The sequence below is a fragment of the Lycorma delicatula genome, chromosome 12 (genome assembly GCF_047948215.1).
Source record: "Lycorma delicatula isolate Av1 chromosome 12, ASM4794821v1, whole genome shotgun sequence".
Classification (NCBI taxonomy): domain Eukaryota; kingdom Metazoa; phylum Arthropoda; class Insecta; order Hemiptera; family Fulgoridae; genus Lycorma; species Lycorma delicatula.
Genome location: NC_134466.1, coordinates 76,823,803 through 76,895,891, shown reverse-complemented (window position 1 = coordinate 76,895,891; position 72,089 = coordinate 76,823,803). Strand labels below are relative to the sequence as shown.

Sequence of the window (72,089 nt, the reverse complement as noted above, 5' to 3'; positions counted from 1 at the left end):
TTGAATTTTCACCCGGATGGAAACTTTCATCATTCTTGTGTTAGATACAAAGGGAACAACACTCTATCTATCTATGTGTGTTTTTTATAATGTTAAGCGTATAATGTGTTTATATTTCTGTTAAAATTTATTTAAAAAAATTAAGTTTAAAACATTTTAATTACGTTACTAAACTTTTATTTATTATTATAAAAAAATAAATATGATTGAATATCCGAACCGAATAAGAAAATTTCTGTTATTATTAGGATTTAATACAAAGTATCCAAATACAATACAGAAAAAAGGTATGGTATACATAATCTTATCGTTATATATACAAACTGAATGTATAAAATCGTTAATCGATAATTGGGAAGATACAAAATTAAGATTTGAAATATCGGAACATTTTTTTTATATAATAACATGTACATTAATAACAATGGAATTTGCATTTAATCGAAAAAATATTGAAAATTTATTAAACATATCGGAAAATTACTTTTTTAGTTACGATTTAAAATTTTCTAAATATGAAATTATGGCAGATAAAATAATTAAAAATATTAATAAGAAAGTTTTTATAATCTACATAATTTTATCGGTGCAAGTAATAAGTATGATTTTTTCGCCGATAATTATATTAATATATTCTTTAATTAATGAGAAAAATATTTTAATAAAAGATTATCCTTTACCGCTATCGCAAAGTTACGAATGTAAAAATATATTTATATACTTAATAATATATATACTACAATCGATTTATTTGTCGGGCGATTTAATGTTGGCATACTGTTTTAATAATTCATGTATTTTTGCCATGCAAAGAATAACGTATGAAGAAAAGTTATTTATATGTATGTTAAATTATATCGATTATTTATTTTATGAAAAAAATAATAAAGATTCGAATAAAAAAATTAATTTTGATTTAAAAAATTTAAATAGACAAATTATTAGTCATCATCAGACTATTTACAGGTATTTTTTTTTTTTAATATTTATTAGTTAAAATATTTAGATATATCTTCATTTTTACCTATGTATTTTTACCTATATATTTTCCTGACCGATTCATCAATGTTCATCAAAAACTACTAAAGATAAATTCATTAAAATGTTTATACGTATTCTTACGGTGTAAGCACCCTAAAAATGATTTTTTTGAAAATTCCGAGTTTAAAGGGTAAAATGGAATAACAATGAAATTTACTACTTTTTTTTTTAATTCCCAGTACAAATGAAGATATGAACTTGATTTTTGATGTATGTAATTTTCGTATGAATATCTAAAAACTATTTTTTTTAGATTTTTTAAAAATTTTGAGTTTAAAGGTTTAAAATAGATTTTCAATTTTTTTGAAACCCGGCTATTTTTTTTTTTAGTTCTCGGTAAAAAATGAAAATATCAACTTCATTTTTGGTGTGTATATTTTTCATGAAAATATTTATAAACTAATTTCTAGAATTTTCGTAATTCGATTTTGAAAGGGGTGAAGAAAAGTAAAAAAAATGTTAACAATAACTGTAAATTTTCCTCATTTCGGATTATATTAAACGAGATATTTACTAGAGTGGTGCTTGAAAATTACCATCAGATAAATATTTAAAAACAATTTTGGGTTTTTTTTAATTTAAAAACTTTTAAGGGGTGTGATAGTGTCCGACGCGGGGGCTCAACCAACACATCCACTATTACTGTATGTGTGACGCGACTGGCTGCACCTATTTCCAGTAACTTGATTAAAAAACATGAAATAAAAAAAATATATTTTTTTTTTTAAAGTGAGAAATGAAGTAACTCCTAGTGGTGTTTATCAACGCTAAGAACCGGGCAAAATACATTTTTACCCGTACGAAGTACGGGTTATCAGTTATAACTAATTTTTTTAAGATGGAACCCCGATGTTTTGAAACCCACATTCTTCAGATCATTCAAAGCTTCTGGTCCTGTACTGACCAGAAGAAGTTCCTGGTCCTGTTGCTCTGAAGAAATTAATATACATACATTGATGGTTTTTTTAATAATTTTAACAGGCGTTCGTTGTTATTTATCATTATTATTCTCACAAGCATGAGTTTAATGAACACAGGGGATCCAAGGGTAGAAGTTCCCCCTGGCTAAAAGGGAAGGGCAAATGAAGGGAGCCCTGACCGGCTAAAATCCCGTAACCGCGGCGGCAAATGCAAGTAATTCATGTAGCACCGGCGAAGCCGCGACGGGTCTGGTAGTATATATACATAAAAACTGGCAAAATATTGCGTGACTTTCCCGGCTATTAATAACAAAACTTGCCGGCCTCCGCAGCGCGAGTGGTAGCGTCTCGGCCTTTCATCCGGAGGTCCCGGGTTCGAATCCCGGTCAGGCACGGCATTTTCACACGCTACAAAAATTTCATTCATTTCATTCTTTGAAGCAATACCTAACGGTAGTCCCGGAGGTAAAAAAAAATAAGACTTAAAAAATTTGGAATAGAGAAATAAAAAAAATTATAAAAAAATAGATATATATATATATATAAATATTAGAGGTGTGGAATTTTTAAGAAAAACGTTTCCAAAAATATTCATATGTAGGTTAAACTTACAAAATACGCTTAAGTAAATTTTTTTTAAATCTAACAGGTTTTAATTAAAATAAAATTTTCAAAAAAACTTTTCCACATTTTAGCCCCTGGGTCAATGTTTTTAGAAAATTGTAAACATTTCAATTTTCAAAACCTTTAAACAGAAGGGAGATAGAACGAAAGAGCAAAAAACATTTACTTTAATTTTAAAATATGGGGGTTGATTTTTGAAAAAAAATTTTTTTTTATTTATATATGTTCTTTAGGTAACAAATTCGGTTCAATAAAATTTTCTCTAAAATGCCAATGAAGAAAATCAAAATTGTTTTTTTTGGATCTTAGGGGAAGGTACGTCTGTTCGAATCAGACTTCTTCTGCTTTACTTTTTTAAACTTTTTTTTTAATTTAAATATATTGATTTATTAATAATAAAATATTAATGAAAAATATTTAATAAATTTAATTTTATATTTACTCTTTAATTTTATTCTAAATTATAAAAAATTTCTATTTTCTAATTCTGATTTAAAAAAAATTAAGATAGATGGCCAAGCATTCACTTTCCCGGCCACACTGATCAAAAAATTCAAAATAAAAATTGTTATTTTTCTAATATTGGAGACCAAATTAAAAGAACAATTTTAATGACTCAAATCTGCTTTAAAATTAAAGTTAAATTAAAATCGAGTTTTAAGCACCACGGTTTTAAAAAATTGGGGGGCTGTAGCATTAAAGGGAATAATACGGGAAAAAACTGATTTTGAGATCCCTTTATTACAGGGATAAATAAAATGAATATTAAAAAAGTATCCCCAAGTGGCAATACTAATTTTTTTTTTAATTTTCAAAAATGTTGGAAAATAAAGAGATGCAGCCATAATTCTAAATAAATGAAAACGTGAATTTTTTGAAAAGGGATGAAATTTTTGCAATTTTTTTTTTACATTTGGGGATGATGAAATTTCATTGAGCTTTTAAACTTTTAAAACATTCAAACAAATGACTTTTCGTTGCAACAGACTATAGAGATTGAGTGGGGGAAAATGTTTACAATCAGACGTTTTAAGACCCATCAACGTAGAAAATAGTCACGCAAAAATTTCCCGTTAACTACTCTTCTAAAACAAAAAATAGCTATAAAAAAAAAAATAATAAATCATTAAATAATAATAATTCATTAAAATAATAATAAATAATAATCATTTTTGGGAGATAGAGGGTAAATATTAAAAAAAATCAATTTTATTCTGATAAAAAGGGCTTAATTATATATAACAAATTTATAAAATGCTCCCGTAAAACTTTTAAATTTTAATTTGGTCAAACCCCCCCCCCCATTTCTTTTTCCGATTTTTATAAATATTTACAATTTTTTTAACATTAATTTTATGCAGTCTCTCTCCCTGCAATAAGGGAAATTAAATTTTCCTGAATTATCCCCTTTAATGCTAGGACTCTTAATTTTTTTTTTAATTCTGGCTATTACAAATCAATTTTAATTTAACGATAAATTTAATCGTTAAAATAGTTCACACTTAATTTAGTCTCCAATTTTAGAAAAGTCAAAAATGTTATTTTGCAATTTTTGCAAAAAATTAATATTATAAACCCCCTGAAAACGGTTACATTATATACGTACGTAATTAAATAAAAATTCACTTATAGAAACCGTTATTTTGGGCTTAGAGATTAAAAAAAACGTTTAATTTATTAATGCAGTAGGCAATCTACCTCTGTAGTTAGTTAATTCTTAGATGTCGCCACTGAAACGCTATATTGAAATAAGAAAATAGATAAATAAAATTATAAATATAATTTATATTTTTTATGTTTATATATATCACTCGTCGGCTTCCGTGGAGCGAGTGGTAGGGTCTCGGCCTTTCATTCGGAGGTACCGGGTTCGAATCCCGATCAGGCATGGCATTTTTACACGCTAAAGAAATTGTCATCCATCTTATACTCTGAAGTAATACCTAACGGTGGTCCAGCAGGTTAACAAAAAGAAGAAGAAGAAGAAATAAAATCTAACTTACGCTCACTTCACTCGCTAGTCAAGATTAGCGAGCGAAGCGAGGCGTAAGTTAAGTTTGGTTACATTATAAATATGGTCCCGGAGGTTAAAAAAAAAAAAGAAAATAATATTACAAATATAATTTTATTTATTTATTTTTTTTATTTCAATATAGCATTTCAGTAGCGCCATCTAAGAAGTAAGAAATTGCAGCGGTAGATTGCCTACTACACGTTAATACCCTTTTCAATTCTGTTATAAAAAGTTAGTATCTTTTTTTGGTGAAAATTTTTTTTTAAATAACCACTTGAGATACAATTTATAATACTTCTTAATAAAATTATTTAAAAAATATAAAGATACAGACCTAATTTTAAACAAAGTTGTAATTTTCTTGGAAGGGGGAAAAATTAATGTCAAGAAAATATTATTAAAGTGTAAAGGACTTTCAAAAAATTAAGATTCTTACATATAGTTATATATATATATATATAACTATATATAGAAATATTTTCGGTTACCGCAAACTATTGGATTTCGATGACGAAAAAAAATTTTATAGCAGTTTGTAAACCTATCATGTAGAAAATATATATATAGAGAAAATTCCTATTAACTTTTTTTCTGAAGCAAAATACTGCTAAAAAAACATTTTTGTTAAAGCGCCCCAGTAAAAATGTGAAATCTTTCTTCGTTCAAAACACCCCCATCTCTTTTCCAGTTTTTTAAAAATATAATTCATTCTTCCTCTCCTCCCCCAAGATAGTATCTGTCTACCAAGTTTAAACAAAATCAATAAACGTAATCCAAAGTTAAAACATCAAACATGTTCGCAGCCAGCACATGGGTCTCCCTCCGGAAAGGTGAGCGCATTGCTTCCTCCAAACACTAGGGCCCCCGGAAGGCGTATTCCTGTTAAGCCGAAAGGCGCTAGCACCGATGGAGACGGATTGAAAAGGAAACACACCGAAAGTGTGAAGCTTATATGCGCCATGTCTCCCACGATCGGCTCCGGTCTTTTATTTCTCATCGGTCTAAAGAACCGGAACGCAAATAACAACTCCGTCTGTAAATAAAACACAAAAAATCTATAACAGTCACTAAATAAATAATGACCCGTTCGATAAACGAATAACACAACACCGTGGAACTTATGTCCAGGTTCTGCGATTAGTAGGGAGATAATAAATTCCCGCTATCCTTGCGTTCCCTTCCGTTCCAACACCAAATATAGGCAGGCCAACTAACATACATACATAAACACAAACGTCCGTCTGACAAAAATAGTTTGTTTTTTTTTGGACTTGGGAAAATTAGAATAAAATTTTGTTCGCAGATTATTTACAATTTATTTAAAATATTTTGTTTTCTTTTTAATGCCTCCTTAAGGCACAAAACTTAAAAAAGACCAATTTTTTGACCGCTCTGTTCTATAACTTTCCTGTTATAGAAATATTAACGTATATCGATATTGCCGGAAAAGTAAAAGATAACGTGCATTTTTAATTTTTTTTGAAATTAAAGTTCGGATTATTAGTAAACTCGAATTATCGCGAATATACTGTAAACGTTAAATTTAATATTGATTTAAGGTAGCAAATTATCAATGAAGTGGTCATAAAATATAATTGTAATATAATGAAGGGCGCCCCCACACGTTTATTATTTGTGATATATAAAGGAAATTTGTTAATAAATTCATTCAATATTCATTGTTATAATTAAATGTAGTTGAGAGATGTAATGAATATATGTTATACTGATTTATAGATAATCAATATCAGTGTAAAATGATATTTGAATTTAATGAAAGAGTTTATTACAAATATTTATTCTTGATTTAATATGAAATTGAAATTATTTTTCTTATTATAGTGCATTTATTTTAAATATATTGTATCGGAAAACTTTTCCAAATAATTTCCACAAAATGAAATTTCGGTACTTTTATGTAATTTTTTCATTAGTTAAATAAAATCGTTCTGTTTTTTCTGATACGGCTAATACTGGTAAAAATATATATACAAATTTCAAGGTTAAATATTTTTGTTAAATTTCAAAGTTTTTTGTTCAACGGGTTTTCGAAGTATAAAGAAAATATTTTTGAGAAATAATGTCGAAAATCCATCCTGCCTTCAAAATCCGTACGACTTAAAACTTTGGAATAACTTAATAAGTACTTTTATAATACTAAAGCTCAATTTTCTACAAATATTTTAGAAAAATCCAAAATGTAGAAAACTAACCTTCCCCGTTATTAATTTTGTTCAAATTTAATGTCAACAATATCCTACACGTAAATTATTTTGGGTTATTTTTGAAGAATCTATATCGGGCCAGTCTGGAAATATTAAATATTAATGAGAATATAAGTCAAAACACGTACGTACATCTTCCGGTAATTTTTATAGTTTTTTTATATAATAAATTATATAATTTTTTGGTATTTGAAATATCAAAATCTGAAAAATTCCTGGAACCAAATTTTTGCCCGATCAGTATTCTGCCTCGTCATAGCTATGTCGATGCAACATCAGTAGAGTTATACCAGAAATGTAAAAATTAAGAAAAGGAAGCCCTTAAATGTTTTAAGAAACTTTAAGACCCGATTTTATCAGAATTATTTCACACGAATGCCAAATCAAAAATTTCAGATATTGTAAGATCTTATTTGAACGTTGAAGGAAGTATTTGAACAAATTTGTATCTTAATTGGAATACAGCTAATCAGTCGTATTTTTTGTACAAAAGATATAATTAAGTTTGAAAATCTTAATTAATTTATTTATAATAAAAGATTTTGGAATAGTTGAGAAAACGTAATCCTGATTATAAGATTCTCTCCCTAACAGAGCAGGTAGTAATAATAACTAGCCAGTCTGGACCCTCAACGCGTTCGTATCCTCATGTTTCTGAGAATATTAAATATTTTAAGAAAACAAATATTAGTGTGTAGAGAAACGTTTTCAGAGCATTTTAGTGTCTTTGTATTTAAAATAGGCTTATGGAGTGAGTAGATAAGAATTTAATAGTTTTTATTAGAAATATAATATTTAACGCTAGCCACATCGATAACAGGGAATCGGCTTGGGAACGCCGTCATCTTTGTTTAGTCTTGGGTGTGTTCGTATGAGCGTTAATTGCCAGTCCAGCAGCTGCTACTGGCGCAGAGCGGACCACGTGATGCGCCGGTGAGATCCGCGCCAACGACTCTATCCCGTTAAATAAAGGATCTTTTTTTACTGCTAAATATTAAATAATAATCTCTTTCTTTTATTAATAAATAATAATAATAAGTAAATAAAAATAATTTGCGCTTAGAAATAAATTAATTGACAAGGGACTGCTTCTAGCGGGAGATAGTCGCCGTGTGCAGCCTTCCGGCGCTTCTTTTAATGTACAATGAAAAATAAGAGCTTATTCTTTCACATTTAAATAAACTGACTCTTATAATCCTATTCAATGACTTTACATGTGACTTATATTTCATATCATTATCCAAACGAATTCCCAAAATGTAATATTATTATTAAAATCTAGAAATTTACAACGATAGATATTCCTTCATTTCTTGAGAATGACAGATTAATTTTGATTCTAAATAATAATTTTTGTTTTTTGGAGACGGAAATACACTTAGGCACGAACCGTGCCTAAGTGTATTTCCGTCTCGGGTTCCCACTGGTGGTCTTAAAATCCAATCGCCATCGCCAGATTACCGAATAAAACAACCCCCTTTCTACCAGGACTCCACCCGAAACAGTTTTACAAATTACTACAGGCCAAATCCTCCTATCCTAGCTTGAGAAGGCCGCTACCTAATTTTCACTTAGCTCAGGACTATCCAGATCGCCCTTCTTGATTTTAACGAAGCTCTCGACGAATCGGATCACCAAGCGCCATCGCAACCACGTTGTGCGGGGTCAGTGCTCTGAGATGCGTCTCTAGTGTCTCTCGATCTGCCGCCATTTGAAAAAGTGGTGCTCGGCCTCGTCCCGTACACCGGGGCAGTAGACGCAGTCGGGGGATGGCACTTTCTCTAACCCGTGGTGATAAGCGCGGAAGAACCAGTGACCCGTTAAAAAAAAATCCCTTTCAGCACGACGGAAGGCGGAGGTAGATAGTGCTAAGTAGGGGATAAAAAAGATTTCCACCTTAAAGTTAAGAAAAACTTAAATTTACTCGATACAACCACGGTTACATGTGAAAAACGTTTCACATATTTAGCATACGATAAATTCCATCTTCATACTATTCCAGCAACATTTTGGTCATTCCTTGCCGTAAGGAATAGTCATATCAAAAATCGTTTCAGACAAACGTTTTAGGTAATGTTTAGAGGACTAACGACCACTTTAAACCGAATCAATACTGTGCGTATTAAGGGAGGTATGATGTTTTTGTCTTCGAAACCCCATTTTTTCCACTCCCTGGGCCAACGGTTGGTGATATCAAAAACTTTTACTTAATAAGTTTTAGCTCCTTATCCATGAATAGTAGAAACTTTAAATGAATTCAATCATTTTACTTAATAAAAAAGTTATAGCGATATTTTGTTTTTTTCGAAAAAGCTCCCCCATTTCCACCCCCATGGTCCGATTTTGCCCATTAATGAACTCGACCGAAATTTTGGGTCGTTATATTTTATGTCTCAATTTGAAAGTGATTAGCGCAAAATTACGGCAGTTATCGCATCCACAAGAAAGTATATATATATAAACTTTTGAATTGACGGTGGTTTTGGGGTTTGGGGGATGTGAAACGCGAAAATAAGACGAAATTTTTCGGAAGTCGAATCGTGGTACCCATTACAATAGGTAGCTTTCTCATGAAATCTACCTGATTGAGTCACGTAGTATTCCACCTCTCTATGCCACCGTTCTGTCCACAATTTGACCAAAGAAATAAGCCTTGCGATCGATCGTATTCTGGCCTCGTGGTCCCAGGTCTCTTGCCAGGCGAGGAAGGTGCAAGTTCGTTCCCCCTAGGCGAGGGTCTCCAGTTTTTTACCTGCTCGTCACCTCCTGTAGGCCGCCTGGCGCTCCTTTGCCAAATGAGCGATGGGTATAACGCCGACGACCACCAGAACAGCAGGTTCGGAAACCGTCCGATACGCGGAAGCGACTCGCAAGGCCGCGGTACGTTGCACCTGTGCAAACCTCTTTCGGTTTCCGTCGAATCTTAACGCCTGAGCCCGTACTTCGGCCCCGTATAACAAAACTGAATGCATCTCGCCGTGGACATCAGCAGTGGTTTTCGTTCTGCCGATATTCGCCATGAGCCGGCTGAGAGTCGTTATGGCTCTCGTGGCTTTGTCGGTAGGTCTCCGAAGCTGCTCAGCAAAGCAGAGTTTCTAGTCAATCATCATACTTTTAATTCTAGATAATAATAATAATATAAGAAATAATAATAATATAAATTGAAATTATTGTATTAATAAATCTTAGTTTTCGTTTATTTTTTTCAGTAAAGTGGATTTAATGAATAGGAGTATAAACAATATAATCTGTGTTTTACATAATACAATAATGTTTGCGATTTGTTTTTCACTTTACGCTTTAACTAAGGTAATGATAATTATACATATTTAAATAATTTTACAGCCTTTTGAATAATGGTAAAAAAAAATTGAACAAAATTGTGAAAAAGATTGATGTTAATATCATATCAAGATTGCCAGTTGAGATTACTGCATCCGCCGAACAAGGGCATTTATTAAAATTCATTCTTATATTATTATTATAATGGTCATTTAATAATTAAAAACACCGCTACTTTTTAACAAAATCACTGGCTACGTTTAATCACTTGTCCCATCTTTTTGTAAGTTATCTTATTCCAGTAGTAAAGAATCGTTTACGTCGGTGTTTAGTACCATTCTTTTACCACATATACTTAACCCGTCCATTTTAGCCAATAAAAGTTCTTTGGGAATACAAACAAAAAGGATTTATGGTACATAAACGGAAATATATTGTACATACGACAACATCTCCTAGCCAGACCTTTGTATACAAGATGAGGCTCAACCGTAATACACCCTGAAAAGTAACGGGAGAACAAATTTGCACAAAGCTATTCATACAAGTGCTGCCCGCTTTTAGTTTCATTCCTCTCCTATTAAAATTCCAAAACCTATTGATCTACGCCCCCTCAATTCTGTCCGTTGCCATCGGTATAGAGTCGAGTACGCCTGCGTCTTAAAAAACTTGCAGAATTTTTAACATAGAAAGAGTGAATGCTAATAAAAGTCATCTAGAAGCCGTTTCTGGTGAAACTGTCAGTATTGTTAGACTCGATGTAGATGTGTTTTTTTAAAGAGTTCATTTCCTAGTAGTTCACCGATGGGAATATTGCATGTGGTATTTGCACCGGTGGCATCTTGACTAAGGCAAGAACAAGGCTGAGAGATGCCTTTTACCGCTGTTGTGAAGATGATCTCCCGTAAAGCCCATAAGGGGAAGGCATAGAGGGAATGACGTAGCAACCGAAACTGCCACATGGAGGGTGTTTTTCCCTAGGGATCAGGGTGTTGATCGAACGAATAGGTGGGTCTTAACAAAAAAAATCCCTTTCAGCATGCCGGAAGGCGAAGTAGATTTCACCGGTGCTAAGTAGGGAACAAAAAGATTTCCACCTTAAAGTTAAAAAACTTCAATACGACAATGGTTGCATGTGAAAATGTTTCACATGTTTAGCATACGATAAGCCCCATCTTCTTAAATTCCAGCAATATTTTGGGCATTCCTTGCCTTAAGGGCTGGTCATATCAAAAATTATTTCAGAAAAAAGTTTTAGGTAATTTTTAGAGGACTAACGACCACTTTAAACCGATTCGATACTGTGCCTATTAAGGGAGGTATAATTTTTTGTCTTCGAAACTCCATTTTTTCCACCCCCTGTGCCAACGGTAGCTGATATCAAAAGGTTTTACTTTAATAAGTTTTAAGGTCTTTATCCAAAGAATAGTAGGAACTTTAAACGAATTCGATATTTTACTTAATAAAAAAGTTATAGCGATATTTTGTTTTTTCGAAAAAGTTCCCCCATTTTTACCCCCATGGTCCGATTTTTCCCATTAAAAATCTCGACCGAGATTTTGAATCATTAATATTTTATGAATCAATTTGAAATTGATTGGCGCAAACTTACGGCAGTTATGATGTTCACAAGAACGTGAAATATATACAAACGTTTCAACTGACAGTGGTTTTGAGATCTGGGGATGTGAAACGCGAAGATAAGTCGAAATTTTCCGGAAGTGGAATCATGGTACCCATTACAATAGGTAGGTTTCTTATGAAATCTACCTAAAAAAGCTCAAAATATAACCCACTACAAAAAAAAAAATATTTTCTTTATGGGATTCCGAACAAGAAAGAACAACATTGAATTACATTTAAATAAGTAAAATTATCATTAATTATATTAAAGGAACCGTTATCTCCAAAGAAGAAAGTACTTTTTTCTGGAATTCCAAACAAATGTACGTGATCGTTTATATGGAAGCCATATATTTGCCATATATTTAATATATAGCAAATTCTGTGCTATATATAACGAAGTTGACATCTTAGGAGACGTGTATCGTGTTCGAAAATCCACCGCGCCGATATTACAAATAATATTTGGTTTATATATATATATATATATATATATACTTTTTTTTTTTTGAACTCTACTACCCTGGGCCGGTCCGACTGGTTGGTATTGCGCCACCCAGGGGAGTGCCTGTTCTACTCTAATGGGCCTTCCCACCTACCGGCTATAAGCCCGGCATGGCAGGTCGGTCCACCGGTCAGTTCTTTTGCCCCATCCGTATATCGCCACGTCACGACAATACCAGCATTGTCGCGACGTGGCGATTGGGACTTCTCAGATCTTGATATTAACCTAACGATAAAACCCTTAGGAGTCCCCAGTGGATCATCAGAACCGACACACCTCGGCATGTCAGCCCTCACCACTGAGGCTGTCCACCCTGCCCTATGCTAAAGTTTAAAAACCTAGTCTCCTCTCATCGTTGTTTTTCTGCGTAAGTATTCTTTTGATGACCGACTCAACTTTTTTCCAAGTTTCTTCACTGTTTATCATGTTATTGATTAGTCTCCCATTTCCATCAGATGACAGGTCAATACCGTCTGTCTCTTCCCTCCATTTATGACATACAGTGAAAGTATGTTCGACATCATCATCACAGTCACAGTACATGCAGGCTGCAGTTTCCCTTCTACCGACTCTATGCAGATAGTAATTAAAACTACCGTGTCCTGTAAAATGCTGTGACTTGTAAAAGTTTATTTCACCGTGTTTTCTATATATCCAGTTCCTTAGATCGGGGATTAGCCTTCTGGTCCTGTCTCCAGGGCCTTCTGTGCTCCATCTCTCCTGCCATCTCTCTATTAGCCTACGCCTCGCTTCATGTACTTCAACACCTTGATCTCTTTCGACTCTGAAATGAGCCGTAAGGTCGATCGGAGGCACTCCTGATAAAACGCATAACGCCTCATAGGAGACTGTCCTGTACGTGGAAACCACGCCTAGCAACAGTCTCCTACGGGTCCTAACTAAGCGTGCCAAGTTCTTCTTTATCCGTACTGAAGGCCACCGTACCGGGACAGCATATAATATCGATGACATAACCGATGACGCAACAACCCTCCTTTTAGACGCTTTATGTGCTCTTTGAGAAGTCATAATAATATTAAGAGATTTAGTCATCTTATCAGCCCTATTGCAAACCTCATGTATGTGTTCCGTAAATGCACCATTTCTCTGAAAGGTGACCCCCATATTTATATATACTACTAGCCGGTTAGGGCACCGCCCCTGGACCCCGACGCATTCGTTAGCCTCATGGCTGCGAGAAACTTTCGCATTTAAGAACTCGTTAAACCTCTAGGTACTAATCTGTTTTTGGTTTCTTGTTCGTGTGAAACCCGGCTACGCTTAGCGGTATTTAATGAGCGTCCTAGATTCCGATCTCTTCTTAGAGGGTATAATGAAGAAGATTAATAAAACAACATGGAAGGAAGAGGTAAAAGAGGAAAAGTGAATGATCAAAGAGGACGTTATGTAAAAAAAAAAGAGAAGAAGAAATGACTAAGAAGGAAGTATATAAACTTTACAAATACTTGAATAAAAATAAATTACATAAATCAGCATAGTAATAATAACAATAGTATTAATATTAAATATTTTACAGATATTCGTTAAAAAAATTATTTCATTATATTTATGTTGCCATGGTAACAGAAATATAATAAAGTAAAAGGATTAATTATTTTTTTCTTTAATGGATATCTTTAATTCACAACTTCACCCCCAAGGGGACTACGGCCTTGGTCTATGGCTTAAAACCTTTGCTGGTATAATACGAATATATCCTGGCAATTAAAAGCAATCGGTTGGTTCTCGGGGTAACACTATTGCAAAAAAAAACAAAACCAGATAAACTTTCACATTTAAATATGAAATATGATTTTACGAAATAGAAGCAAAAACTGTTAAGAAATAACGTTAAATTTAGCCCACTCCTAAAATCCATTTTTATTTTATCTAATTTTGTCTATTTTTATTAATCTATTTTATTTTAAAGTTTGGTTTTAAGTAATTTGATAATTACAGTCATCCTAGGAAAGCTCAATTTTTTACGATCACCGTATAAAAAGTAAAATATTAAAAAAAAAACGAAAACCATTGCTCCTCATACATGAATTTTTATCATAATTTAATTCCATCACTGTTCAATAAACAACAAACAATTGAAAATCTAGTTTTATAAATCTAAGCATTTTCAATGATTATTTTTTTTTTTAATTAAAAATTGTTTATAACCATTTAAATTTTTTTTACTTTTTAATAAATGCCAAACTTTATTTCAGGGAAATGATTACATTTCGAAGTTAAAATATTTAATTCAAATAACATTTTACGTGCTGATGTTGTACGTATATTCTTTAAACGGGCAAAACTTAATAAACAAAGTAAGATTTGTTTTTATTGTTATTTTATTAATAATCTGATCAGAAAATAACCGAATCTTATTTTTTTAAATTTTTATCATTATTTTTACAGACTATTGGTCCTTGTCCCCCTTTAAAATATTCCCCTCCACTATTCAAACAGTTTTTCCAGCGGTGTTTCCATTTCTGGAACTTTTCAAGCAGTTCTGGATAGCTTTATTTGAAATTGTCTTTAAGGACCTTGACGAATTTGCTTTAGTGTCATCAATAGTCTGCAAACGCCACCTTTTCATCGATGATTTTAATTTCGGAAATAAAACAAATGCTAGGAGGCAGGTCTGGTACGTAAAAACAGTCGCATCTGATTTTTGGTACAAAAATAACGAAATGACAAAGCTGAGTGAACGGGCGCGTCGTCCGGGTGAAAGAACAATGAGTTATCTCGTCACAACTCTTGTCCCTTTTTGCGGATTTTTTCACGTAACCGTTGTAAAACGCCTTAATAGTTCAAACGGGTCGCTGTTTTACCTTGAGATAAGAATTTAAAACGGGCAATTTCATTAAAATAAAAAACGAGAGCATCACTTTGACATTGGATCGAGACTGACATGCTTTCGTGGGACGTGGAGATCCTTTGCCGACACAGTGTGATGATTAAAATTTTGTCTCGATGTCCTAGCCGTACACCCGGCTTTCATCTCCCGTTATGATCATTTGCGTGAATGTTTCATCGTCGTCGATGAAGCGTTCACGTTCTTTCTGCCGTTCGGTAATCAAACGAGGAACAAACTTTGCTGCAACTCGATGCGTGTTCCATTTTTCAGTTAAAATGTCACGGTATGATCCGATCAAGATGCTAACCTATTCTGCAAGTTCTTTGATTGCCGATCGGCGATTAGCACGCACCAGAGCGTTGATTTTCTGAACCCGGGTGTCATCGGTTGAAGTCGAAGGCCTTCCTGGTCGAGGGTCATCTTTGATCGACTCATGACCGCTTTTAAATCGTGAAAATCATTCGTAACATTGCATACGAGCCAGTGCATCATCTCCGTAAGCTTATTTCAAAAGTTGAAACGTTTCTGTGAAAGTTTTCCCCGATTTCACGGAAAACGTTACGTTGTATCGTTGCTCCCGAAAATTGCACATCGTAAAAATCGCTACTAACGCTTACACACTTTGCACTCAAATAAAAATAATACGAAAACTAAACGAGATATCAACAATCCAAGAACATGTAGTTACAGAGGAGGTTATGTGGAAAACAATGCTGCCAACCGCACGTCTCTAAAATATCTCCGTTGGCGCGTAATTAAAAGTCTTCGGTTATTTTCTGAACAGACCTCGTATATAAGGTTTCTTAATTTATTTATATTATATAATTAATGTTCGCATAAATTAAACCAGTTTATAGACATATAATCTTGTTACTCGGTAAAAACAAACGATTAAAGTTTATTGTAAAGCTTTACAAAAATTTATAACAACTTTTTTTGTAAAACAAACTTTATTGCTTTACAGCAAGCTTTGTTAAGAAAAACTTAACATAAACTTAGGGACTTTAAATAAATTATTAAATACTTTTCATCTACTAAAGCTCAACTTTGTACAACCGCTATACATAAAGTCAAATCTTGAATGTATACTCAAGGTTTGAGTTTAAACTCAAGTCTTGAGTATAAATTAAATCTTATACAAAAGTATGCATAACTTTCCCGGCTATGCCGATCAAATTATTTTATTCAAAAATTGTTTCGATTTTTTTCTTTAAATTTGAGAGCTCCCTCATCACGGGACGGAGTATTAAACAAAGGTAACATTTTTAAATTTATTTTGTAGTTGATTTTCGAAGTCGAAGATTCTGAGGTTCAAATTCTAGTAAAAATTTGTTTTTTTTATTAGAATTTGAATACTAGATCGAGGATACCGGTGTTCTTTGATGGTCGGGATTAATTTAACCAAGCGTCTCAGGAACGGTTGGCCTGATTTACAAAAGACTACACCTCATTTACATATCATCTTCATCTCATTGAGCCACGGTTAGGGGGGTATTTGTTATTGTCCATCGATTGACCAGATTGCGATGTACACATTAGGGAAAAATAAAAAAAATTATAGTTGTTTACATATGTACACCAAATTTCATTGAAACGTACATTGAAGATATAAATTTTATTGAAAAAACACAAAGTGGTGGACAGGGTAAATGAAGCGAGATGGACATTTGTTCGCATGAAAAGTCTTATAATTTTGATTCCCGAATCAATTCCTAAGTTAGGATAATTTCTCTCAGTTCATACTGTATATTATTTTATTTCTTTTTACTATTTCAGGATGAAAATATATATCGATCTATAACTGCAATATCGTGGTACGATAAACCACAGTGGTTTAAAAAATGTTTATTATTAATGATAACAAGAGCAAATAAAAAAATTGAAGTAAAACCGTACGGATTATACGTGGTAAATTTACGGAATTTTTCTAAGGTTAGTAAAAATTGTAATTTTTACTGTAAACGCACGAAAATCATCAACGTAAATTTATTTTTTTAAATTATTAAACCTTGTTATACAGAATGATTCATAAAGCATGTAATAAACTTTCAGGACCTGTTTTTCTGGTAAAATAAAGAAAAAAATAAATGATAATATAAATTCAAAATCACTTCATCAGTGAGTGACGGTTGGCGAAAGATTTCGATGTGATTTCTGCGCCTTCAGTAAAATTAAGCCAGACTGTAATCCTTGAAACTCAGATTAAGGGATGGATTTAGTGATTTTAAACAAAATTTAACCTGAAAAAATTTTAAAAATAAGAAATAGATCCCACAAATAATTTTTTAGTATTTTCTAGAAATCTGGGGTAAAAATAGAAGATTAGTGTCAAAAAAACACATTATTTTTTTATTTATTTTACGAATGGTTCACAGTATTATCAACATAATTTGTGTTCAAATTACGTATACCATTGTATCTCGCCTACTTATAGAAATAATTATTGAACCTGACACAATGCGGTATACTATAACCGGCCAAACATAATTGTGAACATGAAACATTCCCCGATTTCACGGATATTCCCCCGAAGACGAATCGCTCCTGCCGACGTACTTCTTCCTCGTTACGGATAGATACTCGTCGAACTCCACTGTCATAACCGGGCCACCGATTACACGATTATATTTTAATTGCTTCTAGGCGCACAGTTCCCGTAGGCAATTTTTCCGGTCGACAGCAATGTTATCGATATTTAATTCGCGTTCACAGAAGGCCTCAGTCTTCATTTCGTAGCTTCATGAATAAATAAATAGTAAAGTATTGTCAAGGTTTAGTTTAGCGTCCTGCGACAATGTATCGAGTCGCAAATATATATATATATATATATCGATTCTTCTTTTTTTGTTTTTGTTTTTGTGGGTAAAAGACCCTTTCCCGTTATCATTGCCCGGACACGATTTATTTCTTAAATTAAAAAAAGGTAAAAATTGGCAATTAAAAATTAAAACCTAGCAACGTAAAAATACATCTTAAAACTAAATAATCCCTTTCGGGACGCCGGAAGGCGGAGGTAGATTTCACCGGTGCTAAGTAGGGGATAATATTGGTTAACTGGCATTTCTACCGCTACCACCCCATTCGGTCGCCCTAGAGCATAGACCAAATGTACCGTGCCAAAAAACGGCTACTGTGCCTCTAAACAGATTTGCGACCTCGTTATCCTAAATGCTCCAAATGACCTCCTATCTTGCGTGAGCGGTTAAGCTGGGCGCCGTACAGCACCCGCCTATGTGTCCCTACCGCTCACTTGTCACATTAAAACTAAATCGGGGAGGCGCACCCCTTGTTACAATTAAAAACAAAAAGGTTACATTAATAAAAGACGGCAATTTAAACCGCCACGCCTCGGTCGCTGTTTGCCAGCTAGTGCCTGTCCACCATTAAAGTGCTTAGAGCTTATTGGCTGATGGCAGCCATTATTTCCAGGAAGGTTTTCCACCGACACGCCACAGGAATGAATAAATCCCCATTAAAATTAAACTTAAACTACCGATGACGGTTGAACATCGCAACCTCATCGAGGAACTCCCACACGGTCCGACAATGCGGCTCACGCCACATTGACTCGCCGTTTATGAGCGGCCAGTTTTCCCCCTGACCTCTAAGTTCCAGGGTGGCCCGGTCTCTGGCTCCCCCAAGAGCAGGGCAGTCGAACATTAGGTGTTCGTTCGACTGGACCTCCCCACAGACGCACAACTCATCAGCCGCTAGGCGAAACCTGAACAGATATTGCATCAAATTCACGTGGTTGGTGAGCACTTGGGCACCCGCCGCCCTTAAAAATGAACTTGAGGCATACCATCCCCCCAGATCCTGTATAAATCTATACAGAGATCTTCCCTTAGACGTGGTGTCCCATTCATGCTGCCATGCCTCCATCGCGAGGCCCCAAAGCCTCTTCCGCAGGCGGGAAATGGGCAACTGTTCGAAATTTAGACCCGGTGCATTGTGATCACCGTTCCGTTCCGGTTCTAGCCCGGCCCGAAACCGTATCCCAAATACCTCGGTTTCCCGACCTCTTCGCAACTTCCACATCGCTGCTCGAACTTTCACCACTAAATCGATTGGGAGAGCCTTTCCCAATACGGTAGTAGCCTCATAGGAGGTTGTTTTAAAAACACCGGTGCATACAATTAAAGCTCTGCGCTGGGCACTCCTTAAATTTAGAAGCAGTGCTCTATTTCTGTCCAACCTATGCGCCCAAACTGGCGCCGCGTATGCGATCATACTCTCGAAGACACCTCGGTACACTAAGTACATTTGGCGACCACAAAGCCCGTAGTCTTTCCGAGCAATCCTTCTAAGTTTGTGCATCACAGAGACAGCGTCCGCCGCAACTTGTTTAATGTGGTTGCTAAAAAGCAACTTATCATCAAACAAAACACCTAGGTACTTATGAACCCTTACTCGGCTGATTACACAGCCTTTATACTTAATGTGGGGGTTTCGACTGCATGATAATTTGTCTGCGCCCTTTAGAAGCATAAACTTCGTCTTGGACACAGAAATCTTTAAATTTTGTATGTCCATCCAGCCTTCGGCGGTTGACAAGGCCGCCTGCGCTCTACTTTCCAGCTGTGGTCGTGAATTTCCACGAACTAAAAGGAGACAGTCATCGGCGAAAGCCTGGGCCGTGACTCCTTCTGGGAATGTCAACCCCAGAAATCCATTGAACACCAGGTTCCACAGCAGGGGACCGAGAACGGAACCCTGCGGGCTTCCCCTGGTGACGGATTTTTCCACAACTAGGTGCGCATCTTTAAACAGGGCCGTACGGTTAGACAGATAGTCTCGTACCACGGCCTGTATGGCTTCGGGAACATCGCGGCGTTCCAAAGCATAGAGGACAGAACTCCAACACAAGGAAGGAAATGCTGCCTCTATATCAATAAAAATAGCCAAAACGTATTTGCAGTCGGCGCTTTCCACCTCGGTAAGAGCATTTAAGATGCAATCCTCGGTGCCAACCCCTTTCATGAAGCCATATTGGCCTCGATTTAGAATACAGCTCATATCGATGCCTTCCTCGAGCCGTTCCACAACCAGCCTTTCCAGCAACTAGCCGAGGACCGGCAAGAGGCTGATGGGTCGATAACTGCCGACCTCACCAGGATCCTTTCCAGGTTTCAGGATTACCCTTACCAAAGCCACCTTCCAGCAAGCCGGAAAGCAGCCCCAGTTTAGGCATCCCGTGAACAGTCTGCCCAGTGGCTCTCTTATGACAGGCAATAAATGATGGAAAATATCCGGGTCAAGTTGGTCAATCCCCGGTGCCTTCCGTAATGCCATTCGAGAAACCACTCGGTCTATATCTTCGGGTTCCACGGTCCGAACGCCAGGGAATGGTGTTTCACCCGCCCTAACGCCGATTTCCGCTTCCCCCTCCGGAGCGTCTGGAAACAGAGTATCCAGGAACACCCGGTAAGTCGCCACAGATGTTAACGTGTGGTCACGACCACCTAACCCGCACCGAACACTGGACAACACGTGCAATGGCTTCGGTCGGTAACAAGTCTTCGCGAGCTGCCAGGGATCGCGCTGCAATTCCCGCATGGAGTCTTTCCAAAACTTGAGTTTGGCTTCCTTGATGGCGTGAACATATTTGTTTCGGGCAAGCCGGTAGATCCGCAGACGCTCAGCGCGCACGTCGTTAACGATAATCCCCGTTAGGGGGCAGCGCTGGTATCTTGCCCGAGCGGACCTCACTCTTGCGCGCAGCACGCTAAGGTCAGAGGACCACCATTTCTTGCCGGGCCTCCGTCTGCCTTCCACAGACGACCCCCCGGAAAATGGGGTCATGACGGCTTCAGGCACGCTCAGATCAGCGGACTGGCTGCTTATGACGGGTCCGTCCATTGGCCTAGGCCGCCGTAGGACCTCGTCGCAACCAGTCTTGATGGCCCGGCCGATTAGCTCCGCCATCAATTCCACCTCCTCCCTAGACTCCATGCTCCACCGCAACCCCTGCAATGCAGCATCGCACACCCGCCTCAGCCTGTGTCGATCCAGGCCCCTTAGGTTGTAGCGACCTGGATTTGGTGCCCTTGGACCGCCTCCGTAAGCGATTTCATAGGTTATAAGCCTATGATCGCTCACACTGGCCTCGGGCCAGACAGTCCAACTACCTATCCTTCGAAGCAGGCCACCCGTCACCAAGGTGACGTCTATATAACTCTCCCCCAGTTCGCTGGAGAAAGTTGGTGGCTGCTCCGCATCATTAATCAGGTAGAAGTTCCTGGCTTCTGCGAACTGTTCGAGACCAGCGCCTCTGGGGTCTGTGAGTGGTGAACCCCAGGCGGTAGACTTGGCGTTAGCATCCAGGGCAACCAGCACTCTGGTGCCCGGGAGACTGTCCAGAATCCCGCCCAACTTCGCCAACAAGTCATCGATACTCCATCCAAGCTGGAAGTATCCCGACACGAGTACAACATCGAGCGTACCCCTCGTGATCCGCACGACGGTGAATTGCTCATCTGACCACTGGGGCATCCAGAATACACCCAAATCGTCAGAGCCAACCACAATCGCAGAGAGCGGCCGTCCCCCACGAGAATGAATAACTTTCACCCCGCGGAAGCCGACCACCCTATCCGCGACTGCGTACGGCTCCTGGACCAAGAGGACCTCAAGGTTGTACTCCTCAAGGAGCCTCATGGCCTCGGACGTGGCTGCCCGGGAATGATGCAGATTAATCTGCCCCAGGCGTATGCGTTCAAAGTGGAAGATGTCCCCAAGGACTTCTGACCGTTCAAGCGTCGCCATAAGCTGTGTTGTTAACAGCCCGAGCACGTGCTATGTCGTACGCCTTACACAGCCGACCCCCTACCCTGTGTCCAGCATTACTGCCTTTCACCTGGCAGCAGGCGGCGCACTTGGGTGGCGTCGACTTGGCAGGGCAGTTGGTTGCCCTGTGCCCCGGAGCGGCACAGTGGCCACACATCTCCTTTTGCGCACGGCAACGGAGAGCGGTGTGCCCAAATCCCTGACATTTAAAGCATCGGGCTACTTGGATATGGTCGACAACTCTACAGGCCGTCCACCCAAAAAACAACCTTCCACTGGCCACTAAGACCTGCCGGATCTTTGGCGAGGTCTCGAGTACCCAGTGACTCTTCAGGGATTCCTTTCTCCCCAGCTGTCGGATCACCTTAGTTTCCCTAAGGAAGTCCTCGACGGTCATATCCAACATTGGATTTTGGCCGTGGATCGCTGCGAGGATTTCAGGCTCCTCTACCGCGTTGGCCTTGGCATATCGTAAACCAATATCTGAGGCTTACGCTTGGCTAGCAGCTGAGCCTTCAGCCCGTTCTTTGCAAGAACTTCTGCCTCCAGCAGTTGTTTTGCCTGTCGCTCATTTACGACCTCCAGTACGACACCATGATCCCTTGTTTTCGTGACCCGGGAAATCTGGAACTTTTCCTTCCTCGGGTCCAGGATCTTCTTCAGGGTTAGCTCCGTCATTGCAGACGAAGCCTCCTGACCAGGCTTAATTGGGACCACCTTTACAGTGGCCCGCTTAATTTTGGCCGGCGCCTGTGCTGGCGGCGGCGGACCTACCCGCTTAGGCGCAGGCGCGGCTGTTATTGAAGCGAAGGAGACAGGCTTCTTTACCTTCTCCTCCACTCTCTTAATAGATTTTTGGATCTCGCCCATAGCTTCACCCGTTACCGGCTTGAAACTTCGGACTCCTTCCACAACCTGGTCTACCTTGCCGGATAGTCGACTGACGACTGTATCCAGCGCAAGGTTTGCACCCTGGAGGCCTTCACATTTTAACGCCAGCCCGGTCACCATCAACATACACTCGCTTAAATACGAGTCAACTAAGTGGCGTAATTCCACCGCGACTCTAGACTCCTTTTTAGAGGAGATCTTGGCCCACTCAGCCCTCATCTCCTCGATCCGTCCCACACTTCCAGCCCCCGAGGCCTCCCGCCTTTCGACAGGCTTAACCTCCGGTGCCTTGGGCGCGGGAACGGATGTAGCGTCTCCGCTTATCTCCTTCCCAGACTTCGTTGGGCGCCGCACTTCTGACTTGGCGCCCCCCTCTTTGCCTGGTCCTCGCTGGACGGGCCCGGCTTTCGCCTTCACCGGACAGCTCGGAACCGCGGTTTCGGGCAGGATTTGCTGCAACGCCGCAGCACTCGGATGCTCCACTGTCCGAGGGGCTTCCGTGACCTCCTTATCGGAGGACCGGGGCCTCGGCGGCGACCTGCCGAGTGACCTCCTCGGCAAGAAGGGGTCACCGGAGACCAGGTCCTTGGCCAAACCGACCAAGTCATCCATGCAACCTCCCCCGGGTTGCTCCATGGCTATATCTGTCACTACACCAACTGCGTTGCCAGACACTACAAACACAGTTTGCTAGAAGCCTATCACCTGTCACAAGTCCTAGGTGAGTGTCTATACCTCTTATACCTCGACGGACCGTCTGTTCGGCAGCCCAATCGAGGAGTCGAAATATAAAGCACTCCTACCACCGGCTAGGTTGGAGCGGAAAACCGCTTCTCGAACCTGCCAGAGGATCTGAAAAATTATCTGGCCTCACCAACTACGAAAATGGGGACACGTTGTAAACAAAGGAAACGTCCTTATTTAGCCGACAGCAGCACTCCTGCAACACACTACGCCGCCGCTCGGTTAAACGCCTCACAGCAACGCAGGTTGACTAACCGCTGCTGATCGTTGTCAACCCCGACGACGAGAACGTAGAACGCTGTACTTGCAGAATCAAGTTGCAACCGGTTGCTAAGCACAAGTTTTACAGCACGGGGCCAGAGGCCGAGAAGCGAAGTAGGGGATAAAAAAGAGTTCCACCTTAAAGTTAAGAAACTTCAAATTTACTCAATATGACAATAGTAGCATATGAAAAAATGTTTCACATATTTAGCATACAAGCCCTATGTTACAATTCGAGTAACATTTTGGTCATCCCTTACCGTAAGGGTTGGTCATATCAAAAATTGTTTCACACAAAAGTTTTAGGTAATGTTTAGAGGACTAACGACCACTTTAAACCGATTCGATACTGTGCCTATTAAGGGAGGAATAATTTTTTTTTCTTCGAAACCCCATTTTTTCAACCCCTTGGGCCAATGGTGATGATATCAAAAAAAATTACCTAGGTACGTTTTAGGCTGTTATCCAAAGAATAACAGGAACTTTAAACGAATTCGATATTTTACTAAAGAAAGTTATAGCGATATTTTGTTTTTTCGAAAAAGCCTCCCATTTCCACCCCTATGGTCCGATTTTGCCGATTAACGAACTCGACCGAGATTTTGGGTCGTTATATTTCATGCATCAATTTGAAAGTGATTGGCGGAAAATTACAACAGTTATCATGTCCACAAAAAACTAAAAAAAAAATATATATATATATTTAAAAAAAATTTGAATTGACGGTGGTTTTGGGATCTGGGAGATGTGAAAAGCGCAAATAAGTCGAAATTTTTCGGAAGTTTCCCTGAAAGTTACCACTGACACTTAAAAAGATTATATTATTTGAGAACTTGACCGAAATACAATTTGAAAATTGCACTGTAGGGGCATGAATAGTGCCCTTACAACCTCTTCCATATGCGAGTGCAGGACCAGTTTGGGCGATACTACCGACGTAATGGCCGGACTTCCATCCGTTAATCTACTCGTCCGAGGGGGAAGTAAGTAAGACGAATGCGAAAGCCTCGCTTGTCCCCATGCGGTAAAAGAGATGGGATCAGTCGACGAAGGGAAGGTGGACCTAAAGACTGATCTTGGACATCCAGAGTTGGCTGACCTGCTAACACGTGGGGAGGAGAGATCGAGCGGACAGTTCCTTACCGGTCACGGGTGTTTTTAAGGCATATCTGTGTGCGCGGACGCTGAGACCCTCCGGGAATTGTAAAACATACCGGAGAGAATTCGGTGTGGTTTTCCCAGAGAATATTATCGGGACTGTTCTGTAGATCGAGCGATCGTAGCACGCGGTTTTCATGATGTCGGTTAAGGTTATTCAAACAAAGATGGCGGAAGAAATCTGTAGGAATGAGAAATTCCTATATATGCAGATCCGGCCACAATGGACACCACCTAACTTCCTTGTACAACTATTAAATTACTATACACATTTTTTTGGTGCACTTCATTTAAAATTATTTCATTTGAAAGTGAGATACGATCCTCCCATTCTTTAATAAAGTGGACAGTTACACGATTGCTGAAATATAAGTTTTTATTAACATCAAATATTTATACGATTATAAATTCAATAATTTTACATGAAATTTTAGAATAGAGTAAAAGTTCCTTTATTACTCGTATTACTAGATCGGTATTATTCGTATGTTCGTGAGTTGCTGATTAAAAGAAATTTTATGTCGTATAAACAAAAATTAATAATCATTAAACAACCCACCGGGTTGGTCTAGTGGTGAATATATCTTCCCAAATCAACTGATTTGGAGAAGTCGAGAGTTCCAGCGTTTAAGTCCTAGTAAAGACGGTTATTTTTACACGGATTTGAATACTAGATCGTGAATACCGGTGTTCTTTGGTAGTTGGGTTTCAATTAACCATACATCTCAGGAACGGTCGAACTGAGACTGTACAAGACTACACTCCATTTACACTTATACATATCCTCTGAAGTATTATCTGAACGGTAATTACCGGAGGCTAAACAGAAAAAAGAAAATAATAATTAAACCATTTCGTTTAGTATACTATTCTGTATACTGTTTACAAATGTCAATTTCGACCTTACGATGTAAAATATTCAATTTTTATTATCGGATTATTTGGTGAATAATCAAAAATTAAAATGGAAGAATCATACAGGAAAAATAAAGATAACATGAAATATATCTCAAAAAAAAAGACGAGAAGATGAATATGAAGAGGAAGAAAATGTTAAGAACAAGGACGAAATTAAGAAAATTAAGGAAGAAACAAAGAAGAAACGGGAAAAAATTAAGAGAATATGATAAATATAAAAAGGAAGAAAATGTTAAAACCAAAGAAAGAATAACAAGGTTAAGAGAAGATAATAAATATAAAGAGGAAAAAACGTTAAGACCAAGGAAAGAATAAAAATATTAAGAGAGGATGAATATAAAGAGAGAGAAAATTTGAAAATTAGAGAACGTGTACACAAAATAAAGTATTATATCAAGCGATTAAATTACTGGCAACAAAAAAAAATAAAAGAAATGATGATCAACTCCGGAATAGGGAGAGATTTTTTTTTAAGGAGAATTTTGTCCGACAATATCAGAAAAGTGATGAACTAAAAGATAAGAATTTTTTACACTTAATTAAAGATCGGTCATGTATGCCTCACTGTACATGTTATTCTTGTGAGGGTCTATTTTTCAGTCACTCTGTAGTTAACAGATCTGTAGTATACAGATAAAATTAAACAGAAAATCCAACATCATAAGATTCAAAAGTATAGTTTTCAATTAATATTAAATAATCAGATGTTTCACGAAATCTATTACATATATACATATGTAATGCCTATTAAATTACATTTACACCCTTTTTAAAAGTACGTAAATTTTTATTTAATAATGTTTTATTTTTTTTAATTTATTTTATTATCGTCGAATTATTATTTATCACAAAAAGGTGTTTTATAATCACGGGATATTAATTATTAAATCATTATATTTAAATTTAAAAAAAAGTTAAAAAAAAAACAAAAGGAGATGAAGTCTGATTCAAACCGATGTACCTTACCTTTAAGATCCAAATATTTCATTAATTAAAATTTTTATTTTAATTTAAATCGCAATCGAAAGGAAGGTGCACAAGTAGATGTTAACAGTCCTAAATCCAAAATTTCAACATCCTACGGCTAATCGTTTTGAGTTATACGAGATACATACATATGTACATACAGACGTCACCCCAAAACTAGGATATTTTCGTTGAAATATTAAAACCGAAATGTTACGCGATCACAATACTTCCGTTACTTCGTACAATGAAGTAAAAAAAATTTTAAGCAACACGCATGAATTTAGCGTAGGGGTAGCGTGTGGGGGGTGGGGGGAGGGTCATATTCAAATTCTAACACCCTAGTATAGTATTGTCATCGAAGTTACATACGTGTACCAAATTTCATTGATTTTCATACGATAGATCAAAAGATATAGCGGTTGCAAGATTTTAATTATTCCTAAAGCGAGTTAAATAAAAGCTTATAAAAACACTTCTGTAAAAATAATAAATCCCTTGACAAAAAAAATAAACGTTAATCGATTCTGGAATTCTTAATAATTTTCAAGTAAAAAATAATAAAAAAAATTTATTCCAATTTCGACCTAAATATATCCGACTGCGATATTATCGACAGCGAATTGTTAATACTTTTTACCTTTTTTTTTTTTTAATTTTAATAGGAGTTTATATTTCTGTCTATTAAGTTTTACGGTTTTGACCTTTATAAAATTAAGTTTTGTTCTTACGTCGTATAATCGCTATACACATTTACGGAAAATTACGTTAACTTATCTAATAATAGATACAAATCGTTTAACCCACAGGGTCGGTCTAGTGGTGAATGCGCCTTCCCAAATCAGCAGATTTGGAAGTCGAGCGTTCCAGCGTTCAAGTACTAGTAATGACAGTTACTTTTATACGGATTTGATTACTAGATCGTAGATACCGGTGTTCTTTGGTGGCGGTTGGGTTTAAATTAACCACGCATCTCAGGAACGGTCGAACTGAGGCTGTACAAGACTACAATTTATCTACACTGATACGTATCATCCTCAAAAGTAATACCTGAACGGTAATTCCCGGAAACTAGACAGAAAAATAAAAAAAAGCAGATACAAATCGTTTATGTAGTAATTTTTTTTTTTATTCATCCCATCCGTTCCGGAGTTATAAATGCTGATATTAAAAAGAAAATGCGATCTATAATGTTTTTCATAACGTAATCCGGTTAAAAAAATTACAATTTTATGAAAATTTCACCGTAAATTATAAATTACAATATAATAAATTAATTAACATTTCAATTTTTTTGGATTATTTTCAGGTAATGAACGCTGCTTATTCATATTTCAATCTGATAAGCAACATAACGAAGAACAGAAATTAATAAAATTTACGTGTTAATTGTAAATTTAATGACAAAAAAATAATTGTACAATAAAAATTTCAAAAGATTGTTATGTGTGTTTTATTTATTATGTACTAGCCAGTCAGGGCTCTCTACGCCTTTCTCGTCTTGCCAGGATTATTTTTTTTGCGGCTATTATTAAGAATGTTATATGAGGTAGGTGTCAGGCAAGAAGGTCAAATACGGGGCCCGTATTTATTTATTTAAATTTGAGTTATAATTTTCACGATAAAAAGGTTATTCGACCCAAATATTTTTATTGAACATTTTGATATTTTTCGTATTTATACTCTATTAATAAAATCATTAATATTAAAACATCTTCCAAAAGTAGATCAAGAGTAAATCCAGAAAAGTGACGCAATCCTGCTTCGTTTGCACAATTTCAGAATGAATTCTAAATTTCTATAACATAATGTTTATCCTTTTATTTGTTCTTGTTTTACTTTCCCGTCTAGATAGCGCTATAGCAGAGATATAGGTGTAGAAGGAAAAGTATTTTCGCGATTAGGATATTCAGAGATGGACAAATGTGAAAAGGTTTATACAATTACAATTTATCGGTTTAAAAACATAAGTAAAAGAAGACAAGTCAATAATAATAATAATTAGGGACAATAAAAAAAAACCAATGAAAAAAATAGTAAATAAGCAAATATATATATATTTTTTTACCATTCCCCCTGGAGCCGGATCTGCAACTAACCTTGTGAACAACTCCAGGAAGTGTCATCGCCTCAAACTACCTCGACAGCAACTAAGGTTCCCTCCCACCCCGCAGATAGCCGGGACTCGGTCTTTAATTATTCGCCATATCTCTAATGAGAGAACCAAAGGAGTCCTCCCACCGGGACTTCGGTCTTGAGGCTACGCCTCTAATGTGAATCCCAGAGAGATCCCCCACCGGGACTGCGGTCTTAATTTCCCCCCCCCCCCCCGTTGAAGTTCCAAAGGGAGTCCCTGTTTAATCATCGAAAGTGGGACGCCTGAGCGTCCCACCATTCCTGAACGAGGCTGTGCCAACCCTAGGTCGTCCCCAAAAGCAAAGGCGGACGTGTCTCATTTCTTGCTGCTAGTCCTACATCCCAACCCCGTAGGAGAAGACACCCGCCTTGTGACGCTTCCGGTCGTCACCCCCCCCCCCCGACCCATTGTGTAGCGCTGATGGGCGTTAACAGGACTGCTGGTCCTACAGCCACGGCTCCCAAGTGAATGCCCTCGAAGCTTACGTAAAGAGCATTTAGCCTCAGTATGACGGTCTTTCCGAAGAAAGCCCTCAGCACCGCAATTAAACCAGTGCCCCTTTTGTCGGGACTCGTTTTTCATAGAATTTTGCAGAAATTACTTTAAAATTTACAAATTAAATTTGTAAATTAAGAAAAATGACTTTTAACTTATCAAATATTTTTCGTAAATACATGGCGCGTCATACCGGTAATTAATTTGAATAAACTGTTCGATTAAGAAAATCTACGAGGTGTGTGAGAAAAGTAATGACACTGACTTTTTACTTACCAAAGTTTTTGTTTTTTTTTCAAACAACAATATTATCCCCTTCAAAATAGTCCCCTTGGGCAGCTATACACCGGCGGAATCAATGTTCCCCCTCCTGATAGCAGCACTGGAAGGCTTCAAATGTTAGGGCAATTAACCGGTCGGTCACAGTCTTTTGAATGTTCTCCAGAGTTCCAAAATTACGTCCTTTTAAGACATTTTTCAATTTCGGGAAAAGGAAAACGTCACAAGGACTCAAATCAGGTGAATAGGGGGATTGAGGAACCGTAGGAATGCGTTTTGAGGTCAAAAATTCCCTGATGGAAATGGCCGTGTGACACGGGGCATTGTCATGATGAAGCATCCACTTGTCTGCAATGTCTGGTCTCACTCTAATCACTCTTTTCCTGAGCCTTTCAAGGACATCTTTGTAAAACACTTGGTTGACAGTTTGTCCTGGAGGAACACATTATTTATGCACGATACCCCTACTATCAAAAAATTAAATCAGCACGGTTTTGATCTTTGATTTGCTCATTCGACTTTTTTCGGTCGAGGAGATGACGGAGTGTGCCGCTCTTCGCTTTGCCGCTTTGTTTCAGGATCATACTCAAATATCCAGGATTCATCACCTGTGATAACACGATTGAAGAATTCTTGGTCATTGTCAATCCTCTCAAGAAGATGAACGCACACGTTTCTTCGATTGTCCTTCTGTTGCTTTGTGAGGTTTTTCGTCACCGATTTCGCACAAACTTTCGCATGTCCAAATCGTCTGTCAGAAAAATAATTTGATGTACGATGAAAGTGTTTAAATTTAACTGTTCACTCATCATCCTTATTGTTAAACGGCGGCCCGATCTAACAAGAACCCTCACACGCTCAAGGTTTTCGTCAGATCTTGAAGTTGAAGGTCTCCCTTAGCGAGGTTGATCTTCAACGTGTTCTCAGCCTTCTAAAAATGATTTGTGCCGGCGGAAAACTTGTGCTCTTGGTAAGCAATGTTCCCCGTTGGCCTGTTTCAACTTCTAAAAGTCACACTCGCGGATTCCCCAAGTTTAACACAAAACTTGATTGCACAACGTTGCTCTAAATTCCGATGCTCCATTTTCATAACGCACAACAAAAACATTACTTCACTTATGGCGCTGTCAAAAATAATGTGTTGGCTGAACGAAGTTGAAACTCGTACTGAGCATGGGTAAGGGATGAACAAACTAGTCTACCACAGACCGGTAAACACAGCGTTGCCAGATCGTATGCAGTGTAACCAATCTCATTACTTTTCTCACACACCTCGTATTTATCTGATTAAAATAAATACCTTCAGCAAATTTAATTTAAACTACTCTTTAATTGTTATAAATAATTTAAAAAGAAAACCATGATAAACTAATTCGCAATAATAATCAGAAAATTAAACTGAGATATAAATTTCAATGTGTTAATAAAACATAGCAGACCTTTAAATAACTTTTCAACAATTAAACAGAAAAAAATTTAATTTTATAAATGCTCCTTCATTAAAACGATTTATTTTTACAGTATGAAATCAGTTTACCCACAAATAAAAAATAAATCCTTGAATTCCATTTTTCATCGGAATCATACACAAAATAATATTAAATTTGAATGAAACAAAGTTATTATAAAATAAGATTAAAAGATAAATGTCATCATATACAACAATATTGTTAAAGTATAGCTTATGCATAAAGTTGAATGAACTGGATTGGTTGTAAATATGATACGATATTGCTAACATCTGCTGTTTGCAGGTCAGCGAACAATAGAAAGATTGCCTGAGATATTTGCGCGCGTGTTTTGTGCAGAGTTTCAAACTTTGGACAAGTTTCAAACTTCTCCAAACTGGAATTGAGGGTTGGTTTCTTATAACTGGCTAGCTTCATAGACACAATTCTGACTGTATTATAAGACATTGAAGTTTTTAACTATTGAAATATTCACGAACTTAAATGTTTTACTAATGTTAATTTTTAATTGCACTTTTATCATACGCCTTAATTTTTTGATACACTTTTTATAAATAAATTTTAAATACGTGTTGTTGATTTGGTTTGACCTTAACCGCATGGATAAATGCTGTAGAGCGGCTAAGTCCGTGTCGTTAATACGGCGACTAGACGATGAAATGTTGGTTAAAAGATGCAGTAGTCGATCCGGTAGGTACGGTGACTTGACCATCTGGTTCTTGAATGTGAAGACGGATGACCATAAAGAGATGTGGTAGATCTGTCGACTTAACTATCCGGCCTTATCCGGCTATCCGCTTGATTTATCCAGCCGGGAGGGCCATGAATCGATTGTAGATTTTAGAGCGAACTCGTGACTGATTTAACAGAAAGCTTTATGGCTGCCCTACGAAAATTTGTAGGACGCCGAGGATTTCCCTCTCACATTTTTTCTGACAATCGAAAAAACTTTTGCGGTGCAAATCGCTATCTTCAAGAAATGTACGATTTTCTTAAAACCGATATTGCTAGTTCCGAAATTAAATCTTTCTGCACCTCAAACAACATAAAGTGGTCTTTCATTCCTCCGTACTCTCCTAGTTGGGATGGTTTGTGGGAAGCTGCTGTGAAGAACATGAAGTTTCACCTGCGAAGGGTCATGGGAAATTCCGTTCTAAATTACGAAGAGTTATCTTCGTAATTTACGAAGATTCACTCACTTTCTTCGTTCACTTTGTTGATCCAGATGCATGTTTAAGATCATTGTACTTACCATCACCTGATAAATCTGATCCAGATCCACTAACTCCTGAACATTTTCTAACCTTTGCTCCAGTAACTTCCCTACCTGATCCTGATTTCTCAGGCATTAAATAAGCTTACTAGATGGCAGCTTATACAAAGAATATTGAAAGATTTTTGGAAAGCATGGTCTATCGATTATTTACATTCCTTTGCAGCAGAGGAACAAGTGTAAAATTTCAAATAATATCATTTGTGTTGGCAATGTAGTTATAATTTAAGAAAGTAATCTTCTTTCACTGATGTGGAAATTAGGAATTATTGTTGAAGTGTATCCAGGTAACGATCGACTAGTTAGATTAGTTGATGTGAAAACTAATAACATGATAATAAAAAGAACTATTAATAAATTGGTTATTCTTCAAAATTTAAATGCTTGTAATGACATAAGCCATTCCTAATGTAATCAATGAGATTTATTTAACGTCCCCCAAATATATTTGTTTATTTCAATTTATTTTGGTCGTAAGCTTTGCTTGTATCAATATTAGATTTGTTGAGTTAACTTTAATTTTTGTACGTTCGAAGTTTACCTAATTACTTTATGTAATACTCTTTGTTTGCATCTTAAGTTTTATTTCATGTAATGTATCGCAGAATTATAATTAAGGTAATCATAATTGGTGAGCGGTATATTCCGTTCCACGACGAGCCATCCGGTGCTGTTATCTAATGGGTGCTAGCATTCACCGGAGAGTTCCGTCTTACTAGCATTCGGCGCTCGAATCTGATCCAAGGCGGTCACATCATACTCTTAGTCCGGATGGACTCCATTCTTTGTTCGGATGAACGTTATCTTTAATGTTGTATTTAATTTTATATTTTTTTATTTTTATATGTCAAGTTATATACGTTATGTTAAAATTCATTTCGTTAACTGCCAAGAGGACAATTCATTAAACCATTATTCAACAAGCAACAAGGTGTTGTCTTCATTCATCACCTGAACATACAGTCAAACCTTGCTCTAAAATCTATAACATACTTTCTGTTTTAGATAGCGTATGAGATTGCCAGACCCGGAGAAGTGCTATCGCGGTTAGGTAATGCACGGATGTGACACCTAATGAAAACACCGGAAGCTCCAACAATCAGAATATAAGATTTTTAAATCCTTTACGCTGTAGTTTGTGGAACAGAGATACCATCGAGTGAGGACACCGGAGGATTTCAAGTTTGACGGTAAGTTAAAAAGGTAAGATTCCAACACCGCCAAGAATCGTAAAAATCTGAAATCAATGAAAATAATCGGTCGGAAGTTTCACACAATCTGTAGGCTACTTGCTTTCACGCTAGAAACTTGTCTGGGTTTTCAACCGTTGTTGATTAATTCATCCATCTCGATTCCCATCGTTAGGGCATTGTTCCATTTTGTTTCAGGTTGGTTGCAAGTGCTATAAACTGCAAGGGATTGTGGTCCAGGTTCAGCGATTAATATGTGGAAATATTTCCATCGCTAACCTTACGTTCCGCTCCGTTCCGTTCTAATAAGAAGTATCAGACACTTTTAACTACAAACTACAGAAAACGATTTCTATGTTGACATATTATGGAATGAACTGTTCTTTTCTGCACGGTCTTGCAAAATTGTGTGATATAACAATGTCAACATTCTAATACCAATATAAACAACTGTAAAATTTCTCAGGAGATAGAAAACTGAATAATTTCTTTATTTCATTTCTTCAACGGATAAATTTTTAGTAGTGTTCAAACAAAATTTTATGAAATATTTAGATCTGTCTTTATTGAATTATTTTCAATTATTGGCAGCGGCGATAAACTCATTGGTTCGTCACTCGACTGCTCAGTACATGCCTTGAGGATCCATGTTGCTGTCACAACATTATTTCTTTGTTTTTATATAATAGTGTCTCTTTATATAAAATAGTATAGATTTATATAAAAATTAAGAAGTTGTGTAAAAGTACAGTTACATTTAAATCATTCGTCTGCGCCTGTGTTTAGAATATTTTCGAAATACAAACGAACCGCAGAATTTAAGTACTGATTCAGGTATGCAACTCGTACTGTGAAATTAGGTAAAATGATGATATGAACTTATGGTGACACGGCATGTTAAAAGCCAGTTTTAAAAATAAGCTACTGAGCGTACTTGCTTACGCAGTATTGTTTTAGCTATAGCGGTTAATGTTTTTCGACTAACGACTAATTTGTAGTTGAATGTAAAAGCAGTTTATTCGATCGAATTGTTTATGTAATTGTTATTAATATTGTCAGAATGATTAGTCGTAGGCAGGAACTAATTTTTCAAAATCAGTTACTAATATTTATTTGTGTGTAGTTAAGTTAGTCGATTAATTTTTCATAATCGACTAATTTTAATCGAACCATACCATGATTGTTTGTTAGTGTATAAGATATGTTTACCCTTTTTGCATAGTGAAAGAAGTGTGTATTATTTACTTGTCGTGATTTTACACTTGTATTGATTTATAGTGTAAAGAAACAGTTATTAATGGAGTGTAGGTAGGTAAATAGCTTTGATCAACAGGCTTTTGAACAACATTAATGTGTTTTTATGTTTCCACCAGTGACCTGTGTCTTTTACCAAACCATTTAGGATTGTGTTTATGTGCAAACATTTTTCTATTGATAGATTAATTAATGCCAATGGCTTGAATATAATTGTGTTCTGGTGCTATCTAGTCTGATTCTATACTGAAAGATGCCAGTTGCATACTATTATGGAAACACTCACACAGACAAGTTATTTCTATGAAAATCAATTTATTTTATGACCGTAAGAAAAGTAGATGTTTTTTGAGCACTTGGATCCATTTGGATTGTAATAAACGAATGAAGGCCCTCTTAAACTTATGAGGCTTTGTCTCTCCCTTCAGTCTGAAAACAGTACAGACTTTCTTCCCTTGAATACTCGTATAAAAGTTAATAGGTTGATTGGTACAAAAACATAAAAAAAGTAGCAGAAAATTCAGTAGAAGGATATTCTTATATGTACACTTAAGTGCAGATAGACCTGATAGTGAATTTAATTCAGTGGTATTCGTTTCTTAGTTAACATCCACATTGTTGAACTCTTTTTTTACATGCATTAAAGGATGTGTTATATCCATTTTCTCCATAATTTATTTGAAGTTTCATATTAATTATTAGTAACTAATTAACTTAAAATCTTTATAAAAGTATTCACTTGCATTTTCATTATTCAAATAGAATATATAGAAAATTACAAACAATATTTTGGAAATGTCTATTTTGAAGTATTCTCTAACCAGTCAGTATAATAAAATAATTAACACATTAGATGCCACAAGGAATTCATTGGTTTCTCACACGACTGTTTAGTACAGGCCATGAGGACTCCTGGCGGTTGCTAACTCACAACTTTATTTCATTTTTTATATATATATTGTGGACTGTGATTACAAATACCCCAATAGTATACTGTTTTTACAGAGTAAAAGAAGTGTGTATTACCTATGAGTGGTAAGTACGTTAATATACCTAAAAATAATAATATAGTATTTTCTGTAATAACCCATTTAATAATTAATAATATTTGAGTAGCCAGGAGGTAAGTAAACCTTATGTTTTTTTTTGTGAAATAATGGAATCTTAACCGTAGTGTCAGAGCCGCCCTGTTAATAAACTGGATATTAGTCATAAACAACAACAGACAGATATTCAGAATGATTCTGAAGGCTAAATACTAAGTATTCTTAAACAAGTATAATAAAAAAAAACATATTTATGGAAATATTCAGGTTTTTCCATCTGCTCGTGCTTTTTCAATTGCAATCATATCCTATATATAAATTACATTTTTGATTAAAATTTTGTGTACTGGTTCTGATTGTTTAATTCTCTATAAGATAGTTGTAAAAGGTTCTTGTAAACTTTCTATAAGAAGAGGTAATTAATTTTTTCTGTTAAATTTTAACCTTTTCACAATGGCATCTTTGTACCACGCAAAACATATGTAATCTGGCATTACCAGAAACATAATAAATTTCTATGTTTAGTTAATTGCTTGCTTCTCCTGAAATTTTCATTCAAAATATCTGTTATGTGTTTACGTTGGCATTTATCAGTCCAACATTGTTGTGTGAGGAAATTATTACTAGGGTCAGGTTAGGATACCCCCTTTTGACTCGAGTACTCACTGTTCTAATAACTCATGGAAGACTTCTTTATTTTATGTTACTGGTGTCTTATTCTTTGATTATTGTTTCTTATATGTACATTTTTTGATTCTGTAAAAATTAGCTTTTCTTCTTTTTTAAAACTAAATTCTCTTCCATTAATACTTACAAAACGTGTAATAATCCTTGTTTATTTAAGCATCGAAGTCTATATATCCAGTGAAAACTTTTCTATTGCCAAAAATTGTATCGTTTTAGGTAATAAAAAACAATGACCTCTACTGTTATTGCCTACTCATATACATTTTTTTGAGATTTAGAGACTCATTGATCATTCAGTTATGTCATAAAACTCTTGTTTTTTGTGGTATTTATTATTAAGATTGGATATTTTTGTAGTAAGTCATTCACATACATAACCAACACAGGTTAATTCTTTGGAATGCACTCTGATCCAGAAATGTCTTAAATTGTCTGTGTCATTATACTTAGTTTTCCAAGCTCTTGACTTCATCAGATGTTATTTTTCAGTAACATTTCATTAACCACACCAATTATTAATTTATATTTTGTTGCAGAGTATGGATGCCCCAACTGATAATTCATTTTTGAATGACAATGCATTATTCTTCAGTATTAAAAAAGAAATCAAGCATGAAACAGAGCAAACAGAAAAGTTGTTTCTACCTGTTTCCACTGCAGATTATAAATTAATATCTAAACAAGTAAGCTATTTTTTACTCTAATTGGTTTAAGTTAAAAATGTAAAACCTACTTATTGTAAGATTTCTCTTTTTTCTACTTGAGATATTTTCATTTACTGTTTAATGGCCTACCTAATGTTTAACATTCTTGTTTAACATGAGATGTTTTGATTAAAAGTGTAAAAATAAAGTGATAATAGAAACACATCGTCCCTTACCCTTCCCTTACCATTCTTTATGTTCTTCTTTATGTTGATTCTTTATGTTCCTCTGCCCATTGAAGTCTTTTTGTCTTCATAAACTGTGTCAGTAACTGCTTCTCTTTAGGTTTCCGAGCAATCCTTCCCACTGCCAACTATCCTATGAACTGTCACAGAAACATTAGTCCCACTGGCTCTCAAGTCCCTATTAAGGTCAACAGATGAAAATCGTGGATTAATTTTGCTTTTTCTTATTAGTAATCGATCTTGTGTAGGCGTGACTTTCTTTTTCCATCCACATTTTCCTTTTCGCTTTGGAGAGGTGGTACCTTTTCCCTAAACCTTTTCACGATTTCATTTACAGTACCTAACCCCATACTATCCCCATTGCCTATCCCCTATCCCTGTTACGTTTTAATCTTTACATAGAACTAGCAGTTTAATTATGTTAAATAACAATCAAAATCTAGAGTAACAGTACAAGGTGAAAAGATAAAGATGCTACGATTTGCTGATGATGTAGTAATTCTAGCTGAGAGTAAAAAGGATTTAGAAGGAACAATGAACGGCATAGATGAAGTCCTATGCAAGAACTACCGCATGAAAAAAAATCAAGAACAAAACTAAAGTAATGATATAGTAGAAATAACGAAGATGGACCACTGAATGTAAAAATAGGACGAGAAAAGATTATGGAGGTTAAAGAATTTTGTTACTTGGGAAGTAGAATTACTAAAGATGGATGAAGCAGGTGCGATTAAAATTCCGAATAGCACAGGCAAAATGAGCCTTCAGTCAGAAATATAATATATTTACATCAAAAATTAATTTAAACATCAGGAAATATTTTTGAAAGTATATGTTTGGAGCGTAGCTTTATATGAAAGTGAAACTTGTGGATGATTCAGAGTACCTGAGAAGAAAAGATTGCGGAGAAGAAAAGCTTCTGAAATGCGGTGCTATAGGAGAATGTTAAAAATTAGATGGGTGGATAAAGTGATAAATGAACAGGTGTTGTGGCAAATCGAAGAAGAAAGAAGCATTTGGAAAAATATAGTTAAAAGAAGAGACAGAATTATAGGCCATATATTAAGGCATCCTGGAGTAGTCACTTTAATATTGGAGGGACAGGTAGAAGGAAAAAATTGTGCAGGCAGACACTGTTTGGAATATGTAAAACAAATTGTTAGGGATGTAGGATGTAGGAGGTATACCAAAATGAAACGACTAGCACTAGATAGGGAATCTTGGAGAGCTGCATCAAACCAGTCAAGTGACTGAAGACAAAAAAAAACCATAATACACTCATTAGCAATCTGTCTTTGAGTCATTTGTGTGTGTTGGGACAGAGCAACAATTTTTGACCGCGTTAGTGGGGTTATATGCATTGTATTAACTAGAAAGGTATAAGAAACTTACAACAGAAACTCACAAGGTCACCAAAAACTAATTGACAGTGAATTATAAAAGCATAAAAACTACTGATTCTGTATGTATATGAATTAACATCATAATTCATATACACCAAACCAGCAAGCAGTCTGCCACAGAATGAAAATTCCTTACAGCAGAATAAAAATTCCCTTTGTTCGGATTAATTTGTTCGTTACTGTATTTGTTATAAATATCGATTATTTTTAAGTGAAAGTAATTTGCATATATAACCAACATAAATTGATGCTTTGGAATGTACTGTGATCCAGAACATCACTTAAACTGTATGGGACATTATAGTTAGCTCCAAGCTGTTGTCTTCATCAGATGTTATTTTTCAATAACATCTCATTTTATAAAAGGTTTCTTTTTGTTGTTCTTCATACAGCCAAAATATACTGTTGCTCATCACACACCAAACCTATTGAAATGGAGCTGATTGAGTCTTACAAGTGTGCTTATATTCTATTTACAGGAACTAGATTTATAATGAACATTCTTGTACTCAGAGAAAGCTATTTCAATGCTTCTCTTATGGTGCTGTACATGTGACAGCCTCGTTAAATTCTGTAACAACAAATTGTTTTTCTTCCAACACATGGCGTATTCTATTATAGCTGTAGAAACAGCATAAAACACAAAATGAATAAATGTAAGAAATATTATACTTATTAATGCCATTCCTATTGGTCTTTGATAAGAGCCATGAGGCTACTTCTCTAGGAGCTATAGTTCATGATTAATTTTTAGTTGACATTTGAGGTTTCTATGGGGTTCCTAGGGATTTTTTATGTGATCTTATGCAGTTTTTCCTTGGGGGTTTTCACTATTTCCTTGTTTTGAATCATTCATAATATAATTTAATATAAATCATAAAATTATTTATGTAGATAGTAGTATATTATATTTGCATAAATCATTTTGTTACCTCAATTTCTTTTTGTTTTGTCAGTACACATTGGTTTGGATCATTTAGTTGTATATATTAAATCACATTATGCAATAATTATAATAAAATGATAATTCTACCATAATATAATTATTGCATAATATAAATCTGAAACGAGCGAAATATATTAAAATTTTGCATTAGCATCAGAAACCACGAAGAATGCAGTACTTTTGCTGATAATACTGTGGAACCAAGTGTCACAGAACCAGAGGTGAAAGAAAAACAGAAAGGATAGTCTCACCTGTTGACCACCAACTGTTTTACAAACACCTCCCAAATTACAGAAAACTTCCAAAGAAACTTATTGGTCTATTTTCCATCCAATAAAAGCTTATTTCACTTGTGTTGCACTTATCACGTTGATGACATGAATACTGCGATTCTAAATTTAATACAGAATTCCAAAATTGGTGAAAAGTGAACTCTTTCATATCTCAGCATGAGAACCAATGTTTAAGCAGTCTTTAAGAATGGAAAACTGTTAGGGGCAACACCAATGCATAATAAAACTGTTGATGCTGTTCATTAAGAGATTCAAGAAGGATAGAAAAAAGTGGAATGATATTTTGCAATTCCTACTTGATATCTGCAATCATTTAGCAAGACATACTTGCCTTTTTGAAGCATCAGCTTTCTCAAAACTTGGAAACTTCTTAGATTTTTCCTTTCACAGAGATTGTAATGCATATTTAAATGGTAGTTTAAATTAAATTTGTGCTTAAATTGTTGGCTGATCATAAGCATGTTCTGGTTGTGCCATGTACCCTGATAAATTGAACCGTATCTCATCAGTATAGAAAATGTAGTCCAAAGAATAATCATAATTTTCTGCTAGAAACTGTTGAAATCATTCCCTGTATTGAATTTACTTTCCACAGTCTGTAGCAAATAATCTCTGAATTGCTTTTGCTTTGTATGGGCTGAGTCTGAGCTTCTTATGAATTGCCTCTTGTGCAGTTGTTTTTTCTGTTGGGTCAACTTCTGCATGGACTTGTTGGGACTACATCACATAGCAGCTGATATGTCTTACAACATGAAATTTGAAGTTTTTCTTTATAAAGTACTGATCTTCTACCACGTCATACATAGTCCTTTACCAATCCCAACTCCTTGACATCTTCAATTAGTGCTCTTACACTATATCGATTAGGAACCGGTGTACCTGAAAATCTAATACAAAACTAGTCTTTTCATTGCCTGTGTATGAAAAATGTATTAAATGAGAAAAATTCTCTGTTTTAAAGTTCATACAATTCTGATTGCACATGGAAAGACTTAATCATTCAAAGACAGTGAACACAGTTAACAAAAAATAATAGTGTACAGAATAAAATCCTTCAACATATAATCGTTTATATAGATGTATCGTCACTTTTTGATCGCACTGGATTATAAACTTGCTCTTAGAGCTTATGCTTTAGAATGATAAATTTTCAGGTTAGATTGTAGCAATGAATTTACATTGACAGAATGTGATGTTGCTGAATATTTTGTTTATAAACATGCTTATCATGATATTCAAAATAATATGTCACCAAAATAATTGTGAACAAAAAAATGTTTGTGCGAGCTAAATAGAGTGAGAAAAATTCTTCCTCCTTTGACAATTTACCATGAAACACAACTTCAAATCAGAGATTGATTTGCCCTATTAACCAATTATATCTCTATAATTGGTTAATTGGTTAATATCTCTTGAACAATAAAATTACATAATTTATTTATGAAGAGATGCTTTCATCATTATTGCAAGTTGATCAATATTCATTGGTCAAAAAGAAAAAAAAAAGAAACTCCATAATCAACTGATTATTTCTAATCAGATGTCTTATCAGATTTGGACATCAGGTGTTAATTACATGCTAAGATACCATTTTAATGTATTATCACATTGTTTGGTCAATATTGCAAAATTATGACACTAAACTGTGGCACTGATGGTACAAAAAATCAACAATTGACATGAAATGATGTTCACTAGGTACTAGCTAGCATGTCTATTGTTAATGTTGTATGTTAATTAATTTTTTTATGTTTGAAGAGATCTAAATTTTGTCGGCCATAGTATTCTCTTAAAATCAGAAAACAGTTAAAACTTTTTTTAAATAAGACCTTTTTAAAGTTAAGTTTTTTTTAATTTTGCTATGTTTACTGAACGCCTCCGATATTATCCGAAGTATACTTTTCTATTCTGTCACAAAATTAAGTTACATACTAGGACCAAAATATGTCAAAAAAATAAAAATAAAAATAATTGCTATATTATTCTTTGGCGAGTTATAAATTGTACTATAAATTTTTCGGCAAGTATAAGTTGTCAATTTGTAAGTGCATTATTAAAATTAAACTAAGTTTTCCAATAGATTTTTAACTTAACACGGTTATGTTAATTTTTTTCTGATCTTAGTAAAGAAGCTATTGATAATATGGTGCAAAGAAGTTCTGAAAGTAGTTAAAGAAAATATTATTATTGTAGTTAGTCTATAATGATAACAGATATTATTATCATTTTTGTATTTACGTGGAAGTAAACTAATATTATTATTATTTTATAGTTTTATTGCATAGTATGGATGCACCAATTGGTAATTCATTTTTTGATGAAGATCCATTATTGTCCAGTATTAAAATAGAAATCAAGCATGAAACAGAGCAAACAGAATATTTGTTTGTACCTGTCGCCATGACAGAAGATGAACTGACAATATCTAAACAAGTAAGCTATTTTTACTTTAACTATGCTAAATTAAAAAAGTAAAACCTATTTATTATTAAAATTTACAAAAATTTTCTATTCATCTAGTTATTTTCATTTACTGCTTATGGCCTACCTACTGTTTAGCATTCTTGTTTAACATTAGATACTTAGATTAAAAAAGTAAAAAGTGATTGTAAAAGATTATGTTGAGGTAATTAGCTTTGAGGATGGAACACATTGCCCCTACCCATTTTTCATGTATGTAATTCCTTCATGCAGAAGATTAACATTTTTTTACAACAGTATGTCATAAAGAAAATACATTGAGCTGATGCCTCATCCTATTCATAAAGCTGACTAATTCACTTTTCATTTTACACCATACTTAATACTGTTTACAAAGATTGTAGTAAAACGGTACAAAGTGATGTTCCTTTTACGAGTAATGTTCAATTACAAGAAACTTTATCATGGTTTTCAATAATCCCCATTCTAGGCCACTGCATTTTTGTTTTCAAACAAGATTGATGTGTTTCTTTATGCATCCATCTTTGACCTATGTCTTTTACCAAATAATTTAGATGGTGCCCAAGCCCATTATTCTATTGATCTATTACTTTTAATGCCTACAATATTCCTCCTATGTTCTGGCCCTATCAAAAGTGATTATACAGAAAGATGCCTGTTGAATACTATTATGGAAGCACACACACAGACGAATTATTTCTGTGAAAATCATTTTATTTTAAGACTGTAGGAAAAATAAGTGTTTTCAGCTCTTTGATTCTGCATAGCATTGCAAAAAATGAATGCAGGCCTTCTTAACTTATGAGTCTTTTTTCCTTCATTCAATCTGAATACTTTATGGACTTTCTCCCCTTAAAATACTCCTGTAAAATTTAATAGATTGATTGGTACATAAACACAATACAAGAGAAGCAGAAAATTCAGTAGATGGAAATTGTTTTACACAGTTACTTGTTGAGTGCAAATAAACCAAATGGTGCACTGAATCCAATGGTTTGGGTTTTTAATAGACCTCCACATTGTAGAACTATTTTTTACTTTCACTAAGGCCTTCTTAATTTTATCTTCTTTATGAAGGATTTGAACTCTCTAATAAATTATTACTAAACTAATTAAATGAAATTCCTTATAAAAGTATTCATTTGCATTTGTGTACTGTTCGTATAATGTACACAAGAATTCATGCATTAGTTAGATTCTGTATTTTTTAAGTTTTCTCAAACCACGATAATAAAAAATGAAACATATTTATGGAAATATATCCAGTTTTCCCTCTGCTTGTGTTTTTGAACTGAAATCATTTTATGTAAAGCATAAATTTCATTTTACTTTCCCCTCTAAGGATGGGAAGTATTATAATCGCTCCAGTTTGGGCATATGCGATGCAAATTTAATGTTTTAACACCTAAGGAACCCAAAAAAAACAGATGGATATTTTCCGAATATTAATGTTCATATATACATGTGTGTGTTCGGTGTTTGTCACTAAATCACCTCATAACTCCAGAACTACTGGGTATGACAAAACTTGGTCAGATTACTTTTATATATGGGGCATTGATGCCATTAAATTTTCAACTTACGAGGTCAAGGCGATGAGGCTGTAGAGCAGTCACCCTCAGTATCTTGAAATTTCACCTAATTAAGGTCATATTTTTCTTAGGAACATTTTTTAACTATTAACAAATAACAATATTTACAAAAAACATTTATTGCAAAATCACACTCTCACCCCAAAAAATGCTGTTGTAGTCATCAGCTATGTTGTGATGTCACTGATGAATGGTATAATTAAATAAATGAGTAAGTAATATTTAAATTGTTAAAAAAATGTCGGTGTAGCTGGGTCTCAAACTTTGTTACCTGGTGCATTCAGCCTCGTGGCTACACCATTCTGCCAACCATATAAGTGAAATTTCTCCTATATGAGTTTTGAAATTACATTAATTTAGTTATTGCTGACTGTAGCTACTAGAACCACCTCACTTGCATGAATTAAATACGGTATGCACACGCACTTCTGTTAGAATCATTTAATTAAATAAATAAAAAAATATTATTATATTTAAATAAAATGATAAATATCTCAAATTAAGTTGTGTATGTAAGCCGTGAATCAGAAACAACCCACAGTTGTAGGACTTTTTCAGAACCCAGCTATAGCTGCGTGACATTTAGTCATGTTTATCTAGTTTCCTTCTATTATACATCTATTGATTGCTTTAGTGATACTTGCTCAGTGAAATAAATCTTGTTTATTTAAAGCATTTTAAGTCTGGCTAATCACTCAAAACCTTTCTTTTGCCAAAAATATCTTGTTAGATTCTTTTTAGTTTTTAATTGTGTGTCATTATAGTTGACACCAAGCTCTTGACTTCAACAAATGTTATTTTTCAATAACATTTCATTAACCTTGCTAATTTTAAGTCCCACCACTGTAATAAAATATTGTTAGTATTACTTTATATTTTTTTGCAGAGTATAGATTTACCATTTGGTAATTCATATTTGGATGAAGATCAATTATCCTCCATTATTAAAAAAGAAATCCAGCATGAAACAGAACAAATAGAATATTTGTTTGTACCTGTTGCCATGACAGATGATAAACTCACAACATCTAGACAAGTAAGATATTTTCATTTACTGTTTAATGGCTTACCTAATACTTAGCATTATTGTTTAACACTAGATATTTTGATTAAAAGTGTAAAAAACTGATTTTAAAAGTGTATGTTGACGTAATTAGCTTTGATGGAACACATTGTCCCTACCCATTTTTCTTGTACATAAGACCTTCATGCAGAAGATAATATTTTTTTACAATATGTAACAAAGAAAATACATTAAGCTGATGCCTCATTCTATCCACAAATTTACATAACACATTTTTCATTATACACCCATATTTAATGTTTACAAAGCTTACAAGAAGCTTTGTCTTAGTTTTCAATAATCCCCATTCTAGGTTACTGCATTTTGTTTTCAAACAGGATTGATGTGCTTCTTTATGCATCCACCTGTAACCTGTGTCTTTTACCAAATAATTTACGTGTTGCTCAAGCCCACACATTTTTCTATTGTTCTATTATTTTTAATGCCCTCAATATTCTGTGTTCTGGTGCTATCAAGCGTGATTATACTGAAAGATGATAGTTGTACATTAATATATAAGCATTCATATAATGCACATTAATATATAAGCATTCATATAAACCAGTTAATTTATTTTCTGGTCATATGAAAAATAAGTGTTTCTCAGCCTTTAGAATCTATGTAGCATGGCCATAAATTAACTATGGCCCTCTTTAACTTATGAGACTTTCTTCCCCCTTTCCGTCTGATTACTGAAAAACTGTAAATTCTGAATACACAGTCTGAACATAGACTTTCTCCCCTTTTGTACTACTATAAAAGTTAACGGATGGATTTGTACATAAAGCATCTGGAGAAGTAGAAAATTCATTGGATGAAAATTGTTTTATGCAGTTATCAGTTCAATGCAGGTAGTCCGGATGGTGAATATAATGCAAAGGTTTTGGTTTTTTTAATTGACCTCACATTGTAAAATTATTTTTTACTTGCACTAAAGGACTTGTTAATTTTATTTTCTCTATGAACTATTTGAACTCTCATGGGCGATTTCGTAAACCTCTGTTTTGTCTCTTGTACAAGCCGCGATGCAGCACTCACGGTAAGAAAGATATGCAATCAAATTTTGTGTGAAACTTGACAAGTCTGTCGGAGAAACTTTTCCAGTGGTTCAACAGGTCTTTGGGATGAGTGTTTATCATAAAGGCAAGTCTACAGATGACAGAAGGAGTTTTTGGAAGGCCGTGAAAAGGTCAACGACGAAGCCCTTACTCGATGCTCATTGATGAAAATTCCCTCAAACAACGAAAATGGTACTTGTGTGAAAGAACTTTTGCAAGCAGACTATCAAATGGGTGTTTGTTTAATGGCTGACGTCTGAAATATTCCAAAAACGATCTTCGATGTGATTGTGACCAAGGATTTGCACATGAGAAAAAAGTCCACGAAGCTTGATCTTTCAGTTATGCCAAAATATCTCTGGTTTTCTAGTGGTATTTGTTATAAACATAGATTATTGTTAAACTAAAGTCATTTACACACATAATGGACACAAGTTGATGCTTTGGAATGGGCTCTGATTCAGAACATGTCTTTAATTGTGTGTGACATTATAGTTAGTCTTGACTTCATCAGATGTTATTTTTCAGTACTATTTTATTAACCACACTAACTGTAAGTCCCACCATTGTTGTTACACACTTTGTTGTTACTTTATATTTTGTTGCAGAGTATGGATACACCAACTGGTAATTCAGTTTTGGATGAAGATCCATTATCCTCCATTATAAAAAATAAAATTATGCATGAAACAGAGCAAACAGAATATTTGTTTGTAACTGATGTAACGACTTATGATGAATTGATATTATTTAAACAAGTAAGGTATTTTCTATTTCAACTTTGCTTAAGATAAAAATGTAAAACCTTATTAGAAGAATTCTAAATTTTTCTATTCTAAGAGTTATTTTCATTTATTGTTTAATGGCCTATCTAATGTTTAGCATTCTTGTTTTATACTAGTTATTTTGATTAAAAATTAAAAAAGTGATTAAAACAGTATATACAGGTCTGTAGCTGAACTGACACAAATCACAAGTCACTACTAAAAACCCATTGCTTTTTAAAAAAAAAGAATAAACATTCCATGCCAAGTTTCATAAATGTTTCTTGATACCTTCTTCATAGAGCTAGAATATACTGTTGCTCATCACACACCAAACCTGTTGAAATGCAGCTGATCGAGTCTTGCCAGTGAACTTATAATCTATTAACAGAAACCAGGTTTATAATCATCATTGTGATCCTCGGAGAAAACTACATCAATGCTTCTCTTACACTACTGTACACATGTCACAGCCATAACAATTTCTGAAACAAATTTTGTAATAAATTGTTTATCCCCCAACAGACGGCATTTTCTGTTATGGCTGTTAAAACATCCATAAAACACAGAAATGAATAAATGTAAAAAATATTATAATTTTTAAAACCATTCCTCTCAGTCTTTGATAAGAACCATAAGGCTGCTTTTCCAAGATCTGTACTTAGTGCATAATTTTTAGTGATTATGTTTATTAGGTTTCTATGAGTTACTAAGCATTTTTTATGTGGTTTTATGATGTTTCTCTCAGGTTTTTCTGTACTTCCTTGTTGTGAATCATTAATAATATAATTTAATGTACAACACAAACTGATTTACGCAATATATATTAGTACTGCACAAATCATTTTGTTAGCTCCATTTCTGTGGAGTTTTTCAGTACTCACTGGTTTTAATCATTTTGTGTGTTATATTAAATTATATTATGCGATAATTATATTACAATAAAATGATTATGTTAAGGTAATATAATTATTGCATAATATAAATCTGAAAATGAGTGGAAAATATTGAAATTTATGCATTATTATTTGAAACCAGGAAGAATGTAGTACTTCTGCTGGTAATACTGTGGTCCCAACTGTCACAGAACCAGAGCTGAAAGTAGAAAAACTGAAAGGACAGACTCACCTGTAAACCACCAACTGGTTTTACAGTTACCTCCCAAGTAACAAAAAATTTGTAATGAAATTGATGGTTTATTTTCCATCCAAGAAAAGCTTATTTCACTTTTCTTGCAAATTTCACTGTTGATAATAAGAAAACTGCATATCTTAATACAGTATCCAAAAATTGGCAAAAACTGAACCCTAACATATCTCAGTATGAGAACCAACACTAAGAAGTCTTGAAAATGGGAAACTGTTAGGGGCAACATAAATGCACTCTAAAACTGTTGATGCTGTCCATTAGGAGATTCAAGGAGAAAAAAGTGGAAAAATCTTTTTGGCAAAACAAACTTGCCTTTTTGAAGCCATGGAGAGTATCAGCTTTCTCAAAACAAGGGAAACTTCCTAGAGTTTCCTTTCACGGCAAATTAATACATATTTCAATGGCAGTTTAAATTAAATTTGAGCATAAATTGTTGGCAGATCGTAATCATGTTCTGTGTATGCACATATCCTGAAAAATGGAACCATGATTCATCAGTGTAGAAAACATAGTCCAAAATATAATCATAATTTCCCACAGTCTGTGGCCAATAACTTGTGAATTGCTTTCAATTTATATGGATGAGACTGACTTTCAAATTGTCTTATTGCAGTTGTTTTTTCTGTTGAGACAATTTTTGCATGGATTTGTTGAGACTACATTACATAGTATAGCTGATATGTCTTAGTTTTTTTCTTCATCGACTATTGTTGGTTTACCACTTCATTCATAGCCCTTTACTGATCCCATCTCCCTGACATCTTCAATTAGTGCCTCACTCTACATCTATTAGGAACCAGTGTACTGGGAAATCTAATGAAATACTAGTCTTTCACTGTCTGTGTATACTCTCCATGCTTATGAAGATGGATTAAATGAGAAATATTCACTATTCTGTGTGCACATGGAAAGACAGCCTCAGTCATTCAAAGACAATGAACAAACAGTGACAACAAAGAATCACATCTTCTTGTGTTGAGACGCATATTATCCAGGTAGGTGTGACGCACATCAGAATGAAAGTGTGTCAGCACTTTACAGACATTCTTGAACACCCAATACCTGTTGGTAAAAAAACTGACAAAGTGTTACAAGAACAAATAGTGAGAGAGAGAGAGCAGAAAAATTGTTCCAATGTCAATCTGTTGTATGTAAACAAGGAAAAAATACAAGCCATGGCAACAAATCTTTGAAAATTGATAGGAAGACTATCTTTTATAATTTTTGGAAAATCTGTAGTACAAAAAGAAGTTTTAATATCACCACTAGTAACCCTTAACTAACCCAAAAAGAGAAGCAAAAAATCCTTCAAATGAATGATATCATTGAAGATGTCAATAACTTATGAAGGAAAACACAAACAAGTACTACATGTCAAGTAGTACAGTGAGTCTGTACTCAAAACCTATATAACAATTTAAACACAAAGTGCAAAAAAAGTTATGAATTTTAGTAACAACATTGATTTCTTTACTTACAAGAATACCTGTTAAGAAATTGAACGTCCTATTTCATGTCCGAATAAGGGCATCTGCGAGACATATGCCTAAGGATCCTACCTCACTGGGTATAAGGAAAAGGCCTCACTTTGTCCTTGAACTATTGTATTTGACAAGACAAGAAATCGCATAATCCTAAAACTAGGTCCCTCTCTATCGGGTGTTCTGTCCGATTTATTTAAGGTTAGGCAAGAATATGACACCAGAAGACAATAGTCAGAAGTAAGATTCTTGCATACTTTATTTTAGAAGAGGTACGAGATTACCAGACCCGGAGATGAGCTACTGCATTTAGGTAAGGCACAGATGTGACACCAAATGAAAACACCGGAAGCTCTGACAGTCAGAACGTAAGATTTTTAAATCCTATATGTTGTAGTTGGTGTACAGAGATACCATCAAGTGAGGACACTGGAGAATTTCGAGTTTGACTGCGTGTTAAAAAGGTAAGATTCCAACATTGCCACGAATTGTAAATAAACCTGAAATCAATAATTAAATAATTATGGGAGGTTTGACACACTCTGTCAAACCTCCCAAAAGTCTTGCATTTCTTCCCCTCAAAAACAAAAATTTCTGTAATATAAATAAAACTGTTTTTAACAAATGATATTCATATAAAAAAAAAAAGCCCCCTCTATGAATCATGAGACCTTGCCGTTGGTGAGGGGCTTGAGTGCTCGGGGATACAGAGTAGCTGGACCGAAGGTACAACCATATCGGAGAGGTATCTATTGAAAGCCAGACTAAGGAATGATTCCTGAAAGAGGGCAGCAGCTCTTTCAGTAGTTGTTAGGGGCATGAGTCACAATGACTTAAACATATCAATATCACTCAGTCCTCTGAGTACTGCGCAGCTGAAAGCAATGGAAAATTACAGCTGTTTTTTTTTCCAAGAAAATGTGGCTCTTTGCATTTTCACACAACAATAATGGAGGCTCCTTCCTTGGTAAAATATTCCGGAGGTAAAATAGTCCCCCGTTCGGATCTCCGGATGGGGACTACTAAGGAAGGGGTCACCAGAAAACTAAAAAATAACATTCTACGAGTCGGAGCGTGGAATGTTAGAAGCTTGAAAAAGGTTGGTAGGCTAGAAAATTTAAAAAGGGAAATGGGTAGGATGAAGGTGGATATAGTAGGAATTAGTGAGGTTCGGTGGGAAGAGGAAGGCGACTTTTGGACAGGTAATTTTAGAGTAATTAACTCAGCGTCAAATAATGGGCAGGCAGGAGTAGGTTTCGGGATGAACAAGAAGATAGGGAGGAGAGTGGAGTATTTCAAGACGCATAGCGATAGAATCATTGTAATAAGGATAAAATCAAAACCTAAACCGACAACGATTGTTAACGGCTATATGCCTATAAGCGCCCATGATGATGATGAGGTAGAGTGTGTATACGAAGAGATTGATGAAGCAATTAAACACGTAAAAGGAGATGAAAATTTAATAATAGTTGGAGATTGGAATGCAAGCATTGGAAAAGGCAAGGAAGGAAATATAGTGGGTGAATACGGGCTGGGCAAAAGGAATGAAAGAGGGGACCGACTTATAGAGCTTTGCACGAAGTATAATTTAGTAATTGCCAACACCCAATTTAAAAATCATAATAGAAGAATATACACTTGGAAAAAGCCAGGCGATACTGCAAGGTATCAGATAGATTATATCGTGGTTAAGCAAAGATTTAGAAATCAACTCGTTGACTGCAAAACTTACCCTGGAGCAGACATTGATAGAGACCATAATTTGGTGATAATGAAATGTAGATTGGGGTTTAAAAACCTGAAGAAAAGGTGTCAGATGAATCGGTGGAATTTAGAGAAGCTTGAGGAAGAGGAGGTAAAGAAGATTTTTGAGGAGGACATCGCAAGTGGTCTGAGTAAAAAAGATAAGGTAGTAAATGTAGAAGAAGAATGGGAGAATGTTAAAAAGGAAATTCTTAAATCAGCAGAACCAAACTTGGCGGAATAAAGAGAACTGGTAGAAAACCTTGGGTTTCAGAGAATGTATTGCAGCTGATGGATGAACGTAGAAAATATAAGAATGCTAGTGATGAAGAAAGTAAAAGGAACTATCGACAATTAAGAAATGCTGTAAACAGGAAGTGAAAACTGGCGAAAGAAGAGTGGATTAAAGAAAAGTGTTCAGAAGTGGAAAGAGAAATGAACATTGGTAAAATAGACGGAGCATACAGGAAAGTAAAGGAAAATTTTGGGGTACATAAATTAAATTCTATTAATGTGTTAAACAAAGATGGTACACCAATATATAATACAAAAGGTAAAGTCGATAGATGGGTGGACTATATTGAAGAGTTATATGGAGGAAATGAATTAGAAAATGGTGTTATAGAGGAAGTTGAGGAGGAAATGGGAGAAACAATACTGAGATCTGAATTTAAGAGAGCATTAAAAGATTTAAATGGCAGAAAGGCTCCTGGAATAGACGGAATACCTGTAGAATTACTGCGCAGTGCAGGTGAGGAAGCGATTGATAGATTATAAAATGTGGTGTGTAATATTTATGAAAAAGGGGAATTTCCGTCAGACTTCAAAAAAAATTTATAGTCATGATACCAAAGAAAGCAGGGGCAGATAAATGTGAAGAATACAGAACAATTTAACTAGTAATGCATCAAAAATCTTAACTAGAATTCTATACAGAATAATTGAGAGGAGAGTGGAAGAAATGTTAGGAGAAGACCGATTTGGTTTCAGAAAAAGTATAGGGACAAGGGAAGCAATTTTAGGCCTCAGATTAGTAGTAGAAGGAAGATTAAAGAAAAACAAACCGACATACTTGGCGTTTATAGACCTAGAAAAGGCATTCGATAACATTGACTGGAATAAAATGTTCAGCATTTTAAAAAAATTAGGGTTCAAATACAGAGATGGAAGAACAATTCCTAACATGTACAGGAACCAAACAGCAACAGTAACAATTGAAGAACATAAGAAAGAAGCCGTAATAAGAAAGGGAGTCTGACAAGGATGTTCCCTATCTCCGTTACTTTTTAATCTTTACGTGGAACTAGCAGTTAATGATGTTAAAGAACAATTTAGATTCGGAGTAACAGTACAAGGTGAAAAGATAAAGATGCTACGATTTGCTGATGATATAGTAATTCTAGCCGAGAGTAAAAAGGATTTAGAAGAAACAACGAACGGCATAGATGAAGTCCTACGCAAGAACTATCGCATGAAAATAAACAAGAACAAAACAAAAGTAATGGAATGTAGTAGAAATAACAAAGATGGACCGCTGAATGTGAAAATAGGAGGAGAATAGATTATGGAGGTAGAAGAATTTTGTTATTTGGGAAGTAGAATTACTAAAGATGGACGAAGCAGGAGCGATATAAAATGCCGAATAGCACAAGCTAAACGAGCCTTCAGTAAGAAATATAATTTGTTTACATCAAAAATTAATTTAAAGGTCAGGAATAGTTTTTTGAAAGTGTATGTTCGGAGTGTCGCTTTATATGGAAGTGAAACTTGGACAATCGGAGTATCTGAGAAGAAAAGATTAGAAGCTTTTGAAATGCGGTGCTATAGTAGAATGTTAAAAATTAGACGGGTGGATAAAGTGACAAATGAAGAGGTATTGCGGAAAATAGATGAAGAAAGAAGCATTTGGAAAAATATAGTTAAAAGAAGAGACAGACTTATAGGCCACATACTAAGGCATCCTGGAATAGTCGCTTTAATATTGGAAGGACAGGTAGAAGGAAAAAATTGTGTAGGGAGGACACGTTTGGAATATGTAAAACAAATTGTTAGGGATGTAGGTTGTAGAGGGTATACTGAAATGAAACGACTAGCACTAGATAGGGAATTTGGAGAGCTGCATCAAACCAGTCAAATGACTGAAGACAAAAAAAAAATAAATAAAAAAAAGTAAGACATTACATTTCTATTATCAAAATCTGTTATTTATTGAGAATTTTGTTTATAAAAATACATTTTAAATATATGTAATAGACAATAGATATACAATAATAGATAATAAACAATGTTTAAGCATTCTATGCAAAAAATAGAAAAATTTGTTACAAAACTCTTACCAGCCTGACTTAATTTATTAGACAACGATTAATTGTATTATTTCTGTAAGTGTCATAGGTATTATTCTTTGTTTAATAAATGAAATTAGTTGTAATGATACGAAGTTATGGTGGCATGGAATGTTGAAAGCCACTTTTATTAATAAGCTACTAAGTACGTTCTTGCTTAAGCAGTAATGTTCATAACTATGGCAATTAAAGTTTTCGAGCAACGAGTAATTTATAATTCTATGTAAAAGTAGTTCATTAGATTGAATTTTTTATGTTGTAAATAATATTATAAGAATGTTAAGCAGTTGACAACCACTAATTTTCAAAAATCGGTCGACTAATACATATTTGCATGTTGTTAAATTAATCGATTAATTTGAATAATCGACTAGTACGACTAATTTTAATCTAACTATTTTCATGGTTGCATGTTAGCGTATAAGATTATGTTTAAAGTTTTTACAGAGTGAAAAAAAGTGTATATTATTTTCGTGTCGTAAGTATATTAAAATAAATAAATTTCAAAAAATATATAATAAAAATAATAACATAGTAATAATAATAGAAACCTAAAATTAAATTTATAGTTTGTTTATATTATAGTTAAATAAATAATATAAAATTTAAATAATATAATTTAAATAATATAAATTTATAGTTTGTTGTTATTTTATAGTTAAACACTAGCGATTGTTTGCTAGTGGTTAAAATTATGCCTACAGATTTACCAGAGTGAAAGAAGTATTTATTATTTACGTGTTGTAAGCATATTAATGTACCAAAATATAATAATATAGTAAATCATTTCTATATGTAACCGACTCAGGTTGGTGTTTTGGAACACTGATCAATAAATTGTCATAAATTACCTTTGATATAAAAGTTAGCTCCAAGCTTTTCACTTCATCAGATGTTACATTTCAGTAATTTTTCATTAACCACACTATTTAACTATTATTAAGTATTATTATTATTTAATATTAGTATAATATTATTATTTTTATTATTATTATTATTGAAACCACGAGGTTTCATTAACCACGTTATTTTAAGTTCCAGTAACATAATAAAATATTATTATCATATATTTTTTGCAGCGTATGGATGCACAAACTTGTAATTCAATTTTGGAAGAAGATTCATTTTCCTTGCCTGTTAAAAAAGAAAACGTGCATGAAACAGAGCAGACAGAATATTTATGTTGATATAAATAATAAATATAAGACCTAGTTATTGTAAGAATTCTCAATTTTTTATTCATCAGGATATATTTATTTACTGTTTATGGCCCTCATATGGTTTAGCATTCATGTCTGATATGAGATATTTTGATTTATAATATAAAAAAAAAGTTATAAACGATGTGTAGGGAGATAAATAGCTATGATAAACAGATTGTTCTTAACATTTTAAGGTTGATAAACATTTTGACGACAGTACATAACAAAGAAAGTACAGTGAGCTAATGCCTTATGGTGTAAACAAAGCTGCCTAAACATTATTCATTCTAGACCCAGATTCAACGTTGTTTACAAAAACCGTACAAAGCTATCCTTGGTTTGATGAAACATGTTCAGTTACAAGAAGGTGTATTATACTTTTTGATAATCTTCATTCTAGGTCACTGCATAATTATTTTCAAACAAGACTGACTGTTTATATATGTTTCCAGCAGTGACATTATTTTATGCAAAACCATTTAGATTGCGCTTAGGTGAAAACATTTTTCTATTGGTTGATAGCTAAATGCCAATACCTACAATATACGTGTGTTCCAGTGCTATCAAGTCTGATTATATACTGAAAGATGCCAGGGCAAATTTCGAGGGCAGTTCAGGAAGTAGCTTACATTTTTTAATAAAAAAAAAAAAGTTGTCTATTTGAAAGAGACAATCTTAATATTTTTTATATAGTCGCCATTTAAATTGCACGTATCATAACGATGCGCGAGTTTTACAAATCCTTCTCTGTAGAAATCTGCCCCCTTAGATTTTTGGCACCTATCTTGCCCAAAACTTGTGATAAGCAAGCTTCCCCAATACAATTGCTTGCAGTAGACTTTTGTGAAATTTGGAGGAAATGAAGCGAGAGTTTCGTAATCGAAATGCGGCGATTTTCACAAATTTTATCGTTGATTATCATTGTCCGTTCATCAGTCACAAGGCTCGGCCAACCACTGAGATCTTCTTCATGAATATTGGTGCGGCGATTTTGAAACTGAATGCACCACTGCCTCATTCCACCATCACTCATTATTCCATCTCTGTACATCTCATAAAGTTGCCGATGAATTTTAACTGGTTTGAGGTTTTTTGCCAGTAAAAACCTAATCACTGAACACACCTCACAACTTGTGGGATTTTCTGCTGAAGCGCACTTTTCAATAATTCACAACAAATACAGTAGGAAAGTCATCGTCCACAAGGCTATGACAACTTGGTGCGTACTAAGTGTAGAAAGGTGTTGACACCAATGGCGGCTCTATCCCCATCATCTCCATGATAGACACAAACGTAAGTTACTTTTTGCACCGCTGTCATTGTTACCTCCAAGTTCCACTATTATAATAAAATATTATTACCTTATATTTTTTTGCAGAGAATGGATGCACAAACTGGTAATTCAGTTTTGGAAGAATTTCCATTTTCCTTGCCTATTAAAATAGAAAACACGCATGAAACAGAGCAAAAAAAATATTTGTTTGTAACTCTTTCCAAGACAAATGATGATGGACAGACAATATTTAAAGAAGTAGGCTATTTTGTCTTTTATGTTGGTTTAAGTTATAAATATAAGACTTAGTTATTGTATGAATTCTCAACTTTTTATTCATCAGGATACATTTATTTACTGTTTATAGCACCCATATCGTTTAGTAATTATGCCAGACACAAGATATTTTGATTTATAGTAAAAAAAACAGTTATTAATGGAGTATAGGGAGAGAAATAGTTATGATGAACAGATTGCCCCTAACACTTTATGGTAGATAAACATTTTGATAACAGTATGTAACAAAGAAAATACCGTTTGCTGATGCCTCATGGTATAAACAAAGCTGCCTAAATGTTATTTATTCTATACCCAGATCCAACATTGTTTACGAAAACAGTACAAAACTTCTTGCTTTTGTGAAGCATGTTCAGTTACTGAACATTTATTATAGTTTATTATGGTTTATTATAGTTTCTGATAATCCTCATTCTAGGTCTCTGCATTTTTGTTTTCAAACAACATCGATGTGTTTCTTTATGTTTCCAGCAGTGACATTGTCTTATACAAAACCATTTAGATTGTGCTTAGGTGGAAACATTTTTTTGTTGATCGATTTATAAATCCCAATGCCTACAATATAGTGTTCCAGTGTTGTTAGTCTGATCATATACTGAATGATGCCAGTTGCAAACTACGAGGGCAGTTCAGGAAGTAGCTTATGTTCTTTAATAAAAAATCAACCAAATAAAATAAAAGAAATGTTATTATATATTTCAAAGGGATAATCTTATCTATTATTCTATGTAGTCGCCATTTAAATTGAGGCACTTATCATAACGATGCACGACCTTTCCAAATCCTTCTCTGTAGAAATCTGTTGCCTTGGATTTTTGGCACTTATCTTGCCCAAAAGTTATGATAAGCAAGCTTTCCTGATACAATTAATTGCAGTAGACTTATGTGAAAATTGAGGTAAATAAAGGGACAGTTCTGTAATCGTAATGCAGTGATTTTCACAAATTTCAGTCACAAGTCTCGGCCGACCACTGAGGTCCTTATCATGAATATTGGTGCGGTCAGTTTTGAATGCACCACTGCCTCACTCCATCATCACTCATTATGCCATCACTGTACATCTCACAAAGTCGATGGATTTTAATTGGTTTGAGGTTTTTTACTAGTTAAAACGTAATCACTTAATGCACCTTACAATTTGCAAGATTTTACTGAAGCGCTTATTTCAGTAATACACAATGAACTAAGTAGAAAAATCACAGTCCACAAGGTTACAACACCTTGATGCGTACTAAGTGTTGAATTGTTTTGACGCCAAGATGATGTCTCTATCCCTAACATCCCCTTGATAGGCTCAAATGTAAGTTACTTTCTGGATCACCATTGTATTGTGGAAGCAATCATACAGATGAATTATTTCTGTTTAAATCTGTTTAGTTTATGACAAGAAAAATAGATGTTTTTGGGCTTGTGGATTCTATATAGTATTGCAAATAATGAATGGAGGCCCTTTTAAACTTATGAGGCTTTTTCCCTTCCTTTACTCTGGAAATAGTACGGACTTTTTCCCTTTGGTTAATTGTATGGAAGTTAATAGGTTGAGAGTTAAGTTAAGAGTAGCAGATAATTCAGTAGAAGGAAATTCTTATATACTGTTAAGTGCAGGTAGACCAGAAAGTGAATACAATTTAGTGGTATTCATTTTTCATTATATGTCCACATTGTTGAATTACTTTTTACATGCAATAAAGGATGGGTTATATCTATTTTCTCGATAATTTATTTGAATTTTCTAATTAATTTTTTTTTTAATAATTTTTTTTTTCCTCCTCTATGAATCATGAGACCTTGCCGTTGGTGAGGGGGCTTGAGTGCTCAGGGATACAGAGTAGCTGGACCGAAGGTGCAACCATATCGGAGAGGTATCTGTTGAGAGCCAGACTAAGGAATGATTCCTGAAAGAGGGCAGCAGCTCTTTCAGTAGTTGTTAGGGGCGTAAATCACAATGACTTAAACGGCCATATCAACATCACTCAGTCCTCTTGAGTACTGCGCAGCTGAAAGCAATGGAAAACTACAGCTGTTTTTTTTTCCAAGAAAATGTGGCTCTGCATTTTCAAAAGCAATAATGGAGGCAATAATGGAGGTAAAATAGTCCCCCGTTCGGATCTCCGGGTGGGGACTACTAAGGAAGGGGTCACCAGAAAAGTAAAAAATAACATTCTACGACTCGGAGCGTGGAATGTTAGAAGCTTAAAAAAGGTTGGTAGGCTAGAGAATTTAAAAAGGGAAATGGATAGGGTAAACGTGGATATAGTAGGAATTAGTGAGGTTCGGTGGGAAGAGGAAGGCGACTTTTGGTCGGGTAACTTTAGAGTAATTAACTCAGCGTCAAATAACGGGCAGGCAGGAGTAGGTTTCGTGATGAACAAGAAAATAGGGAGGAGAGTGGAGTATTTCAAGACGCATAGCGATAGAGTCATTGTAATAAGGATAAATTCAAAACCTAAACCGACAACGATTGTTAACGTCTATATGCCTACAAGCGCCCATGATGATGATGAGGTAGAATGTGTATACGAAGAGATTGATGAAGCAATTAAACACGTAAAAGGAGATGAAAATTTAATAATAGTTGGAGATTGGAATGCAAGCATTGGAAAAGGCAAGGAAGGAAATATAGTGGGTGAATACGGGCTGGGCAAAAGGAATGAAAGAGGGGACCGACTTATAGAGTTTTGCACGAAGTATAATTTAGTAATTGCCAACACCCAATTTAAAAATCATAATAGAAGAATATACACTTGGAAAAAGCCAGGCGATACTGCAAGGTATCAGATAGATTATATCATGGTTAAGCAAAGATTTAGAAATCAACTCGTGGACTGCAAAACTTACCCTGGAGCAGACATTGATAGCGACCATAATTTGGTGATAATGAAATGTAGATTGGGGTTTAAAAACCTGAAGAAAAGGTGTCAGATGAATCGGTGGAATTTAGAGAAGCTTGAGGAAGAGGAGGTAAAGAAGATTTTTGAGGAGGACATCGCAAGAGGTGTGAGTAAAAAAGATAAGATAGAAAATGTAGAAGAAGAATGGGAGAATGTTAAAAAGGAAATTCTTAAATCAGCAGAAGCAAACTTAGGCGGAATAAAGAGAACTGGTAGAAAACCTTGGGTTTCAGACGATATATTGCAGCTGATGGATGAACGTAGAAAATATAAGAATGCTAGTGATGAAGAAAGTAAAAGGAACTATCGGCAATTAAGAAATGCTATAAACAGGAAGTGCAAACTGGCGAAAGAAGGGTGGATTAAAGAAAAGTGTTCAGAAGTGGAAAGAGAAATGAACATTGGTAAAATAGACGGAGCATACAGGAAAGTTAAGGAAAATTTTGGGGTACATAAATTAAAATGTAATAATGTGTTAAACAAAGATGGTACACCTATATATAATACGAAAGGTAAAGTCGATAGATGGGTGGACTATATTGAAGAGTTATACGGAGGAAATGAATTAGAAAATGGTTTTATAGAGGAAGAAGAGGAAGTTGAGGAGGATGAAATGGGAGAAACAATACTGAGATCTGAATTTAAGAGAGCATTAAAAGATTTAAATGGCAGAAAGGCTCCTGGAATAGACGGAATACCTGTAGAATTACTGCGCAGTGCAGGGGAGGAGGCGATTGATAGATTATACAAACTGGTGTGTAATATTTATGAAAAAGGGGAATTTCCATCAGACTTCGAAAAAAGTGTTATAGTAATGATACCAAAGAAAGCAGGGGCAGATAAATGTGAAGAATACAGAACAATTAGTTTAACTAGTCATGCATCAAAAATCTTAACTAGAATTCTATACAGAAGAATTGAGAGGAGAGTGGAAGAAGTGTTAGGAGAAGACCAATTTGGTTTCAGGAAAAGTATAGGAAAATTAGGGTTCAAATACAGAGATAGAAGAACAATTGCTAACATGTACAGGAACCAAACAGCAACAGTAGCAATTGAAGAACATAAGAAAGAAGCCATAATAAGAAAGGGAGTCCGACAAGGATGTTCTCTATCTCCGTTACTTTTTAATCTTTACATGGAACTAGCAGTTAATGATGTTAAAGAACAATTTAGATTCGGAGTAACAGTACAAGGTGAAAAGATAAAGATGCTACGATTTGCTGATGATATAGTAATTCTAGCCGAGAATAAAAAGGATTTAGAAGAAACAATGAACGGCATAGATGAAGTCCTACGCAAGAACTATCGCATGAAAATAAACAAGAACAAAACAAAAGTAATGAAATGTAGTAGAAATAACAAAGATGGACCACTGAATGTGAAAATAGGAGGAGAAAAGATTATGGAGGTAGAAGAATTTTGTTATTTGGGAAGTAGAATTACTAAAGATGGACGAAGCAGGAGCGATATAAAATGCCGAATAGCACAAGCTAAACGAGCCTTCAGTAAGAAATATAAGTTGTTTACATCAAAAATTAATTTAAATGTCAGGAAAAGATTTTTGAAAGTGTATGTTTGGAGTGTCGCTTTATATGGAAGTGAAACTTGGACAATCGGAGTATCTGAGAAGAAAAGGTTAGAAGCTTTTGAAATGTGGTGCTATAGGAGAATGTTAAAAATCAGATGGGTGGATAAAGTGACAAATGAGGAGGTATTGCGGCAAATAGATGAAGAAAGAAGCATTTGGAAAAATATAGTTAAAAGAAGAGACAGACTTATAGGCCACATACTAAGGCATCCTGGAATAGTCGCTTTAATTTTGGAAGGACAGGTAGAAGGGAAAAATTGTGTAGGCAGGCCACTTTTGGAGTATGTAAAACAAATTGTTAGGGATGTAGGGTGTAGAGGGTATACTGAAATGAAACGACTAGCACTAGATAGGGAATCTTGGAGAGCTGCATCAAACCAGTCAAATGACTGAAGACAAAAAAAAAAAAAAAATTAATTTTTAGTAACTAATTTACTTAAGATCTTTATAAAAGTATTCACTTGCTACATTGTTCAAATAGAATGTATAGAGAATTTCAAGCAATATATTTGATAAGTCTTTTTTGAATTATTCTCTAACCAGTACAATAAAGTAATTTACACATAAGGTGTCGCAAGGAACTCATTGATTCTTCACACGACTGTTCAGTAAAGGCCTCAGGATCCATGGTGGTTGCTAACTCAGCCTGATTCATTGCTTTTACATATATTGTGGACTGTGATGTATGATTATGAACACCCCTGTACCACAGTAGGAATACTAATATACATTCCTTTCACGGGCTGTCATCTTTTGACACCCTTAGTAACCAACATATGAAATCTATTCTGTTAGATGGCGTTTGTTAGCGATTAAGATTATGTTTACAGTTTTTACAGAGTGAGATAAGTGTGCATTATTTCCATGTTTTATGTATATTAATATATTTAAAAATAATAATATAATAATTTCTAAAATAACCCATTTAATCATTAATCATATTTGAGGAGCTGGGAGCTAAGTAAACCTTATGTATTTTTTTATGAAATAATGGAATCTCATCTGCTACAGAGTCAGACTCGCCCTATTAGCGAACAGTAAATTGGTCATGAACAACAGACAGATATTGAGAATGATTCTGAAAGCGAAATATGGGGGATATTCAATAATTAAAGAGATAAATTGATGTAGAAGTGAAACAGTTTGTAGGAGGAGTTTTGTATCTTCATGACTTTAGGTTGGCATCACTGGGATGATCTGAGAACAGGTGATGGATAAAAATTGTTTTGTTTATAACGTCAAAGTTGCATTTAACAATGGTGTGCCCACTTGAAGTTTCTACATTAGTTAAAGAATGTTCAGTGATCTGTTTTTTGCTTTCAGAAGGTGAAAGTTTTTTCTTGAATGATTTTACAGTATGGTGAAAGTTGTATGAACCGCGGATATTTTGTAAGTGGGTAGAACAGTTAAAAAATAGTCAAACCTCAATGACTGAAGGGCAATTCCTGGCCGGCCAGTTGAATTGTCAATTCCTACGCTTGAACCTGCAAATAGAAAAAAAGTTGCAGTAAGTGTTGGCTTAGTGTCATTCATAAGTCAGTTCATAATGTTTTCAGTAACAAGCTCATGTACAGCAAAACAAGTGCAAGTTGGGTCCTGAAGGAGTTAACGCAACAAGGAAACAAGACTCAAAGTATGTGCTGATTTGAAAAAACGTTATGAAAGGGAAGGTGATCCTTTTCTAAACAAGATTTTAACGTGTAATGAAACTTGGGTTCACCATTTTGAACCAGAATCTAAAAAAACAAAGCATGGAATGGAAGCATACCAGCTCACCTATCCGAAAGAAATTCAGAATGCAAACATCAGTAGGAAAAGTCATATTGACCGTCTTTTGGGATGCGCAAGCCGTCTTTTGTGATTATTTGGAAAATAAGCATACAATAAACAGTACAATATTCAGACATGCTGATGAAAAATGTAAAGCCAGCAATGAGAGAAAACATCGCGGATCTCAAAGAAAAGGCGTGGTATTTTTACACGACAATGCTCGCCGTCACACCGCATAGCTTACCCAAGAAACCATTGGAAAGATGGGTTTGGAGATACTACCACATCCTCCCTATAGTCCTGACTTGGCTCCCTTGGATTTTCATTTGTTTGTTACTCTCAAGGAGACATTACGTAGAAAAAAGTTCAGCAACAATGACGAGGAAGCATCAAAGTCTATATACCCAGTGAAAATTTTTCTTTTGCCAAAAATTGTATTTTTTTAGGTAATAAAAAACAATGACCTCTTCTGGTATTGGCTACTCATGTGTATGTTTTGAGATTTAGAAACTCATTGATCATTTTGCCTCTGGTTTTCATGTGGTGTTTGTTACAAACATAGACTGTTTTTATAGTAACTCATTTCCATACATAACTGACACAGGATGCTGCTTTGGAACACACTTTAAACCCATAACATGTCTTAAATTATCTTTGACATCATAAGAGGGCTGTCCAGAAAGTAACATAAGTTTTGAAATAAAAAACCAACCAAGTAAAAAAAAAATTTATTATATACATTTGAAAGGAACAATCTTCAATCTTAAACTGTTTTTCTACATAGCAGCCATTTAAATTGAGGCACTTAATTAAAGTGCATCTAAATTGATGCACAAGCTTTTCAATTCCTTTTCTGTAGTAATCTGCTGCCTTAGATTTCAACCACGGGTTTACACTTGCATTAAGTTTTGCATCATTGTCAAAGCGCTTTGTTGCATTGCGAGCCAGGTCTTCATCGCTGGAAAGATGTGGTAATCGCCCAGTGCCAGATTCAGACTGTACTGTGGGTGATCAAACACCTCCCATCCAAAACCATCCAAGAGCTATCGGGTACAATTAGCCGTGTGTGGATGTGCGTTGTGAAAAAACAACACTTTAAGCTCAGTTTTCCTGACGCTTGTTTTGTATCGCACTCCATAGATTTATCAATGTCTCACAATATCTTTCTAAGTTAATTGTGTTGCTATGTTAAGGAAATCAACAGAAGCACTCTGTCAGCGGCCCAAAACATTGTTGCCATAATCTTTATGGCTGACAATGGTTGGAAACATTTTACTGGTTTTCTGGGAGAACCAGTGTGCCCCCATTCTATGGGCTGTCTTTTTTTCACAGTTGACATGCTTTACCCATGTCTCATTTTCTGTTACAATTTTCTGTCACAATCAAGTAGTGCATTACTGTCCTTGTCGTAGGCTTCGAGGTAATTCAGCGATGCAGCAAGATGCTGTTTTTTTGGTCTTCTTTCAAGATTCCATCTTGCACATAACTTGTGATAGCCAAGCATCCCTGTTACAATTTCTTGCAGTAAACCTCGTGAAATTTGGGGGAAATGAGCAATAGTTTCGTAATCATAAAATAGTGATTTTCATGAGTTTTATCGTTGATTTTAATTGACATTTCATCAGTCAAAAGGCTAGGCCGACCACTGCGGTCCTTATCATGAACATAGGTGTGACCATTTTTAAGCTGAATGCACCACTGCCTCACTCCACTGTGACTCATTCTTCCATCTCCATACACCTTACAAAGTTGCTGATGAATTTCAATTGCTTTGAGGTTTTTTGCCAGTAAAATTCTGATAACTGGCAAAACACACAGGATTTTCTATTGAAAAGTACATTTCAATAATTCACAATAAAAAAAAAAGAAAAATCACAGTTCACACGCTACACAGCTTGATGCGTACTGAGTATAGAAATGTTTTGACGCCAGGATGGTAGCTCTACCCCCATCAGTCTCCATGCTAGGGACAAATGTAAGTTACTTTTTTAACTGCCCTCATAGTTAGCTCCAAGCTTTTGACTTTATCAGATGTTACATTTCAGTAATATTTCATTAACCACACTTATTTTAAGTCCCACTATTATAAAAAAATATTATTATTACTTTATATTTTTTGCGGAATATTGATTCACAAACCGGTAATTCATTTTTGGTAGAAGATCCATTATCCTTGCCCGTTAAAAAAGAAAACATGCATGAAACAGAGCAAAAAGACAATTTGTTTGTACCTCTTGCAAAGACAGATGATGAGCAGACAACATTTAAACATGTAAGCTATTTTCTATTTTCTCTTAGTTTATGTTATAATTATAAGATCTAGTTATTGTAAGAATTCTCAATTTTTCTATTCATCAGGATACTTTTATGTAGTGTTTATGGCCCACATATCATGTAGCATTCTTGTCTGACATGAAATATTTTATTTATAAAATAAAAAGTATATTATATGGAGTATAGGGAGGTAAATAGCTATGATGAACAGATTGCCCCTAACACTTTATGGTAGATAAACATTTTTTACAACAGTACATAAAGAAAATACAGTGAGATGATGCCTCATGGTATAAACAAAGCTGCCTAAACATTATTCATTTTATACCCAGATTCAAAATTGTTTACAAAGATAATAAAACAGCACAAAGCTATCCTTGCTTTTGTGAAGCATGTTCAGTTACAAGAAGGTTTGTTATAGTTTTCGATAATCTTCATTCTAGGTCACTGCATTTTTTTAAAAATAAAGATTGGTCTGTTTCTTTATGTTTCCATCAGTGACATTGTGTTATACAAAACCATTTAGATTGTGCTTAGGTGCAAACATTTTTCTATTGATCGATTAATAAATGCCAATGCCTGCAATATATTTGTGTTCTGGTGCTATCAAATGTCATTATATACATAAAGATGCCATCTGCATACTATTATGGAAGCACTCATACTGATGAGTTATTTGTGTGGAAGTCAATTTATTTTATGACTAAGAAAAATAGATGTTTTTGGGTTCTGTATAGAACCCATTCTTGGGATGTTTTGGATTCTGTATAGCATTGCAATAAATGAATGAATGCAGGCCAAGTTAAAGTTATGAGGCTTTTTCACTGCTGTCAGTCTGAGAACAGTACAGACTTTCTCCCCTTGAATAATAGTTTTAATAGGTTGATAGATACAAAAACATAAAAGAAGAGTAGAAGGAAATTCTTAAGTTCAGATAGACTGGATGAATACAATGAATACAATTCAGTGGTATTCATTTTTTAATTGATGTCCACAATGTTGAACTATTTTTTACATGCCATAAAGGATGTGTTATATCTTTTTTCTCTATAATTTATTTGAAGTTTCAAGTTAATTTTTTTTCTATAGTCATTTGACTTGTTTGTTGCAGCTCTCCAATATTCCCTATGTAGTACCAGTCGTTTCATTTTGGTATACCCCCTACATTGCACTTCCCGAACAACTTGGTTTTGATATTCCAATTGTTGCTTCCTGCACAATTTTTCCCATCTACCTGTCCCTCCAATATCAAAGCTACTATTCCAGGATGCTGTAATATGTGGTCTGTAAGTCTGTCACTATCCAACCATTTGATTTTTATCATGCTATAGCACCACATTTCAAAAGCTTCTAATCTTTTCTCCTCAAGTACTTTGATTGTCCAAGTTTCACTTGCATATAAAGTTATGCTCCAAGTATATACTTTCAAAAATGATTTCCTTATGTTTAAATTAATTTTTGATGTAAGCAAATTATATTTTTGACTGAAAGCTCGTTTGGCTTGTGCTATTTGTCAGTTATCACTGCTGCTTCATCCAACTTTTAGTAATTCTACTTCCCAAATAACAGAAGTTTTTACCTCCATAATCTTTTCATATTTTTATTCTCAGTGGTCCATTTACATTATTTCGACTATAATCCATTACTTTTATTTTGTTCTTGCTTGTTTTCATGCGGTAGTTCTTGCAAAGGACTTCATTCATGCCATTCATTGCCTGTAATAAATCATTTTTACTCTGCTAGAATTACTATATCATCAGCAGATCATAGCATCTTTATCTTTTCATCTTGTACTGTTACTCCAGATCTAAATTGTTCTTTAACATCATTAACTGCTAGTTCTATGTAAAGACCAAAAAGTAACGGGGATAGGCAACATCCTTGTCAGACTCCCTTTTTTATTACAACTTTTTTCTTATGTTCTTCAATTATTACTGTTGCTGTTGGGTTCCTGTACATGTTAGCAATTAATCTTGTATCTGTATTTGAACCTTAATTTATTTAAAATGCTGAACATTTTATTCCAATCTACGTTTTCGAATGTCTTTTCCAGGTATATAAATGCCAAGTATGTTGGTTTGTTTTTCTTTAATCTTCCTTCTACTATTAATCTGAGCTCTAAAATTGTTTCCCTTGTCCCTATACTTTACCTGAAACCAAATTGATCCTTTCCTAATACTTCTTCCATTCTTCTCTCAATTCTTCAATACAGAATTCAAGTTAAGATTTTTGATGCATGAGTAGTTAAGCTAATTGCTCTGTATAATTCACATTTATCTGCTCCTGCTTTCTTAGGTATCATGACTGTAACACTCTTTTTGAAGTCTGACGGAACTTCCCGTTTTTCGCAAATATTACACACCAGCTTGTATAATCTATCAATTTCTTCCTCACCTGCATGCGCAGTAATTCTGCTGGTATTCAGTCTATTCCAGGAGTCTTTCTGTCATTCAAATCTTTTAATGCTCTCTTAAATTCAGATCTCAATATTGCTTATCCTCTTTCACTTCCTCTTCTTACTCTATAACACCATTTTCTAATTCATTTCCTCCGTATAACTCTTCAATATATTCCACCCACATATTGACTTTTTCTTTCGCATTATAAATCAGTGTACCATCTTTCTTTAACAAATTATTAGATTTTAATTTATGTACCCCAAAATTTTCCTTAACTTTTCTTTATGCTCCATCTATTTTACCACAATTATTCCACTTCTGAACATTTTTCTTTAATCCAGTCTTCTTTTGCTAGTTTGCACTTCCTGTTAATAGTATTCCTTAATTATCGATAGTTTTCTTTACTTTCTTTATCACTCTTTTATTTTCTACGTTCATCCATTGGCCGCAATACATTCTCTGATATCCAAGGTTTTCTACCAGTTCTCTTTGTTCCACCTATGTTCACTTCTGCTGATTTAAGAATTTCCTTTTTAACATTCTTCCATTCTTCGTCTACATTTTCTATTTTATGTTTTTTACTCAGATCTCTTAGCACCAATTTCCACCTCAAATTCCACAAATTCATCTTTTTCTTCACGTTTTTAAACCTCAATCACATTTCATGTTACTAAATTATGGTCGTTATCAATGTCTGCTCAAGGGTAAGCTTTGCAGTCTATGAGTTGATTTCTAAATCTTTGCTTAACCATGATATAATCTATCTGATACCTTGCAGTATCTGATCACTCGTGGAAACAGCCTGGTGGCTTTTTCCAAGAGTATATTCTTTTATTATAATTGTTAAACTGGGTGTTGGCAGTTACTAAATTTTATTTCACACAAAACTTAATAACTCAGTCCCTTCTTTCATTCATTTTGCCCAGCCCATATCCACCCACAATATTAGGTTAATCAAATTAAATTTTAAGTGCCAAAATTAACTTCCATTAGGTAAGACATGTAAAAAATAGGAAAACCTGTAGAAATGAATGAACTACTTTTCCACCCTCTTGTTCTTCAAAATCATTTTCAAAATGGCATTCAAAGTTGGAGAAAAACAATTTTTTTTGTTTTAAACAAAAACTAGACGTTTTGCAAAAAAGAATTTTCAGTTCACAGACTAGCTGAGGACACCAAGCCAAAGTCTATCATCCCCCACAACACACTTCAACGTGCCGAATTTAATAAATACTTTACCGTGTTCAACATGATTTAGCTTACAGTGAAGAAAATGATCGCTGTGGAATAATTTTTATATTAAAGTGCAAGTATTTGAGTACAACATGTGTACTCAATATCTGTTACGTATTACTGACTAAACCTCCACCCCTGGCTGCCCACCCCCTTCTGGTACCACTAACAAAGGATTTCATCAGGAGGGGGGATCGCCCTCATACTCAGTCATACGCTACATCACGCTGTGCCAACAGTCACCAACTTCACACACACTGCACAGCACAACCATGCACACACTAACACACAATTTACAAACACATACCATTAACTTACCAAAGCCTTCATCAGACCCAGAGGTGGATTCCCCCCCAACCTCATCGCACCCTGGCGAACCCTACAAGCTCAGGAAGCTCCCTAGGCACTCAGCCGGGGGCCTGTCTGTCCCCGCGCCCTCCATCACCTCACTCTGCGTGTCTCATCCTAGCTATTCAAGTCCTTCATCACTGCTCTAGAGAAATTAGTAATTGCGTTCTAAACTTCCTCAGCGTCCAGTAGGAGGTCTTGCACCTCTCGGGTTCAAATATGTCTTCCTTTCCATAGTGGTTAACTGATCTTTCTTCACCTCCGTGAATTTAAGGCACTCGAAGAAAACATGAAAGGGCGTTTCCTCTTCCTGACACACCAGGCAGGTCTTCGTGTGGTCCAGGCCAAACCTATACAAGTAGGACCTGAACCCCACCATGGCCTGCCAGAAACTGAGTTAAGCAGAAATCCAGTGAACCATGGGGTCCCACGGTACTTCACGTAACCGACAGCATCTGCCCATACCTTAGCACTGTACAGAAGCACAGAGCAAATCCCGCTTGCTAAAATCTTTTTGTTATATTTTCTAGGGCTGTAATTATTAGGTAGGAGCCTAACAACAAGCTCCATCTCCCTGTCGGTCCTTTTAGCAGCCTCCAGCGCATATGTTCCAAAATGTACCCGAGCAAAATCTGTCCAGACGCCCAAGTACTCCAACGCCGGGCTAGATTCAACTCGCTGTCCTTCCAGTGTAAGGATCAATCTGAGCCTCTTGGCCACAGTTATAGCCACGACCTCTGTTTTCTCCGGGGCCATCCCCAGTTCAACCCCGCTCATCCAGTCTTTAATGATACCATCCTGGAGGGCCGGCATGCTTAGGTATGTCGGTACCAGAGAAGGGGTGGGAACTTCTGGGGAGTCTAACAGGGGTCAAGTAAAGACCGAGCCCTGGCCGGTGGCGCCGGTTCCTGGGGGCGCTTGCCGGGGCTGGTGCTATCGGTTTGGGGCAGGCATGAAAAGACCGAGACCCTGTCCTCCGCAGACGGGGGGAGACGGCATAGCCGGGTCTTCCTTGCGCGTGGAGGATTAGAGGCAGGCAATATGAAAAGATCCGGAACCGGGGGGGCTGACCTACCGTGCCGGACGTACTGCCAGTGGGTGGGAAGGCCCTCTTAGAGTCACAAGGACACGTCCCTGGGCCGCGTATACTTTAGTGGATGTCCGGCCCAGGGATGTAGGGTGAAAAAAGTATGCATTTTGGCAGTCTGGCGTGGTGTATGGCATCCTTTCTATTGACCAATTCAGGTTGTTTCTTTTGAATTGCTCGCACCTAACTTTGCATAATTGCACCAAACGTGCTAATTGTCAACAGTACACGCCTGAATCTATCATACTTTCTCAGATCATGTGGCACCCAAACGTCTAGCTTCTTTTTGTAGCTAGCTTTCTCCGATGGTTTAACAATGTTTGGTGATGGGTGTTAGGTCACTGGCAATGTCATGTAGGTTTGCATGCTTAGACTTAGCCAAAATATCATTCAATTTCTCTGTTTTGGTCATCCACTGCTAGAAGCATCTTGGACATCAGAATTCCCAAAACAAAATCGACTGAACAATCTTTTGGCTGTTGCTCAGCCAGTACAAAAACAAAAATTATTCAGTTGTTGCTAATATTCCAAGTATTCAGTATGTTGATAACACCGATAATTATATTAATATATTTATTAATTGTAGAAAAAATGTATCGATTAAACATTATCCTCTACCATTATCGCAAAATTATGAATATAAAAACATATTTATTAATATATACAATACAAACAATTTATTTATTCGGTGTACTAATATTGCGTTACTGTTTTCATAACTCCTGTATTTTTGTTATAAATAGATTAATGTCTGATGTTAAGTTACTTACAATCGCTATAAATTATGTTGATAATTTATTTATTTAAAGTTGTTTTTATTTTATTATGTTGATAATTTATTATATTAATTTTTTAAAAAAATTCTGATATAATTTTAAATAAAGAAAAAAATTTTAAAAGTTTATAAAACAAGTTGTCATCAGATAATATACTGCCTCCTGTCAAAAATCATATGATAATTTATTTACTTTAAAGTGAAATATTACAATTATAATATGAAAATTATAATAATGTTATTATTGCAAATGAATGTATTATATAATGGTATATTTTTTTCAACAATGTAAATGAATTTACCGGCAATATATTACAAGTAATAACATGATTAGAAATTGCAAATAAGTTATATACAATGTGTAATATAAGTGTGAAATACAAATATGTAAATTAAATTGAGTGTTAATACAATATTTATGAGTATGTTGACATACATATAAAAATATAAATAAAATGAAATTACGATTACTTAGGAAATATTATTTTAATCGACCACTTGAGATTGTTAACAGGCTTAATTTATGCAGATCTTAGACCTCAGCCCATCATGATGAATCATAATTGGATGATTTGAAAGAATTTGTTTGCGTTAGTGGTAGTGCATCATTAAAACCAATGTAGTTCTGTTCTTTGTTTGAATGTTTTGGTTGTGTCCTTACATCTTGATTAGGATTATGTTTATTATTACTATCACTATTATTATCGTTTGCATTTTTATTATTTTGATAATCAGGATTCTGTTGTCCTTGTAAATCAGGTAATGCGTTTAAATTTATATTAATGTTAAGATTAGTTTTTGGTACAAGCATTATCTTCGATGAGAATTGACGGTTTTTGGTGGCATCCATAGGTCCTTTGTAAAACCAAATTTGTTTTTTGAGGTTGTTTTTTGAGGCGTTATAAAAGAGTCTTCCCTCTTCAGATACCGTTTACGAATATGTTCCGATTTAGGAATATTCTCTTGACAGGGCCTCTTTGTCCAATACAACGTCACAGAATAGTGTTCTCAAAGTAGGCGCACACATATGAATGAAAGCGTGTAGGGCACCATCTTATTGAATTATAGATGAATCGTCATTTAACAAAGCCCTAAAGGATTGTAAAATTTATTTGTCCAGCTTCTTCAATTAAGCTTGACCA

At 35.1% G+C, this 72,089-nt stretch overlaps 2 protein-coding genes across 4 annotated transcripts in view; both read left to right on the top strand.

Moving 5' to 3' along the window:
* LOC142333060 (odorant receptor 43a-like) overlaps nucleotides 1-28,250 on the top strand; it is a 46,731-nt gene extending 18,481 nt beyond the window's left edge. The window contains exons 3-6 of one of the 3 annotated variants that reach the window (XM_075379877.1): nucleotides 10,034-10,133; nucleotides 14,451-14,552; nucleotides 16,862-17,017; nucleotides 28,119-28,250. In XM_075379877.1, coding sequence (XP_075235992.1) covers nucleotides 10,047-10,133; nucleotides 14,451-14,552; nucleotides 16,862-17,017; nucleotides 28,119-28,181 — 408 coding nt within the window. In that variant the 5' untranslated portion in view covers nucleotides 10,034-10,046 and the 3' untranslated portion in view covers nucleotides 28,182-28,250. The remainder of the gene's footprint in view (nucleotides 1-10,033; nucleotides 10,134-14,450; nucleotides 14,553-16,861; nucleotides 17,018-28,118) is intronic. The other 2 variants (XM_075379878.1, XM_075379879.1) reach the window with 2 other exon arrangements.
* Nucleotides 28,251-42,456: 14,206 nt separating this feature from the next.
* Nucleotides 42,457-48,223, top strand: LOC142332818 (uncharacterized). Its single transcript, XM_075379432.1, has 4 exons — nucleotides 42,457-42,603; nucleotides 45,091-45,240; nucleotides 46,934-47,083; nucleotides 48,128-48,223. Exons 1-4 carry the CDS (start codon nucleotides 42,457-42,459, stop codon nucleotides 48,221-48,223), a joined length of 543 nt encoding a protein of 180 aa, XP_075235547.1.
* The last annotated feature ends 23,866 nt before the right edge of the window (nucleotides 48,224-72,089 follow it).

Excerpts from the sequence above, each read along its gene's own strand:
- LOC142332818 (XM_075379432.1), top strand. The coding sequence starts at position 42,457 with ATGGATGCACCAATTGGTAATTCATTTTTTGATGAAGATCCATTATTG. Across the intron at positions 42,604-45,090 it reads AACTGACAATATCTAAACAA|AGTATAGATTTACCATTTGG; the intron begins GTAAGCTATTTT and ends ATTTTTTTGCAG. Across the intron at positions 45,241-46,933 it reads AACTCACAACATCTAGACAA|AGTATGGATACACCAACTGG; the intron begins GTAAGATATTTT and ends ATTTTGTTGCAG.